Below are 64087 nucleotides of genomic sequence, written 5' to 3' on the forward strand. Positions count from 1 at the left end.
AATCGTCTGTCTGAATTGGTTTTCAGATAATCAATTAAGTGATATCCTGTCCTAAGCCAAGTTGTCTTACCCCAAAAAAGGAAGCCATCACAGCATGTCAAAGGAAAGGCGATCTCATTTGTTATAGCACTTTGGCTGCATGTTCTTATCACTCTCCTGAACATTTGATATTCAAGGTTTTGTCGTCCCAACTGTATAAATGAATGAATGACACTGAGACTGCCATAGTACTAGTTTTTACCATGTTGTAATACAATGGAAAGGAAATGTGAAACTGACACAAATATGTACATGCAGGTTATCACTTAAGCTCTGTCACAAAGTTCCAGCAAGTAAAATGAAAGTATCAAGGGAAAGAAGATGATTATAGGATTGATACAGTAAAAATTGGGTACATTGACACACATAGGACAATAGAAAATCTGCCAGTGTATGTATCTCTGAAATTAATGAATTTCTGTTCATCTATCTAAAAACAAACTATACCTGAGCTCTGCAAGAACTATAAAATAAAAAGTGAAGGAAATACATGTACATTTGCACAATGAAATAACAATTATACCTGTCTTCTCCTCTCTTCTGATATTCTCTGTTTTTCTTCTATCATCTCAGCTGTCAATGTGGGTTCTCTTCTGAGCTCCAGTTTCTGAATGACAAAACAAATATCATTAGAGTCATATTTCATTTTTAATGCATTATCACACAGGAGTCTCAATCAGTAAACATTGAAAGCAGTACTTGGCAAACAGTCTGAGTATAGATTATGATTTGTGGCATAGTCAAATAATAAAAACACTAATGAATTTATTCATGAAAACAAAGTTGTGTGGCTATTTTGTTTTCTTCTGAATTGGTAAAAACTTGGAATAAATTTAGTCTTATCCATATGCCAAGAAATTTAAGGAAACAATAATACTACAGGAAATCTGGCTGCACAAGTTTCTCTTCCAAACACACATTAGCTGTATACACTGTACTTGCAAAGGGGAAGGTCAGGGTATACAGAATGTTTCATCATATCTTCTTCTCTCTCTTCTTCTTTTTTTTTTGGGGGGGGGGGGGGGGGAGGGGAGTAAAACTTGCAAAAGCAGGAGCAAATAGGATAAAGAGAAAACTCTGGACCAGCATTACCATGGAATATGAGGCTAAAAAATAGAGGGGAAAAAATTCAGTCTCCACACATTCTCCTAATTGCATTTCTTTGAGCTGCTTCCAAAGACAAATAGAGAACACAAAAGGGAACTAGCAAAAGCCAATGCCACTGGTTACCACAGTATGGAAAGACACACATATCACGTTCCAATGCAGACTGAGCTGCATTCTTCACTATTGTCAACAGCACCATGTCAAACACACTCTATGTTTGCTCTGTCCATTCTGATGTGAGGAGATGGTCAAATGATTTCACTGTGTCCAGCTCTGTAAATATACTCAACCATGAGTGGACTACTATATAAGTTTCAAACAAATACACACACCTTCACTTGGGACACTTTTTTTTTTTTTGAGGGGGGGGGGGGCATTGGACAAGGTAGAGTTTCAGGAAGTCTGATTGCTGGTCAAGAACATTCTCTACAAATTAAAGAGCTCTCATGAAATCATCAACTTTCATACTCCTAGAGTGATCTCAGTAGGCCCCAAACAGGTCTAGTTTGGAGTCAATAAGGGGGAAAAAAAGAAATTGATGATATAGTGATACAACAATCATCTTCCAATTTTCAAAGGCTTTTGCCCATTGACATTCTAAATGCAGGACACCTTCCCTCTTTCTTTCTTCTTTTGCACCAAATTTCAGAGTATGACAAAACAAAAAATAATTTTACCCTATTAATTTCTGCTGGACCTTTTTGACATCTTAGGCTTTTCACATCCTAACCTTCAGTGTCATAGTTACGTTTGGAGCACACTTCTAGAATCAAAAATATCAAAGACAAAATGTCTTGAATAAGTGAGACATATGACTTGTAATATCAAGAAGAGTCTTGCCATCGATCTCTCAAATCTATTTCAACATGCTGTATTGGTGCAAATCTAATGTGCAATGAATATCTCTAAGTTGGAGAATGGATGTAGAGACCAACCTGTAATCTTTTCGGAGGATGTTTGGCAATTATACTCTCTCCTCGGTCAGTGTCATTATCCATCATTACTTCAAATGCAAGCCCCTTTTTGTGTGGACTTGTGCCGTCATTCCCTGATGACGATGCAAGCGTTGAATCATTGTTCAGAGCCACATTCCCAACGGTCTGGTGAGGTCTCCTTCTTTGACCGTCTGATGTCTTGGCACTATCAATGCCACTGTCTCTGTATGACGTCCTGCTGTCAGACCGTTCTGCATTTTGTCTGCCGACAGACTCGAGGCTCTTGTTCGTCTGGTTGGTTTTACTCCCCGGCCGTGAGGAACTGCTGCTGAGAGTAGCCTGTGACTCAGCAGCCACAATGCTGTTTGGTGCCGAGTTTCCACAACCCATCGTGTCAGACTACACCAGCTGCCACACACTCTATCAAAATAATCCCTTCCGCATTTATACGGAGCGAGTGCTCTGGAATCAGTGTCGCATTCTCAGAGAATTAACTTGCTGACATTTTTGATGATTTCAATGTGCCACAGGGAAGTTGGTACTGGTCGACACACTTGCAATGTTTTCTAAATGGGCATTATAAAATCGGCAAGGCTCCTTGGCATGCCTGTTCTGCATCCATTTCCTGCAATGAAAATGTTGACTAACACTGAAATTACTTTGATTCACTTGAGGGAGAGAGATTGTAGGGTAGGTACCTACACTGTATAGTAAATATTGCAGAAAACAAGTCAAGAGTATGATCTTGTGTTAAAAATGTATACCTCTGCTGCTCTTGTTTAAGACGTATAAATCAATCAATGTACTGACATTAGTCCTAACACTCCTATGTATCTGAGACATACAGGGTTAGGCTGTCAAGGCCTAACCTAGTCCTACTTGACTCCTAACGTTAGTTTAGTCCATAAAGCTACATTGACATTGTATTAACAGTTAGTCTGTTAGTGTTACTGTGTTAGTGTTCTACTCTAGACTTTATCACAACCTGAACAGAATATCAAATATGGCGAAACTGCGTGATAGAGCAAAGAGCATAATTCAGGAATTTGATCGGGCTGCTCCTGAATCGTTTGACCGAGTCTGAGATCATGAGATGAGGAACATTTTCAACGCAGCTAACAACAGCAGGCGGGCAGTTTGTGTAGTGATAAACACCCGGCCGGTTAGGGGAGACTGTGTGCATACTGATTACTGTGCATGGAGGCCGGCTCAATCGAGAGATTCATTCGAGTTTTTCTCTCATGAAGTTTTACAAGTTTTACTTCACACATTTATTTAATTCGTCCTGTTGACAAACTCACCTGGATGTGGAAACTTCTAACGATGACCAAGCATCAGCAAGATGAGGTACATATGCATGAATACGCATCCAGAAAGTTAGTTTGCATGAGGCAAACTTTTCTCCAAAAGTTTGTGCGAAGCACTACACACAACGCATTCCTTTCTCGGATCGCTCTGGGGGCCGCGGGGATTACGCACGTACATACACAAACTGGCGATGGAGAGGTAGCGGCTATATCAATCGCACGAAACCGATGGCCCATCATGCGCCGTGCGTGCAGGAAGCACGGATCAACGCAGGTGAAGCCAATCGATATTTTCTTTCGTGATTGGTAGAGAGGAATCCACTTCATAAAAGGGGTGTCATCTTATGTAATGTATAAACAAAAATGTGAAAGTACTAACAAAGAATCAATTACTTCATATTGTTATTATTCAAGATGACAAAAAACATAATCATTACATGTTTATGTCAGTGTCTCAACTGCCGTTACAAACTACAAAAATTATTACACTCAGATTGGGGGCTTTAATAATCGCTTCCGCACGTACGGTGATTGGCAAATTGAATGGCAGCGTCCCGTTACTAAGCAACCTCAAATTAAAGGTAACTCCCTCTTCCATGCAGAATATCGCTGCCTAGCCTGTCGTAGAAAATCGTGATACAGAACCCTTTCATGCAATAAATGCATATGACCCGATATTTAATATCACGAAAAAGATTAATACAGGTGAAAATGTGTGAACTGATGAACGTTCGTCATTCTTGAAATTCTAAAGGCCGATCCACTGCTAACAGGTTAATGCATGTGCACTGTATTACATATTTACAAGGCAAATGAATCAACCAAGAGGGCTTACATCTGCTTAACTCTCAGTACCAATTTGTATGTTTACAGTAGACTGTTGATGACAATATGAGGTGGTGGTCCTCATATGTCAAGTGTCAAATGTTTCACCAGGTAGCCCCATATGGATGATGTTTCCTACCGTTTCCAAAGAGTTCACTTGTAGTGTATTTATGCGTTCATTTCTATGTTTATTTATTTGTTTATTCGTTTTTATTCGTTTATTTATTTATTATCTATCTATCTATCTATCTATCTATCTATCTATCTATCTATCTATCTATTTATCTAGTGATCTATTTGATTGTTTGATTGTTTTCTTCTTTCATTTCACCCTGCAGGGTTGGTTTATTCAGGTGTAGGAAACTACTTTCCAAGGTTTTCCCCTGTAGTTTAACCCTATAAAGTCCAAGGGAGGGTGCACAATATGCCCTACCATATTTTCATTTGCTACTCCTAAGCCCTTTACTCAATTTCAACCAAATTTGGTCACTTTTCCTGATATTTTATTGCAAATATTTTAATACATAATCTAGCTATGTTTGTCATTGCTGGTTGCCATGGCTACCATAAACTGACAACCATGTCCGTCAGATTCTGATTTTTTCCCCTCCAATCTCAGTTAACAATATAACAGTGGATAAAATGGGTTTTCTTGACCAAAATATGAAGTTACTATGGTTGTGAATGATCCTGAAATGGTCGTCTTATTTCCTTTTTTCATGCGACGTAATCAATAGATATGGTAGAGCAAATTGGAAATACAGTATTTTCCAAAGACTACCCTTCCATTTTGTGTCAATGTATATCTTAAACACAAGTTTTGTTTGTATTGATCATTATTTTGTTTATCATATCATTATTATCCATCTGCAAACTAAAAATGTCAGTATTATGGAAATACGAAATGTGATACTCATATATGCACCTACTAGTATCCCAAAGAACACATCATATTTCTCATAATAATATTTCTTTACATTGCAACGAATAGCGCCCCATGTGGTGACCTTGAGAAATTTCAACCATAACAAAGTGTGAAGTGTGCCTTGCTTTTCTTTTGTGGCAAATATGAAAATGATTGGTCTGAAATAAAGACAAATATATACTGAGCGTAAAGAAATTATAGAAAAACCATGAATTTAGCATTATTTTCTATATGTATTTCTTTATAACTATTTTGTGAACAGCGCCCTCAATAAGTGACCTTGAGAAAGTTCAAATATTGGGTCCTGTAGAGTATGAGTTGCTCTACTCATGTGCTAAATATGATACCTCAAATAATAAAGAAGTTATATAGCCCCCCCCCCCCCAGCCTGCCATAGAATAAGTCAAAATAGCAAGGGTTTTACAGGGTCAATAATAACGACGTTATGAACTACACATCATGAAACATGTAAGATATGAATTACAAGAATTAAGTTGAAAATAACTATATAAAGAGTATATCGTACAACATAATGCACATGACTGTATACGCGTTTATGTAAATAAACAGAATATCAATATATCATAATTACACATGTCAACCGACATCAGGAAACCACATGGGCGCTTTTCAAATTATTGGTTCTTGTCTTTCCATCACAATAATAACACTGTTGGGGAAAAGACTGTTCCATTCACAAAGTTTCATTTGAAATACATCCCAGTCCATTAAATTATACACATAATTTAAGATTGACTGTTAGAAGATTGCTTATTGCAGCAAGGGGTCAGTATTTATGCAAATAATCATTGTTCTTTCACTATGAGGATTACAGTTATGTGATTTGGTAAAATTAATATTTTGATTTCTTTCCTGGATATATGTAATCAATGTCTACGTCGGCTGTATTTTACAATTGGTGTAGTAACTGGCATAGTATATTCACACGGATAATTTCTAGACGTCATAATCACACAGAAGACTGGCAAAATCTTGATCACAAAACGTACACGAACATGAACACACCAACAAACAAACATTAAGACACGCATGTTTCACTTGGGTACGGGCAATGACACTGTTGACAGGAATTTATTCCCCTAACAATCTGTACATCAAGATACATGGGCCCAAAAAGACAATTACAAAACACAAATGGCAAATGCATATGCTATAACTGCTAATTTGCTGGTATTGTGCATATCACAAGCTTGGCCGATTTATTTATGTGCTAATCTATTGCTTAATACACATAAAATTATCATATTATATAGAGAGAGAACGGCGAAAAAGGGAACAGCAAATCTTTATGACTCATGCACATGTCATGTAATAAGTAGGCCTAACTGACCTATGCTAACCTATATACCGTAAACATATCCTGCACTTCTCTGAATGAGTTATAATACCACAAAATCTAATCAATATCATACACTAGTCTTGCCTCACTCATTAATGCACTTACCGTTACACGCTTGATCGCTCCTAGAAATACTGGCGCGTGCACACAATGGTTTGATGTGATGGATTAACTTTTTAAAAATCTTACTCTGTAAATTACTGTGAAAGTCACTTTTGAGGTGATTAGATCAACTCTCATTTAAATGACATATTATGTAGCCTGCTCAATATGCTGTTTACATGATTCAAATACGTGAAATATTGAAAAAAATCTTTATCAATGGATCATTTATCGTGACAATTCTCTTACGAAGATGATTTAAACGACTCATCAAAGTCACGTTCACCTGGACGTGGATTAGCATTGCACTTTAGATATACAATATCACTTTGGACAGCTCATCGAGTCTTGCCAATCTTACAAAATAAGGATTTTTAAATGAAACGAGGGATTTAACACCACACACACACACACACACACACACACACACACACATGCGTACATACGCAAACAATATAAACATGTGTCTGTATGCATATATATAAATGTCAGTATGCCTATTATATCTATATCTATAATACATTTTATATATATATGATAGACACATACACACACACACACACACACACACACACTCACTCACCCACACGAATGTCTACATGAAATTTACAGAGTGGCCGGTACTAGTATCTCTAAGAGTAGATTCATGAATCGTTATAACTAAAGTCATGTTCCACATTTTGATCTATATAATATCTAGAATGAGAATGCAAGTTTGAGCAATTAAGAATAATTGATCACAGAATATAGGAAGAAGGGAGAGAAAGAAAAAAAAAGATTAAGAAGAAGAAGAAGATTATTATAAAGATGATTAAAGAAGAAGATCACTACATCAGGTCTGACACTTTATACATGTATTATGAATCACTAGGGAATCTTTGTTCAAGAAATGGCTCACAAATATAATAGGCTGAGTGATACTTGTTCGCTAAAAGCGCTTCTTTTGTGCATCACATTGAAACCTTTTCTTGACATTAGGGTTCCTCTGCCGTCATGGTTTTGAATACTCACATGATAACTGTTTTCAGTCTAAATACGTAATGCTCACAGCCAGACTGCGTGACGATAGATTTTTACTCCGCGACGAAGGCTTTTGTTCCGTCACCCTTTGTCGATGATGCATACCGCGCGTGCGCACCTCATCGATGCAAGATCTAGCAGACGGCGTTCTGCATTGCACATAATCTATGCCTCATTAAAGTCAGTCCTCTTGACGGTGGTTCATCCACGGTTGCGGCTGAATTTCACGTTGCTGTTTCCACCGTGTATCATCCTTCCTTCAAGAGACAGTAGTATCATACGCACAGGCGAAACATCTGGGAGAGCAGCGAGTATCTCTCCACAGTTATTCTGATTAAGGTAAGGAGCCATAACAATCTTGATTGATAGTTACAGTAATATATTTCACGAGCTGGAATTCTAAATTATGAGTATCCTGATGTCCACATCACTGTGAGAGACGAATGGCATATTGCTAACAGCATCCTCCACTCCCCTTCATAATCTTTCTTCTCATGGAACAATGACTTACGATAAAAGCTAAAGACTTTGAATGAAAGAATCGGTACAGGGGGTGATCGAAGCACCAGTATTTACACCGAAATGTGTGATCAAAACCATGTCCGCCGCGTTCCTATCACAACATTTCATCGTTAAAATGACAGCTTATACTCTGGTGGTGGGCTCATCATTTTTATATGGACGTTCACAGAGAGAAAGAGAAGCGTAGAACATACTAATGTTCATGTGTACTTCCACATATAGGGCTGGAATTCATACTATCCATTGTATTAGGTCTATGAAACATGATAAAGATTTCCAGCATTATGAATTTCAGGAAGCACTGTGTGTGCAATGCTATATACAGCGAAATTCTAATAAGCATATTGTATCAAATTCCTTAGGGCATTAGGTGGAATAATAACACGTCATTTTATGCAAGCTGTCTGACCAATTGCCCTAAATACGCAGAATTGGTCTATGTGTGACTATCTTCATTCATTTTCTAAATATACATTTTATGCGACACTAAAGAGTCAACACGATACCCGTGATACCAGTGTCTTGTGAATAGCAGACGTGTGCTATTATTCATCTTGACATTGATGGACGCCACGGGAATGTTTCCATATGGCTTCACTTCGGTGTTTCCACATGAGATTAGATTACTTCGCTGCTGGTGTCAATATAACAGGGCCTTGTTATATATATATTTGCACACACTGCCTGTTTGATTATTATCTTTCGATTAGCACACGTATACTCTGTTCATTTTCCAACCATGAACCAACTAATAAATGTGCATTTTCCTTTTGTTCCTTGCTTAATTCGCATGCGCTAATATCGCGTCTAGCATCTCAATGATACGGACATCAACTTTTCATTGGCAAAACAGAGAGAAAAAGAGGATGAAAATGACAATTGTTAAAAAGGCTTTATAGACAAGATAGTATACTATGATAAACTGATTAAATTGGTTTATTTAGCAATAAACACTATGAATAGGGCCTACACAGAGCGAGCTTAGAATCGTACAAATAAGTAGGCACTCAAGAGGAAAAAAGTGATTATCCTTTTGTCCTTGTCATTCTCGTTTCATTTTACAATCAATAATTGTCACTATACCTCGATCATTATCATGACCATCGTTGCATACAATCTTTTATCATTCAGTCATTCCCTCATTCAATTCGGTTTTATTATTCCTACCCATCCAAAAGTCCGAAGACAAACAATGTGAGTTTACATAAAAAGGCATTATTGTTAAAAAATAATAACATTCAAAGAGTGATTTATAACAGATTTGCGAATTTCCAAAGTATACAATGCATATGATATATACTTATAGTTTCGACATTGTTGTTGTTGTTATTTTAAAGATCGAAAGAAGAGAGAGAGAGAGAGAGAAATGGGGCCCTATACAAATAATTTGCCCCAGACAGCACTTATAACATAAAACAAACATTATCACCTTATATATATAAAAACAGACATTATCACCTTATATATATTCTGTATAGTGACTAATGTGTTTGTTTTAACTTAATTTTATCATGATTTCTTTTCATTTCTAAACTGCGTCAAAATAACCAATATCATTTGGAAGTTTAAAAACTATAAGAGGCAACAAAACTAACCTACCTTTGACAAACACCTCTCCCTAGGACTACTCGTCAAATTGCCATGGAGCATCACAACCTGGAAAACGTCTTCTGGTTGGTCGTCCTGTCCGTCTTTGTTCTTCTCCAAGCAGTTGTCATGACAACAGCACATGCCGAGAGCAAGAACATCAATCCCCATGACCCAGTAGACAAGTCAAACAAATTTCGCGATCCAGAATTTGTCAGAAATAAAGAGTGAGTCACTGCACTTAATGAGTGTTGTTTTCATTTCGTTAAGTTTCGATCCTATTAAAAAAAAAAAGTGAATCTAATCCAATGAGTTATCAAGAGATGAGAATGGAATCTAGCTAATCAAGCTTCACCAATGTCGCTGTCCACTGGTATTCTATGCCTTTCTTCTATATAAAAACTGGAAAGGAAATTTTAAATGAAGTATGAGTCAATAATGACTGATGTGATGGTGTACTCTCATGGGCATTGAAATGTATCTGTACTTATACTGCAATTATATCTTATGTATCTTTATATTTATCTGTATTGTATACATTATAATTACTATCACGTGTTTACATGCGTTATCATAGATCCTTAATCACTTAAGGAAAATGTCTCGGGCAGGCATCAATGTCTTATACCATAACGAATTGTCTGTTGTGTTGTGCTATATAATTACTATGTCATAATGTGTATATACTTGTGTATTTCGTACGTCTTCTGATAATACTGATGAATAGTAAGATGCTGGTGAATAGTTATATATCCCGTTAATAAGAAGTTTGTTGGTTAACTTTGAATTCTCGCTTAACAGACATGTAAAGGAGCATCTAGAAGGACAGGTTGACACAGATGAAAAAGAAATGACGGACGAAGAACTCGAGTTTCATTATTTCAAGTAAGTATGTTGTTTTATATTGTCCAACCATAACGAAAGTCACTCTGATGAATTAAATTTAAAAATGAATCATATTTCATAAGATAATATGGGCAACAGAAATACGAGATAAGTACATTAGATGAAATGTAAAAAGAACACTTTCCGGTACTTGATATGTAAATTTAAAAAAGAAGAAAATATCTAGTGTTAAATTGAATGGGTGTATATAATATCAAAAACTACCGACTTAATAACATTTATCACCCATGCAATCTAATCGATTGAGATATTTTGGCGAGGTATATAGAGTTTAGCCAGTTATTGTGAAATATGGGCCTCTAATTTTGTTGCAAGGATGATGTGTTCCTGATTTCCTGAGGCTATAGGTGGTATAATCTGTGTAAAAAATGAAAGAAAAAACGAATAAAAAGACAAAAAAATAATAAAGAAAAATCTCAAACAGTCCCTGGACAAACACACTCCTTTTACGGGTGAAAGATATCATTGTGGGGAGTAAAAGAAAACTGCCTTTACCGATCATAAATTTTGTTATAACATCATCAGCCGTTGCCATCTTCCTGTGTTAGATTATTATAATCATACAAACTCACTCATGATACAGACTGCACGATTTCGATAACAACACAAAGCTGGATGGTTTGGAGATCATGGCCGCTATAAGTCACGTGGTTCCATACGACCCTCCAAACAAAGAAAAGATGACTATCATGGAAATTGCTGATGCGAGGACTAGCTATTTTGCAGGTGAGCAAGATATTGTTGCCCAGCTTTTAGGATAATCAAATTATCTATCGATATTTGTCGAGGCTGCTCAAAATATACAGTATCTGCAGGAGTCATAGTCGTACGAAAATATACAACCTCGTTTTGACAAGATCAGAAGACGTCAATATAATACTGCGATTTTTGTAATATTTTGTTTGATAAAAAAAAAGTGAGATTATGTCTTTGTCGGTCTCGAAGTAACTATTTTATCAATATTTCATCCTCTATCGATGCGTTCCAGCAAGTGTAATGAGAACAGAGAGGATCAACGATTAAGAACATGTCAATAAAGTACATTTCTTGGGTTGCACATGGAGGTCATAACATGGCTCCATCAAAACAAAATACCTCTCAAAATCACTGCATCAAAAAACTCTCTTTTGGAGTGTTTTATTATGTTCCTTTTGCGTCACTAATATATTGCTCGTGCTATATATAAGCCTAATGCACAATTTCGTTGTTTGTTAATCATTATTTTTGTATCTTTGTATATGTGTGTGCGTATTGAAAGTAATTTGTTAATTATGTTTTGTGATAATAATTGTAGAGCGCATAGGGAACATTCACTTGTTATATGCGCTATAACAATATCATTATTATGATTATGATTATGATTATTATTATGATTATTATTATTATCATTATTATTATCGTTTTGAACTGAAAATTATTGTGGCTAAGCGTATTGTGAAACCATGCATGGGCTATAAATATACAGTGCATCATAATATTCGCCTGCATGCATGTATGCTCAGGTCATGATTTTTAATTTGTCATTTGTCAAAACATGGGTAACGAAAAGGATGGAGGTAAACGACAATTTATTACATGATACAATTACATTTTTTTTTTAGTTATTCGTATGAACACATTAGGAAGATCAACTCGTTTCATGTGTGCTTAATTTTCCTCAGGAATCATCGACCAAGTCATGTCAGATGATGACTACAATCAAGATGGCTATCTTACATATTTAGAATACGTGTTATCGAGGAGACGACACGAAGAGACTTCGAAATATGACGGACCTTGAGTCTTCTCTGGTGCTTAATATGTCTTGTTAGTATATAGGAAGATATCATAATAGTCTCTGAAAGTATTATGTTCGTTGTGCGTCCATTTTCCATTTCATGGTTATGATTGATCATTTATCATCGCCCCGTAATAGGTATTGTTTTACATGACCGAAGTTTCATATTACGTTTCTTCTTTTCTGTTGTATTCATCTTTTTTTTTTCTTCTCAATTTAACATCATTTCAATTTGAATACCATATTGAAACATTATACAAAACACACAATTATAGAAGAGGGCGTACTTACACAAGGTATATAAACGAAGTGAGAAGGAGAGTAAACATAATAGTGGGAACCAAAGCGAAGCGGTGGGCTTCAGTAAACAACACACACGAAAACACACACACAAATCATGATTATTGTGAGTTTGCGATGTACTGAATCTCCAAACATGCCACGACTCATCATCAGAATATCGAATTGTGTAGACTGAAAACATATGAATTCAACCATGCACTATTACTTGCCTGAGGCGCTTTTACATGTTTATTTTTCACAATTCTGGTTGTTGTTTTTTTTTTTTTCATTTTCCATACCTATTGCTACATTAAGTTAGATATCACTTTTCTCACTTTCCTTTTTATAGTTGATAGGTGTGAGGTTGCATTTCAAAATTATGCTCGTGTAGTACGTGATGCGTGCAACGAAGTTTTACGAGGGATTTCTTTTTGCTGATTATTCTGATCTAGTCTGAGAATTTTGTCGTTTCGTTTTAAATGTATTCGCTTCAAACATAAACTAAAATTTAATTCGTGTATTGTGGTTAACATGCAAGATTCTCTAATTTTTCACTTCAATTCAAAGCTTCCATTGCTATTCTGTTATGGATTGCTAATGACATTTTACATGTAAGGCATATAAATTCCTTCTATAGCATTACTTGATGGTCTAAAAATTCTAAAAAATGGACACTAAACTGCCATCACAAATTTTATATCATTACCATTATACGCCAGTTTTCACTCGGTTTTGTTGTTATTTTTTTTATTTGGGTGTTCACTCTAGTGAAAACATAATGTATACAAACAAGACCATTGAAACTCGTTCCCGTTTTAGGTTATTGCATGACTGTGATATGATGCAATACTGTATCAGTGTTAAAACACAGATGGTCGAAGTTATAATATGTTAATAATACAGGAATCAATAGCCCAATACAGCAATATGTATCTATCCCCTCAAATTGGGACGTACCATGGGATGGTTGATAGGTCTCATTAAAATATTTTTAGGCCGGTTCTCTTTCTTCGTTGTTTCAATCCGTTACCTGTATGCTCAAAGTATTATATACATTTTGTACAGTATGGTTTCCGTTAAATGCCGGACACATGCAACATAACAATTTTATTGTCATTTCTTTAAATTCATTTCTAAAGACGTATAGTATAGAAAAAGATATTCCATACCTTTCAAATAGAAAACGCTTGCTCATTTGGTGTTGCTGTTTTGGTTTTTTTTCTTTCTTTTTTAAATACGTCTTGTCTATACATTACTTCATCAACAGCCTGTAATGCAATCAATAATTTTGTACAGACCAACTTTCAACAGTGCTGACATATTATAGATAAAAAAAAAAAGCAAAAAAAAAAAAATCACAACTGATCAACAGCTTTGTGGTAATCATTATGTGTCATTGTTCAGCTTGTCTATCACAGTTTCCTTTCAAGTGAATTGTGAGCAATAGATACCGGAACCACTGTAAGACTTGGGAACAGGTGTGTGAGGATGATGAAGAAGAGAGGAGAGGGTGAAGGAGAGTGTCTAAATTGTGTGTGTGTGTGTGTGTGTGTGTGTGTGTGTGTGTGTGCGTGTGTGTGTGTACAGCAGAGAAAGGGGCACAAACAATTTAGTGTCAGAGGTGTGCGCATTTCGCTATAATTAGTACATTTATATATTATAGTACTGAATAATATTGTTACATAATCAAGGCTACAATCACGACAAAGCGTTTCAACTCAAGACGGATTTTATCGAGGTGTTTGCTATGGGACGCTCTGCTGATACAACAGGCTTCCTTACTTTTTCTTGTTTTCATTCTATCCACTCAAAATATGCGACTCTCTCCCTCTTTTTCTCTTGATTATCTGTCACTTTCATATATATAACGGATTGGGAAATTTCGTCCCACAAGGTGAAGACAAAAGCAATACTCCAAAAAATGCTGGTTGTTGTAACCGCATATAGGACCCACATCATGAGTTTTTATTTGGAAAATGACTGTCTTCCAGTATACACATTTTCAAACGTTATAATGACACTGTTAGTACGAACCTCTCACCCGTGGAATAAAAATATGTGTCAGTGTAACCAGGATAAAAACTGCGGCTTTTATTTATTGCAGGTTGCATGTTAATGACAGTTTCAAGATTAAAACGTATGTCAATAATTCAAAGCTTCCAGGGAAGGGATGGGGGGGGGGGGATCAAAGGATTTGAAACAGCACCCACCTCAAAGTCTGTAAAGTTTGCATTGCACGGGTATGAATACATGTACAACGTAGCACGCATAATCTTCAAAATGACTTTCTGGAAATCACACGACCTGTTTTCAATATTTCATGAACTGCCGCATATTCATGAAAAGGGATCTATCTGAAATGTGCATTGCACAGGTATGAATACAACGTAGCACGCGTAATCTTCAAAATGATTTTCTGGAAATCACACGACCTGTTTTCAATGTCTCATGAACTGCAGCATATTCATGAAAAGGGATCTATCTGAGGGACTTCATAACATTTCATGCATACATTTACAGCAAATTGATGTATTTTTTTTTGCATGAATGTATCTTTCATGATGTATGTTTTATTACACCACAATTATTCAATAACTTGTTGATTGATTCATTCAATTGACGTATAGAACTTTTCAATAGGCATACAAAAGCCTTTCAATTCAATGAGCTTCTAAAGAAATTACAGCATAGAGCAATACATATTGGAAAGTGTATGATGAGCTAAAGAATGCATTGTCATCCATCACTGCAGTGTGACAGCATCATACTCAATTAACAATCAACATTATTAGCCTGTATTAGTTAATGAAGACAAGTTTCATAAAAAGATATATTTGAAAGTTCTACTATGAACATTGTATCTTGACAAAGAATTGTCATACTTACACACACGTCTGTATATACCATTTCAATATACATCACCCTTGTGTGAAAGATGACACAAATTTACAAATGTACAGTTGACTTTTGAAAACACCTGTACATGATAAAATGAATTTTAACTTTCTTGGACATGTGATGCATACAGTGTCCTCACTTTCTTTAAAGGCATATTCATTCAAAAATTTTCATGCAGTCTTTTGTGATTTGTGACACTGGTTTGGTTTAAACTGTTTTTAATATATTATACACATTTCAACACATCATAGTAGAGGAAGTGATCACTTTGCAAGAATGATATTTACTGTCATTAAATTGCATTACATCAATCAATTACATTAATTTACTGTTGTACTGCAACAATCATTACAGTTATTGCAACATTTCACTCTAATGAGGTTAGGCATTCCTTAATATTTAGTCAAAGCACATTTTGCCTGCATTCTTGTTGCTAAAAGTTGGCAAAATTGACACCTTAACCCACCAAGAAAAAGCCCATGCATATCGTACACACATATAGAAGTAATAATATTGAATATTAGGGTCAGTATATCCAATTCAATCTACTACTAACACACTTTGCATCATTGCAAACTAATACAAAGGACCAATTTAACCTGTTGAGGACGGACTGATTTTGCTATAACATGCATTTCCTATAGACATCTGATCGAGTATTCTCAGGACTCGCCTTCACCGGGTTAAGAGTAACCGTGTTTTTACACAGAGTTTAACATGTGACCTTCAACACTTTCTGTGAACCTTATCCTAAACTGTTTTGATGTCTGCAATGCATCTCATGACACTTGATATTTAAACTGCTTGAGACATGTTTATTTGTAACTATGGTAGAAACTGGAGAGATCCGAAATAACACATGATGTCATAGTTCCCAAAGATGCAAACAATAGATACAAGCATCAAAGTCATTCATATGTAATCTGTGTAACACGGTTGTATAGCGGTCAATCTCATTACCATTTATATTTTCTGCATGTAAACTCTCTGGCCGCATCACTCACAAAATGAAGCTTGATGTTATAAGCTTTAGAAAATCATTAGTTTTTTGTTTAGCCAAGTTAACATAACAGAGTTGGATGGTTATATTTTTGTCAAGCAGAACTTTAAATTGCATAGCACAATATATACATAACTTTCCCTCATATATTTCAACTCAATCTAGTGTAGTTTTTGTATATACAAAAATTCCCTTTACATTTCAACCCATTTTCAATCATCTCTACAATCTCCCCTTCCATGTAACTTGCTCAGTTCCAAATCTGCCTAGACCCATATCTAGATTTTCATATGTACACATTTGATGATTAAGAACATAGAGAAAATAGAAGAGACTTTTTTTTTGGGGGGGGGGGAGGGGAGGAATACTGCTTCCATCAATGCTTACTACATGCCTGCCTGTTGGGTCCATGCTAGAATGTTGGGCAGCACACAAATAGAACGAAGAAGCTTCACAATAAATAGTAATATCACCAATCATCCTGATCATATGTATGGTACAAAAACACGTGTTCCAATCGAATTACTGTGACAACATTTCAGACAAGCAGCATCTCTTCAAATCTCTACACACTGTGAAATATTCAAAGAATAGATTACCTGATAGCTCCCTTTGCCTCCAACACTCCCCAGGAATCACATTGTCTGCCTTAACATGTACCCTCCATGATATGTATTATGCTGCTGAAAATATACAGAGAGAGGCATTCCTGCAGAACCCTTTCAACATCTTGAAGGATAGTCCCACATAAGCACCCTTTAGAATAAGGAAATCATGCCAAAAAAAAAGAAAAAAAGGAAAGGCAAATAACATATGAAAGAATGATACAAATACAATAATTATTGTAGTGGGCAATGAATCTGGTAAAACAAATGGCAAGCAATGGTCACTTTTATACCTATGGCTTGAAACAAGTGCATTTAACATTGTAAAATGTCTTTGACCCTGACAAGATTGCTTCTGAGCACTTCACACACAGAGTGTTAATTAGTACTGCCATCACCTGATGTAGGCACAAGTTGAACATTTACCATGCTGGATTGCCACTTCCTCTCAGCATTCCCTGTGTGGCTGCCTATCACCATGTGTACGCCACTTTATTATTAACAACTAATACCCACCTGGCCACCAAGTTGCATGCATGGGTGGACATGAGCAATGTGTCATGAATTGTCTGAGCAAAATGGCAGGCACTGATGGCACTTTCAAGCCTAACCATCCTCTTTCAGACAAAAATAATGCTGAAATTTACACACCACACCACCTTGCGATTTTCTGAGGAAAAGAAAAGTTCATCCTTGCCCTCTTGTTGAACTCTATGAGATACACCCACTTCATGTTCCAAATTGGCATAACGGTGAGGAATTATTGAAAAATACGTCATACAGCATAATTTCTACATTTTCCTTTCAAGAACACACATGACAATTAGTCTTAATTTGTATTTGACTTTGTCCCTTGTCAGGTGTATTGATCAGACCTCAAAACTTTCATCAAAACTGAAAGAATCATGTAAACCTCCACACCCTTCTCTAAGAGTTGTATACGATGTTTATTTTTTTGCAGCAAAGATGCAATTCTTTTTGCATAATTGCACATGAATTACCAGCATTATGGCATTAAATGAGAGTATGGCAAGATACTCAATAAAAAAGTATTAAAAAAACAACATTAAAGAGACATCTTAACTCCAGAGTATAATTTCACAAAATCAATCTCTGTGACATAGGTCTTGACTCATAAACATGTGTAGTACAGCAATTTATTGCCATGTGAAAGACATTCATGAACCACTGTTTGGTAAACAAAAAACAAATGTAAGTCTTTGAAAATGTGTTCTAAAGACAAAGAAAAACCTTAAAAAGTATCAACTTTACATACCATATATATATATACAATTTTAGTTTCCAAGTAATTTCATGATGGTCAGATATCAGCCATTGTGAAATTCAGTCATCTTTCACTAATACTGGTATTCATCGTTTGAGGTTGCTCCAGGTGAGTGCATGCAATAACTGAGAAGCCACTGAGATTTCAACAGCCATGCCTGCATTATCTTATCTTGCCATAGAAGGCCTTTCTTGGTAATCATTGCTATTAAAACATACAAACTATTATCTAATTGAACTTTGTTCCCTTACAGAAAGACGTGACTCAAAGTAACAGATACTGCGCAGCAGGGAAAACTAGTTTTTTCTGTTGTTATTATCAACCGCATGTATGTGAATAAAGAGTACTGTTCAATATACATAGTCATAGTAAATATTCATTGCGAATTGCAATGACATTGATTGGTGACCTGGTGAAAGTAAGCTTTCAGAATGTGCACCCTTCTGGCAAGACCTTACAGCTTCAAAATAATATTGTTAAAGGACAAGTTCACCTTCATATACATGAGGATTCAGTGAAGGCAACAATGTTAGTAGAACACATCAGTGAAAGTTTGGGGAAAATCAGACAATCCGTTCAAAAGTTATGAATTTTTAAAATATCTGTGCAATCACTGCTGGAGAAGAAGACTACTACAGTGTATGATGTCACATGCGTACAACGATATAAGGAAAATAAAAAGAGAATTTCACAAAACTTGACTTTTTGAATAAAGTGAACATTATTTTCCTCGACTTGTTACTGACTTATGTTAGGGGTAATATTATTCCCCCTGACTTCTGAAAAAGAGAAGTCGAGTGTTCTTTTATTATGTGAGAAAAGTGAGAATATCTTGAAGTTTCTTCATACTTTCTTTATATAGTTGTACTCATATGACATCACAAGCTATAGTAGTCTTCTCATCCAGCCGTGACTGAGCAGAAACTTCAAAAATTCATAACTTTTGAACCGATTGTCCGAATTTCCTCAAACTCTCATTGATGTGTTCTACTAATATTGCTGCATTCACTCAACCCACATGTCTATGAAGGTGAAATTGTCCTTTAATACATGATATAAATGAGTTCAACTGAAATGGCCCCTGAGTTAAAAAATGAATAACAAAAATAAAGTATCATCATGTATCATATGTAGTACCTATGGGCTTGCTAAATTTGTGTTTTTCCATCCAGATTATTTAGTTTATCATTTAAAAAAATGCAAAAAGCTTCTGGTCTTGACAAAGACCTTCTTCTTATCCCAAACCAAATAATGACTTGCATAGGAGAATTTCTACCTCAAACAGATCAAAATTGACTTAAATATAGCAGCTATTTGATAAACATTATTTCTTTTTATACATTTCATTTTTTCCTGAATCCTGAAGATTTTACTCAAATATACATAAGGCTACTCAGGACTGAAAGTACACTTGTGGCATATATGGAATGTGTGAAATAGATTAAAAGCAAAGTACAGTCGCTTCCCGTTATAACCAACCAAATGAAGTATGTGATGATAGATAGCTGATAATTTTTGGGCCTGAATTTTTACTTCATTGTGACCGGAATTTTGTTATAACCGTGTTTGTTATAACAAGAGTGCACTGTATACCCTTACACACACAGGTGAATATTGACAGTGCTTCTTCTTGAGCAAAACAATGCTAGGCTTACACCGCTTTTTTCTTGCGTAGAAATGCATTGTAGTAGAACGAAGAGAACAGGTACAGCATACTGGCCCCATAGAACATAGAATATATGCAGAAGCCATGATGTAGGTAGCCGATGGTGTTGTGCACCAGCCCAATCAGGAACTGGATGATCTGGAGCTCCGTGATGCGGGGTTTCCACGAGGGCTTGCCCTGCGGATGCTGAGCCGTGTAGCCGTAGTAGTAGTAGAGGCAGACGTGAACAAAGGAGTTGATGGCGAGCCCGAATGCGATGCCAGCCCAGGGCGAGTAGTGGTAGGCAAAGTCTGTGAGGAGGACCATGCTGGCATGGTGGTAGACATGGAGGAAAGAGATCTGGCGTCGTTTGTGGCGCAGAATCATGAATGCAGTGTCCAGCAGTTCCAGGTTCTTGGTGGCCCAGTACAGGAAGAAGCTGACCAATGCAAGAAGTATGAGAAGTGACATATAGGTACCATGCATCTGATTGTAAGACAGGAAAACTTCATCCTGAAAGCCTGTTGTAATACTCGTGTCCAGTGAAATCAGACTAGCTCCAGTGATTGCATGCCTATATACAAGTAGCTACTGTATATGTCATATATTGCATCATATGTCTTTTTTTTTTTTTTGTTAATCCTTGTGAGTGGTTGACTTCACGAATGAGAAACAACATAATGGAGACAGTATGTGATCCCTTCATCAGAAAAGTTACTGATTTCTGACTACACCACATGTGTATTTCGGGAGTTGTTAATTTTTCAAACATCAGTAAACTTGTGAAATCCAGCAAAATAAGCAAAAACTGTGAAACATACCATGTATACAGTACATGCATAGAATGAACTTGATTGATGGGTCAGAAAGAATTAATTTGTTCATTTGTTGTTTGGCTTGGGTTGTTTGTTTGTTTTTCTATAATATGTCAATGTGAATTGGATATGCTTGGTAAGCTTTTCTAGAACTATACATCTTCTGCAATTACTTTGATATATATCCCTTGCATATAACACCTATATTTGGGTGAATTTGGGTGACATGACCATTAGCAAAACAACTGAGTCTACATAATTATGGATGTTAACTACCAACTACCAACTACCAACTACCAACCTTTTAGTAAGTATTGGATTACCATCCTTGAGGAAAACAGACTTTGCGGACAGACAGCCTGTAATGAAGCCGATTAGAGTGCAGGCACTACAAAAGCTGCAAAAGTAGTTGTATATCACCATCACCTGCACAAAATTAAAAATTTCAGACAGAAAACTATTTAAAGGACATTAATAATAGTTCTAGACCTACAGCTCATTAAATACTGTTGCCTTAACATTAAATAACATCAGTGTGAAGTAGCACTTGCTGTGAAAGAGTGATCAGATTTTTAATAAAGGTTTCCCAGTGTATTGTGTGTTCTTTGATAAAGCTCTTCCAACAATTTTGACTTGCAATATGCATAATTGCAATTAACAATCAAGCAAAGAAAATGAGTCAAATTTCACTGATTGATATGCTAGCTTTGGTCATTGCTGCTATCAACATTAATGTGTAAGCACAAAAATCTTTTCAAACACATGGGGCAGAGAGTTTTACTGTGACAACCCTGTTGAATATAATGTGCTAACAATTAAGTAGATGCAAGAGCTACAAAACAAAGTAGAGACAGGAAACTTTTGTTGGGAACAAGATTATATATCAGTCATTCAGTAGGAGAGTTTGTTCCTCTTCATCATGATTATGATGCAGGGAATATAAAGACAAAGATTCATTGCACTTCAGCGAATATTCATTTTTTTTTTCTGTCTATCTGCTATGAGCTCTGATTGTTTGTGAAAGTACACACAGGCTGGTGATAGACACCCACACACAGAACAGATATAACTTATCAAATAAACAAACTTTATCATAAGAGTACAGTTGAGGTAAGAGGGTTGGTACAATGCATAGACTTAGTGATGAGTGAGTCAGAAAAATTAGATGATTTTCCTCTAACTACGTGTACATTGTTATTTTTATAAAGTATAAAATTTTAATCAATGCATGATTATGACAAAATTATTGTAAAATTTCCTATTATAAGTTACTTCAGAGAGGGAGTGTGAGATAACGGATGAATGATCAAATAGAAATATAGATAACAGTACATTAAGATAACTACACACACATAAATGCAAGAAAATATTTCATCTAGTATATGAACAAGTAAGTAAATGAATAAATTGATCAATTAATAAACAAATTTAAATAAATACATACATACATGTACATACATACATACACACATACATAATTGACTAAAAGTTAAGTAAAGCAAAGTTCTAAATGACTTACCCTCCTGAGTGAACAGGGCTTTGTAAGTCGCTGGTACAATGGTGACACCCCAATGATGATCAGATAGAGGACCATGACAGGGAAGGACTGAAGACCAATGAAAGTCCTCCCCACAGTGTAGAATCTTTCACTGAACATGATGGACTTGTATTGGTCGTGGTCTGATGTAGTACCAGCAATATACGCAGAAGTGACTACCTGCAATGATGGAAAGGAAAATTAATTTGTCATGTGGTCAAGGCCTAATACAAACACAGTGCTCACAGCCCCCCCCCCCCTTAAAAAAAATGTCAAAAAAAGGTGACTGAGAAAGAATGGAAGAAAGAGAAGAAAGGTGAAATCATGTTTAGTAAACATGAGGTAACATATTGATGCTATCAATGTGCATTGTGTACATTATGTCATCAATTGTGTAACAGAAATAAGTAAAAAATATATGATGTTGTTCTTGTTGAGTGTGTGAAAAAAGGGTAACCCACAGCTTGTCAATTAAATTGGTTCAACCCACCAAGTTCTGGAGAAAATTTGGCATTATATAAATTGGTATCTGCGATGTTTAATGTTACATATTGCAGATCTAGAATAGATGGTGCAAGTTTGTTAATTTGAATCTGCATGAAGTCACAATGATAGCCATATAAATGCGCTGTGGTGTTCAAGTATATACTTGCTTTGTTTCTCAATTGATTCTCTTAAGTAACTAGCTCTGTTTATTACAAATAAAAAAAAAAATCCAGCATGAGGCCATGGGTACATTTTACAGGGCCACATATCTTTTGAAACAACAGCAATGATCTGCATAGTTGCAATGCTACCCAACACAACTTGATCAAACAATTCACACATGCACTCACTGGACACTGAAAAAAAAAAAAATATATATATATATATAATAAAGACAGAACAGATGAATAACTATGGCTATAAAATGATGATGATGGAGTAATAATTTAATCATAAATTTTATTCGCAAAAATAATGACAGAACTGCTCACGCACATACATGTACATTCACTGCCAGTACTTCTGCAGTGGATGAATAACACTTGATAAAAAAAGAAAATACACGTAGTTATATTCGCTCCCAAGTATAGGCTTACACAGCCCTATCGCTGTATACAGGTATCGCATGGCGTCTAGTCAGGGAAGTGGAAGAAATAGTCCATCTCCCTGGTCTAGTCGGGCTGTAATTCGCTCCTCACTGCTACCATGATACTTTGGACAAATATTAGATGGCACTATTTGCCTGTTATACGACGTTTCAGAGAACACTAACACAAACAACAAATAATAACATACAAAGGCTCGATCCTTTGTACCATCATAACTTCTGTATGGCTATTGTACTTGCAGGAGTTGCTGCCCTTTTACCGAAGTATGTTTGTATGTGGCACCTTAAAAACGCGAAGCCACTGTATAACTGTGTGCAAGGAGCGCCCCGGGGTTTATAGTTTTACCTCACCCTTTCGCGAAGCCACCACAACTGCATGCGGGGGTTCCCCCGACGAACAGAGCCATGCACTAAACGCACTACCAATGACTATTTTCACTGTACATCATATCATTCTCGATTGCTTGCTATGCACAAGAAGCTACAAAGGTAAACAAGTGCAAAGAGATATTGGTATTTCACAATACATCACCATATAATGTTGAAAATGCAGTTATATAGTCTTCGCAGGCATACGTCCCCGCTAAATCTAATTAAATGCCTTCAAGCTGGACACCACATGAGGATCCTCGACCATCACTTCTGGTGTTACTGCAGATACCAGCCCCTCTGTTATCGTTCAAACACGCGCTTGCAGCAGGACTGGTGGCGGGTGCCTCAATCGCAGGTTCAGCCAGAAGGGAGGCTGCCCGGAGAGACAAGGCCCTCCGTACTATGGATGGGGCCGGAGTGGGATTTCTGGAGCGGAGATCGATGCTGATCACCGCCTGGTTGGGTGATGGTGGTGGCTGAAAGCCAGCTGCATTATGCATTTTGGATATTGTGCGTGTTGCCGGCACCATGTTTGTTTGCTTGTTTCTTTTTTTTCTTCCTTTCTTTCTTTCTTTCTTTGTTTCTTTCTTTCTCTCTTTCTTTCTCTGTTCCTCTCCCTCTCCCTCTCTCTCTCTCTCTTTTTAATGGCGATATACAGTGACAAACAAAACAAAATGAAAAACAGTGTTAGCCTTAGGGCTGGTGTTCTATGAGGCCACATGACTGGTTGTTAGTATAATCACGGTAAAATACAACATCTATTTACATCAAGAGAAGAAAATAGTATTTGCAATGTAAATGAACAACAGAGGTTAGGCAAGGGAAGAGCAAATAATCAGCGACAAAAAAAAAAAACAAAAACAAAAAACAAAACTACATTTGCAATATCAATCATGTTATACGAAATCATAATTATATGGACGAACAGAATAAGAAAAAAACAAACAAACAAAAAACACCAAAATGTTGTGAACGATCACGATTTGTTTTGTCCAGCTCATTAACATCAAACAGAGTTTTGAATGTCATTATGATCAATGTTTGACATAACTCGCTAAGAGCAGGGTGAAATCCCTGTGAAGTGATCAAATACATAAAATTTGCAGCTGGTATCTTTAAAAATCCTCATGATTCACGCATAAGTGAAGAACAAGAAGAATCGTTTCACATCTGAAGTTGACTGGGGAGGCTGTTTAATATGATATAGGGCCTAATATAATATAATATAATATAATATAATATTATATATATATATATATATATATATATATATATATATATATACATACATATATAATATAATAATATATATATATATACATACATATATAATATATATATATATATATATATATATATATATATATATATATATATATATATATATATATACATACATACATACATATATAAACACCACACTTACAAATGTGTTATTTCTCTTAAAGATATAATATTTGAATTTGGTGCTGAAATTTTGAAGTTTTCTCAGTTGGCGTTCATCAAATAAGGACCCTTGTCACGATAAATTAATGTCATTACAAGACAAAATTTGTCACATAGGTCCAAAAACATGTCACACAAATTTGTCAAATAAGACCACTCACATGACAAATTGACAAGTTATAAGTTCGTCAAATAAGACCATCCGTTTGACAAACTTTATTTGTCAAATGACTAATATCATATTTACAGTGTGAGAAAAAAGAAAACACACACAAACACAAACAACAAGGACAATATACAAGGGGAAAAATCAGACCAATGTTTCCTGTTACTTCAAGGGAGTATCACACCAGGCCTGGTATCACACACCTCTTCCGTTATGTTTATAGTAAAAATGTACTAATGTAGGGCCCTATTCAATACCTTGCATTCTTCAACACATAAAATATGTACGAAGTCCCTACAAAACACAAAACAAAAAAATGATCAAACTACAAAGAGAGTTCAAGTCATATACTACAGCATATTTTATTTCTCAAATGAAGGCATCAAATAAATGTCAATCTCTTTACAAAACCATCGTGATAATAAATAGTAGTGGTTTTAAATTACATATTTGTCTTGCTTGGTCTGTTTAGCCTAAAGGTGGCAAGACATGAACAAAACTAGGGTCCATCCATAGCAAGGCCATACACAGTAGGGGTAGTTACCCAACCTCACTCCATCTTAAAGAGATTTTCAGATTATTTACTTTTTAAGGGGGATATATACACTTGTAGAAATTACACACAAATGTGACAAAATAAGACACACCACTAAACAGCTGTCAGGATATCAGCTATAGCTGCTTCAACTGCACAAGACATTTAAAATACGGGATCCCTTGTTACATCTACATGTAAGACATGAATTAATCTCACAAATACACATACTCACTAATGGATGATAGATGACAATGCAGTTTAGCAGTTTGTAAGTTCATTTCTTCCTATTGAATGTTAGTGTTTTACACATTACACATCAATGACACTCAAGGGATGGCTCAAGAACAAAATCATAGTCTTGAAAATTAGAAAAAAAAAGTACGAACATAAACAAAACAACAAAGCTCAAGACAGTTTTGGAGATGAAATATATGTGATCAGGACAAAGGAGGATGGAAAATGACAGAGGATGTCTGAATTTACTGTGCCTGTGGTAATACTCTGTAATAATAATGTGATTACCCCTCATACAATGAAAAGTTCAAAAAGATTTTCCTTCTTTTTTTTTCTTCTTCATGTGGTGTGGTCAAACAATCTAGAAGTACATGTGTCTCGAAAAACATACTGGGGCTGTGTGAAATGAGCTGCATTACCAGACTGACCAAGAAACAAAATCGTAAATTACAAAGATTACCTAGATCCAGTATCAGTCAGACACTCACTCTACTCTCTCTTTACAGAAAAACAAATTTTTATTTTAGACTCACTTTCAAATCATAATACACTTGTACCTGCCCAGCAACAAAGCCTGATCAGATTTACAAGCTTCCATGTCAGTTAGAGGTGCTTTTCTTCTCTCCGTGTCTGTTTTTTTTTTCACTGACACAAAAAAACAACAACAACCCATCCATTTTATACTCACTTCAGAATCACAAAACACTTGTTTTCCCTCAGTAACAATGACTGTATAATCAATTGCACATTCCAACAAAGATACCCCTGTGATACTGCACAAATTAATTGGGATGCATTGTCTTTCATTTATGGTACTTCTGCCACCTCCCACACTTCATGAATTTCAAACTTGGTATCTTGCAAGGTACACTGAAAACCTGAAAACAAAGAAATTACCATATTTGCACGCAATAATTTTAAAATATAAATCTTCATTCTATGACACCCCCTCCCCACAAAATATCAAGCCCTTTTCTTACATGCCTACTTCAACCCACAAAAACAAACAAACAAACAAACAAACACACACACACACATCCAAGCAAAATGGCAGAAAAAGTCGGACTAATTTTCGTAAAATGATTCATGAGATGAAAAAAAAAAAAGAATAACAAGAAAGCTGTATCAGAATGAGTGAATGACTGAAAAAAAAAAAGAAACTCCCACATTTCAGGAATAGACATGAGGCAGGGTTGCAATAAATTCAGCTACAAATGTAATCAATATATTTGCAGTGTTGTGCTTTCCTCATATGCTTATCATTCTGCTTATCATTCTGTCAGATACTGGATTACTAATGCTTGTGTCATGATACCTCTCACATCTACTAACATGAAAGAAAGCTGACTGCTGCTTCAATTAAGTCCCTTATCTTTCTTACTCTTCATAATGCTTTATTCTAGCTTACATATTTACTTGAAAGCAAATGTGCTTAAATCAAAGTCACTTATTTACACCGTGGCACAGAGTGCACAATCATGTCAAATACAGTCTATTCCTGCATTTATCATGTATCAACTCAAAATGTCCCAGCTGGTCATGAAAAGACACTGAACCATATTTGATGCTTCATTAATGGTAAATGAAACTAATCAATTTTGAAGGTCAATTCATTTCCACCCTTTTACAAGCAGCAGACACAAGCAAGACTATAATATTCCTCCAGGGAATATATGCTGCATATCAATTTTGGCAATATGGACAAGTAGAAGAGACATTTAGATACTGCACACAATATCAAACCGGACACAAGTAACTGACACAAGTTGGTATAACATTTTACATGTATTCTCTTTAATACACAATGGTAAACAAATTTCCACAAGTACTGGGTTTACATCTAGGAAGCACAATTTAATGTTTTAATATCTCATTTGGCATCAAAAGAATACTTCTAGATATAAGGATATTGTTATCAAAGACAAAAATGTTCTCATGTAAAACATTTCACAGCAGTTGATATATTCAGATAGATGTTTGGCTGACACACTAATCATTTGATACAGCAGAACAAAAGGACTTATGCTCAATGAATCTTGTAATGCATATTGAGTTCTACTGTAATGTGGGGAATTTACAAACACAAACTTGAACACAAGGTCATGAAGCCTGTAGTTGAAACAATAAGTACAGTAATGTCACATTTGATCATTTTATGTCTTACAAAAGGTGTTATACATATTATGAAATAGGTAGCATTTGAAATGCCATAAATCTGGAGAATTCTCCCTCAATATTGGCACTACAGAGACTGGTGAATGGCCACATCCTCGCGACTGCCCATGCTGGTAGAAGAGGATGGTTTCAGCTTGTATTTGGTCACCACCAAACCTTTCTCGAACAAAAGCTGTGCCAAATCCACCTGCTATATGAATTAAAACAGAAAGAGTTCATCTCATGTTATTCACATTTCACACTGTTGCTGCATCAGGATTAAAAGTGCAAAGGTTTATTCACATTTTCCTGTGGCACTATGGGCTTGATACAAACATTCACATGGAACTTTTAACAGTATTTTTGGTTACTGTCCTGCACATCCTCTGTTTACAGAATGTTGATGCATTCAGAGGAGCTGTTAGTGACTTCATCATCCTGCATATTATATGCATTGGCAAATATGGATTCAGCTGCACACATCTACAGGGTTGCCAACATTAACACATAAAAAATCAGGGAGATTTCACAAACAAAAATATGTAGATTCTTGTATGTCACATAGCATCTCAAGAGGCAAAAGTGATTCCCAAATCAGGGAGATTCTGATATTTGACATAAAGGGATATTGATGTTTTCAGGAGGCCATCTGCACACCAGGGAAGTTTTGCAGCTCTGTAATCTGTAAAATCTGCTGGCCCATTACCTACCCATTCAAATCTCTTTAATCACCACACATGTCAATGAAAAGAAAAATACCCATGTAAATGATAACAATTCAAGCGCTACCCTATTTCCTGAACGTACTAAACATAAATAATTTCATACATGATAATGAATGACTAATAACAACTTTCTTCTTTCCTGTATGAAGTGTTGAATGGTTACTGTAAATCAAGTATTTTCATGGGATGAAATTTTTGCAAATTGGAGCCGACAGCTCTTCTCATGGCATGAAATTTTCACAAATCGCCACTGGCATTGAAATCATATAATGCAGACAAGAACTTTTACTTGCATTTTTTAATGCAAAATTAAAATACATGCAAACAGTTCTGGTTTTGCAGTAGAAAACATCTGGTACATATTGCACGTGCACATAATTAATTGGAATGTTAAAACAGTGTAACTTACGTCAGTGTCTACATCATCAGTGTCACTAGGCATCAAGGGAAGACTGCTAACTGGGATGTAATCTGGGTAGCTGTGCAGCAGCTGTTCCACTGCAGGTGCAGCCTGTATCATGTTCCAGAAGTATTTCAGTCAACACATGCAAAAGCTCACACTTCATTCATATCCATTCATGTCATTTAAGTCTGATTTAATGTTTTCTTCACATTTACATCCATTTACATCCATGCACACAGCACGAAAACATGCAAATATCACTGAAACAAATGCATATCTTTCTACATTGTTGAGCAATTGTTGTATAACATAAAGAATATTTCAGCTGAGAAAATAAGCCAGTTCGGGGTTAGCTCATGGGCACATCGGTACAAATGACCTTTCTTCTTTCTCAGTTGATTAGGCACTCCACGAGTTTTCAAGCGAGAAAAGGTATTTCAGCTTACCCGACGTAACAATTTATGGAATTCATCAGTCATGTTCAAAGAAAGAATGAACTTGCGTAGACCAGGTGACCAGAATGATCCATCAATTAGCACTTTGGAAAGCATCCATTTCATTATTTCGCATTGAATGTATTAACAATCTTTTTCTATTGATATTGTCAAATACCGCATTTGCTGTCAGGTGGATGTGCTAGCAAGCACCACTCATAATGATCACTTGAATAATCATTACATCACAGATGCTTATCTCAGTGAATAAAAAACCAACATGCTCTGCCGGTACTGATGACCTTTTTCTGCTCATGCTCAAAGTGGAACCCCGAACTGGCTTATTTACAGTGATCATCCTTCCTTTGTAATACTCTACTTTTCAAAAAGAAGTTGCTCATTGCACCATCAAAGGACTCCAGTTGTAGACGTTTTGCAACATGCAGATTCAGGAGTTACTACTGAGGTAATCACATGAAAAATCAAACATCTGATTCCCTGAACATGTGACCTAGGCATGCACAATCTTTGCCACAGGCATGATTCATGGTTATTTGGGAGGGGGCTGTAAAGTAGACTAGTGTACCTTTGAAAAGAAAATATTGCAACAACTCCCCCCCCCCCCCCCAAAAAAAAAAAAAAAAAAAAAAAAAAAAAAAAAAAAAAACTAGAAATGTCGCTTTGGCGACTGGTATGCCTCCGCCATAATGCATGATTTTCCCAATAGGTCTAGATAGTACATGTGGACACTGTGTGATTACATTTTCACAAAATTGGCAAAATATTGGAATGACAAGTTTGTCTCAAATGTGTTGAATGTTCACCTTCCTTGACGTAGGTTTAATTGGATGAATAGGAGAGCATGTATCTAGGGATTTACGGACTTTAACTTGACTTTGACCCATTCATACATTTAGGCATTGAGTAATTTTCAAGGTACAGGTGTGGAGAAAAAGTGCAATTTCTGAATTGAATAGTAAATTGTTACCATTTTCATCTGGCCCTTGACCCTAGAATTCATAAGATAATTACTTTCAGGTAGAACATGCATAATATGTACTAAGTTTCAAGGTAACTTGAGCCACTTCCGAGATATGGAGGAAAAAGTTAGTTCAGCACTTTCACTTGATATTTGACCTTTTGACCTTTGAGGCAAAAAGAGAAAAAAAAAACTTTCCAGAGAATTTCTATTAGGTTACACACGCATACACCAAGTGTAAAAAAATAACCCTGCTGGCATTGCATAAATATGAGGGTAATAGTAAAATTTTGGAGTCTTGCACTTGACCTTTGACCCCTGACCTTTGACCCCATGAACCCTACCTTTTCTAGATAATCACTTCCAGTCAGTACATGTATATACTATGTTCCATGAAGATACCTTGAACAATTTTCCAAGGTACGGAGAAAAAAAAGAAGTTTTAATATTTTTACTTGACCTTTTGACCTTTGACCTCATGACCCAAACTTTCACCAGAGAATCTTAATTGGGTAATACATGTACACACTAGGTTTCAAGAAAATATCTTCACGCATTCAATAGATATGGTGGAAATAGCAAAATTTTATGTATTTGACCCTGACCTTTTGACCTTTGACCTTTGACCTCATGACCCAAACTTTCACCAGAGAATCTTAATTGGGTAATACATGTATACACTAAGTTTCAAGAAAATATCTTCAGGCATTCAATAGATATGGTGGAAATAGTGAAATTTTATGTATTTGACCTTGACCTTTTGACCTTTGACCTTGAGCATGTGCACCCAAAAGTTGATAGGCACAACTTCACCCCCTAATACACATACATGCCAAGTTTCATTAGGATACCTCAACAGGTTTCGATAGTTACCTTGTCCACAAAATTCATTACGGACGGACGGAAGGACGGACGGATGGACAACCCGAAAACATAATGCCTCCGGCACCACTTCGTGGCGGAGGCATAAAAACACACACACACACACACACACACACACACACAAAATAGAACAACACACACACCAAAAAAAAAAAACACACAAACAAACAAAGAAAACAAAAAACATACTCACTTCAGCAGGTATTTCAAAGTATTGTGGTTCTTTCTCTTTAAAAACTCTGGAGTTCTCCACAGAATGATATACCAGCACCTTCTCATCCCTGGGTATCAATCTGTTCAGAAATTGTAAGAATTCAAAGTGGGAAGAAGAAAAAAAAAATCCTAGTCTGGAACAAAGCTTGGAAAGGGCCACATGGGGAAGCACAACAAATGACAGCTTCATCCGAATGACCAGCAGCGACTGGCTGAATACAAACAAGTTAATGCCCACAAATTTCTGTAGAGTAAAATTATCATCGACCAATAAGCAGTTGGGCTACCTGTGAACAACGAACAATGGAGACTGTTAAGACTATAACTATAACATTTAGTTTAATATTCGACAATTTAGGTAATCTATTTCACTTACAAAGAGAAGCAGTGACTCAACTACAGATTCTACATACAGTTGAACCTCTATTATCCGGCCTCCCTTTATCCGGATCTCTCTATTATCCGGACGCAATCTCGCCGTGATTTTTTTAAAAATAATTACGGGAAGAAAGGGGGATTCCCAATTCCTTGAGAACTCCTACCCAAACACACATGAATTACATATTACCTCCAATATGATTAACATACATTGCATCAAATTTCCTTCCAAATTGCTTACCTTCAGACATTTCAACATCCCGAAACATCCCCAAATGTAACAATGAAAAGGTTGCAGTATACACATTACTACATGTGGTACTACAATGGGCTACCTCAGTACATGTGTATGTATATGTACATGTATAAAGCATTGAGTCTCCCGTATCCGGCCAAATCCCTTATCCGGATGAGCCCCGGTCCCGACTTGTCCGGATACGAGAGGTTCAACTGTATTGACTTTCAAAGCTCTTTTCACCCTAAATGTTAACTCGTGTTTGTGGGAAATGGACAAATGGATACATTATGTACTCATAAAGACAAGTATTTGTGTCCATGCATTGAATGAAGGAAACTCCATCATTATGTTTTTGTGGATAATGAAATTACTGCCAAAATCCAAGGGAAGCGATTCAAGTCCCACCCGAAAATGGCAGCTGAACTCAATACCTTAGGATGTTTCTCCTTAATAGTCGGATAGGTGTGTCCTCTTGGAGCTGGGCAAAACCAGAGATGGAGCCATTCTTACAAGATGTGTCAGTACCGAATATGCTGCAGGATTCCTCAGCTGAAGATTATAATGCAAAGATATAGGAGAAATTGTTCATTGCTCTGATCCTTGAGCTATACCCAGCCCAAATACCATGTAAACAAGAGAATTTCCCTGCAGAAAAGATTATGAGATTTATTTTTGATTTTTTTTTTTCCATGGATACAAAATACTTTACTTATATGAGGTGACCCACATTGCCACAAAACAGTATCTTTGTGTAGGGCTCTGGATAAGCCAAACACAGGAATTCATCAACATGACTGAAACTCTGACTTATTATGATCATTTCCAGAGCGGACGTGAAACGTCGCTACTCCAAATTACAAGTAAGTCCAGTCGACTACATTTACCAATATAGTTCATGTGGTACCTGTACAAAGGTATACTTTTTGTACTGTGTGACTTAGATAATGCACATTGGGGTGCCAGTTTCTGCTTTGTTGAGAACATACTGAACGCTATTGTCATCTAAGTATCCATGAATGAGGTGTGAGTCCAAAATTATTATTCATATAATAATATACACACAAACATGAAAATCATGCAATTTTTTTTTCCCCATAACATATATATTAGTTGAGTAGCATAACATACCACTTTCAAGCACGGGAGGCAGACTGGTGTGCATGAACTCTGTAGACATTTGATCCACAGCAGCATCAATGGGAGCATGTTTCAACAATCTTGAGAACAGGTCACCAACCTTCTTCTTGAATGAGGTCCTTCTGGAATCATCCTACATAAATGTAATCATGCTGTGATGCTGTAAGTTTGCATTGATAAGTTTAGCTTTGAATGAAAAGAATAACACTGAATGAAGTGCATACACATTCAGATATAGTGCACAATATTTATCATGCACTGTAATGTTTATATGGAAGCACCAGAACTGTTATTGATTCATTACAAACTACTTCCATTGTTGATTCATTACATTAAAACAGATGCATATGTACAAAACCAATGGACTCATTTGTGCATAAGATGCAACAAGCATGACACAATAGGCATTGAAATGATTATAGTAACTGAGAGTCTACATAAGCACAGCACTCTGACAAATGCAAGTACACAGGAACACGGTGACCAGTGTGTGAAGTAAAGCTCTACCCATTTACTGAAACTCATAAAATCACTTGAAGATGAAGTAACTCCAGTGATGCTAAGTGCAGTGCTTGAATGACAAATAAGATTCAGTATCAATTGCCCTAACTTTCCCTTTGCAGATCTCTTTTGCCCTCCCTTTCTATTTATTTATTTTTTGACTTATACTTTTATATCTCACCAGGTCAGCGTGTGCCACACCCATGTAGTTCAGGTACTCTGTGGGGAGTGATTTCCTGAACTCCACATCCTCCTCCCTGGCGGTATCCAGGGCCTGTCCCAGGAGCATCTCCATGAGGTCACCCCAGGCGTGTTTCTGGCAGGCAGAGACTGTGATGTGAAGTGAGTGGGTCTCTGATGGAGTGTTGGCCTGGGGAAGAGACGGGAAGGGAAGGACGGGTTACAGCAAGTGTAGTATATCGGATTTCATCATAGCACAGCGACGCTTGTTTTACACTGTGACGTGGATACGTCACTTGGCCACCTGTTACCATGTTACGCTGCAATGAAATAATGGTGCGCCGGAGTACATTGTATAATGCTGTCAGTGAGATAGAAACAATTAAAAGAAGATAAACTTAGTTTGAACAGATGAAGAGAATCAAACCAGCAAGCTATATCAAAGGCGAGCATTTATCAAAACTGTTATGAGGTGCTTCTTCCGAGTATGTGCAGTGAGTGATCCCTCAATATCGAATTCTTTTCATGAACCTCCATATACAGTCACCATTCACTATGCCATTTCCCTGGTGTGAATAATTATGCACTGAAAAGCACCCACATGATTTGGTTATAAACGTAATCACATAAACCATCTTGTTCTACGTGCATGTCTTTGGGTTCATTAGTTTTACAATACCAAATGCCTCTAATTCTAAATCATAACATTGCACGTAACATGAGAATTGGAATGCCACACAACAAGATATATCCACCATGCATTTCTCATAAAAGAAAGAAACCTATAACAATGACAACCTAATATACACCCCTATTGAAACAGACTCACAAGGACACAAGGACACAAGAAAACAATAATCTAATGTAAGCACACAACTGTATTATAAGTGCTAGCGGCATAACTAAATATGACCGCTATGAAAGGTGTGTTCCCCCCAAAAGAGACAACCATGGAAATGATCTGTATCAGGTAAAACGCACAAGGAAGGCACATACCTGGTGGATTACGCCTCGTGGGAAGTAAAGGAGATCCCCGGCCTCTAGGGTGGTATCCAAGATGGGAGTGCCAATGTCAGCATCAGTGAAGTTGGCTGTGTGGAATCAATCAGAACCACATTATTTTGTTTCAATTATTTTTCATACTGTTATTCAAAATTTTCCACATATTTTTTTTTTCAAGGTATGCATCACAAATTGTATTTAAAATTAAAATCTCAGGTGAAATTGGAGAATACAGAATTTTGTTACCACCTTACTGTTGGATGAAAACCCTCTGGTGTATGGAGCTTATTTCATACCACAACCCCCATAACATTACAAAGTATGGCAGTCAAGCTTGATTGATTGAATTTCTTGGCCAAGAAGTCAATGTCAATGTCACCCCATTGCTCAGACTTCCTTATATATGGTAATAAATCACAACTGACCAATTATGGCCAGTCTACCAGTTTCATCCACATTTCGCAAAACAAGTAAACAAACAAAAGCATACATCACACTTCCACTGCAGCTTACCACTGGAAAACCTTGGCAGAACCTCTGCAGAGGATCTCTGGTTGTACAGCTTCCAATGTTTCTTTCCCTCAAGCTGGAGGACAAAGGCTTCAATGTCATCATAGTGAGGGGCAAAGCCCTGGGACCCGGGAGGAGTCATGTAGCTGCAACAAGGGTTGAGAAAATATTGGTGAGGGAAAGAAGGGCAAGAAAGATTAACAAATTTAATACTTTTCTCAATCTGTGCTACATAGTGCCAATGGATTACGGTATCTAATTTATATGTCTTTATTTATTCCTATACCAATACAAGGCATTAAGCCAGCCCATTCAATATTACGTCAGCATAACTATCAAGTAGTCTTCGGTTTGAGTCCAAGTGAGACCAGCTGAGCTTTGCTCCTCAGATAAAATGTGAAATGAAGGTCCAATGTCCTGAGAAAGATCCCAGTTAAAGCAGGGTAGAATTCCACATACCCAGGAGTAAGTGGTCCATCCTACATAAAGAACAGAAAGAGGTTAATGATACCACCCTCTTGTGGTCAACACTACATGGCCAGTAATCATAAGGAGAAGGTGATGACTGTGACAAATGTTATGCACGATTTCCTTGAGTGCTGAACAAGCCAGCTGTCACGAGTGGATTGACAGACGCTCTCCTCCACTAGGCAAATTTGCATGGAATTCATAAATGAGTACTTGATTATGTAAATTGATGCAAAATGTTTCATGACAATCGAAGAAATTCCAGACCGCTCTTGGTAAAGCCAAGGTAGGGTTATGTGTGGCAAGGAGCGGCAGTTGGATATCAGGGCGGGAAGGGGACATCATGCCATGGTGCTGTCTCCGTAACACACTGTGTATGATTATGGCCACTCAGTAACAGTGACAGGGGTTGCCACCCCAGTCAATCCTATTTAAAGATACCCACAGATAGTGGGTTTCCCGAAGGGTAAGGACCCACTGCATGAGGCAGGTACGACAAGGCGTCATTGACTGTTGACCAGCTCCAAGGCAAGGGAGACTGTTGACCTGCGCTGCTGAGCATAATTCCTGGATGCTGAGGAGACATCGCGACGACGTCCGTCGAGAGAGTGAACGGGACTCGCCATGACTCACTGCGACAGATGAACGTGACCGTTTATACCAGCACCAGTTAACAGTTTCCCGTCATCGTCATTGTTATAAGTCATCATCACACACTGTACATCCGTCGACTGCCATGATCGAGGTAAAAGTATTCCATTCTAAGTTAAATGTCTCATACCAAGAGCCAGAAAGCCACCGAGCCAGAAAGAATTTATGTTCGTTTTTTCTTTCTTATAATTTGCTGTATGACCAAAAGTCATAATTATAGACAATTAAAATATTTGAGTTTAATGAATACATGTTTCCTCCGTTTCGTTCTTGTGTGAGTTACTGCCTGCTAACATTTCTCAGAGGTTATCTTTCTGTTCCATTTTATTTCCATTACAAAAGGATGGAAATTGGGCGAATTCTGTGACACCAGCTGTTCTATTAGCAATGAAATGCAAGGAAATAAAATGGTTGACATCAGCAGAAATGTTTTGTGATCCAAAATACCTGGCCCTGCTTCCTACTTACATGTTGGCACCTACAAAGCATCCAAAGAACTCTTGTAGAGCTGCTAGTAGCTGCCAAACTCTCGTGCTGTAGGACTGAGGGTTGAGGAGCCGCACTGAGCAGCCATTCTGTTGACAGGTATGACCACGAAAATTGCACAATCTGTTATTTGTCTACAGTCAATGGACATATCAAGGGGGAATTTAGGGGCCAAACTGAGCAGTCATTATATATGCACAAGGGGAAGTGCAGCTGGCTAGATTTTACGATTTATAATTTTTCCTAAATCAAATTCACGTCACAATGTATAATTTACAAAAATGTACTCAAATCATGGTGACTATGCACTGAAGAAGCATACACGTATGTACTATCATGACAAATTTCACTATTGAGGTGATTACATGTCTTCGGCAAAACAAGTAAATACGATATATCAACCTGCAGCTTCACTATCAGCTCTAATATACATCTCCTTTATTTCTTATATTTTCAACAAAATGGATCACGACATTCAAAATTTGTTGCTTTACGTTTACCAAATACTTTTGTATAATTAGAATTTATTTATGAAAATCTCTCCTAGTTCTGTGCCGAGAGCATACAATACTATACAACAGGCAACATCATTTAATTTTTGAAGGATTACGTATTCATACAAACTCCTCACAATTCACAATAAGCTAAACTATATCAAGTAGTAAATTATCTTTCAGTGACACTGTTGGGGTCATATGCACCTTGTAGTAATCCCAGACAACCTGTGGATGAGCTCTACCAACAGGATTGTGTGTTTCACGCTTCCCATCGGCATACGTCGTGACATCAAGGTTCCTTGTAAATTGGAGATCGTTCTGAGGAAGTGAATCCAAACACTCATCAAAACAGTTTCAAAGAGAAGGATGTTACACAAATTCTGAAAAAGAGGATGTGTGTGTGTGTGTGTTGTTGTTGTTTTTTTTTTTTTGCATAAGGGCTAGAAAGAAAAACTTTTCATATCTTGATTTTGCTGTTGACACTTTCTAATGATGCTATTATTGCATATAGAACTAGAAATGTCGCTTTGGTGACTGGTATGCCTCCGCCATAATGCATGATTTTCCCAATAGGTCTAGATAGTACATGTGGACACTGTGTGATTACATTTTCACAAAATTGGCAAAATATTGGAATGACAAGTTTGTCACAAATGTGTTGAATGTTCACCTTCCTTGACCTAGGTTTAATTGGATGAATAGGAGAGCATGTATCTAGGGATTTAAGGACTTTAACTTGACTTTGACCCATTCATACATTTAGGCATTGAGTAATTTTCAAGGTACAGGTGTGGAGAAAAAGTGCAATTTCTGAATTGAATGTAAATTGTTACCATTTTCATCTGGCCCTTGACCCTAAAATTCATAAAATAATTACTTTCAGGTAGAACATGCATAATATGTACTGAGTTTCAAGGTAACTTGAGCCACTTCCGAGATATGGAGGAAAAAGTTAGTTCAGCACTTTCACTTGATCTTTGACCTTTTGACCTTTGAGGCAAAAAGAGAAAAAAAAAAAAAAACTTTCCAGAGAATTTCTATTTTAGGTTACACACGCATACACCAAGTGTAAAAAAATAACCCTGCTGGCATTGCATAAATATGAGGGTAATAGTAAAATTTTGAAGTCTTGCACTTGACCTTTGACCCCTGACCTTCGACCCCATGAACATTACATTCTCTAGATAATCACTTCCAGTCAGTACATATATATACTATGTTCCATGAAGATACCTTGAACAATTTTCCAAGGTACAGAGAAAAAAAAAGAAGTTTTAATATTTTTACTTGACCTTTTGACCTTTGACCTTTGACCTCATGACCCAAACTTTCACCAGAGAATCTTAATTGGGTAATACATGTATACACTAAGTTTCAAGAAAATCTCTTCAGGCATTCAATAGATATGGTGGAAATAGTGAAATTTTATGTATTTGACCCTGACCTTTTGACCTTTGACCTTGAGCATGTGCACCCAAAAGTTGATAGGCACAACTTCACCCCCTAATACACATACATGCCAAGTTTCATTAGGATACCTCAACAGGTTTCGATAGTTACCTTGTCCACAAAATTCATTACGGACGGACGGAAGGACGGACGGACGGACGGACGGACAACCCGAAAACATAATGCCTCCGGCACCACTTCGTGGCGGAGGCATAAAAACCAATGTACCAGGGTACCAAAAAAAAAAAAAAAATGCATGTTTTTAGTTTTGCCCTGGTGTCATTAAGCATATGATACATAGGGGCCTACACAGTTGCACATTGTAAATACTCCACAATTAGGGCAACTGTACTTCTGTGCGATTGAGGTTTATCATAAAAAAGAAAAGAAAAAGATGACAATACACAAATGACCCATGGCCATTTAGCAGAAATACATACCATCATATAACATCTTCATCACACACACCCATTACTATATTGATGTTGTACTGACATCCTATGTTAAAAGCATGAATTGTTTCAACACATCCTTGAATTCAATTTACTATTGGTTTGTCACAAGAACATGGGAATACACATCCATTATGTTAATATTTCACAAACAAGAAATTTACATGACCTCCCTAAAAGTACCAATTCATCACTAAATTGCTCATGCTGTTAGAACATCACTACATGACCACAGAACCTGAAACTCACGTCTCTCAAGATATTGTGTAGCTCCTCCGAAGTAAATATCTCCCGGAAGTAACCAGGATTGTGCCGCTTAAGGAAAAGAGGCTTCCTTTCAAAGAGATTCCTGTATGAGAAAAGAAGTTTGATGTGTGTCAACCATCTAGGCCATTCAGAAAACTGTTTGGTTTGGGGAGCGACAAAAACTGTGTGCTAATTAAAGATATGGCAAGAGTTTACCCTGTCTCGGACGCAAATACCTTCAAGCACAATTACAACAATGAACACTTACACATATGCCCAGAATTACTGTACCCAAACAGCAGTTCTCATGGAAAAACACAATACTAGGGTAACTCGTACAATCAACTACAGTGGTTGACATTTTCACATATTTCACCCTCATATCATAATTTAAAAAAAAAAAAAAAAATCCTTCGTGAAAGAAAGAATGAAACTACTTCGCTATTCAGAAACCATACCAATTTACTTGCAGGATAGCTTTCTACTAAAGACAGAAAGAGAAACTGCTTGTATACAAAAAATATATGTCTTTTTGTTTTTGAACGAACAGATGTATTTGCTCATCAAATTGCTTCTGTTATGCTCGTTGATTTTCATTTTGTTCAACTGGCCTTTTGGTATCAGTGAACCTATCTCAAGATATGGCATCATCCAAACATAAAATATATGACGATATGATATAGCAATGCACTAATGTGACATGTGAAATGCACCACATTCAAAAGACAGAGCATCAAACACACAAAAGGTGTCGTATGACAAGTACCATAGAAACACTCGACAGTTATCCAACGAGATCTGAAGAACACTCACTTGAAGAAATCATCCACCTTTACTGGGGAGATAAGCCAGGCGAAGACATCTCGTCCATGCTGTAGGCTGTCTCTTGTTAGCGACTTGTCAGCCACCTGGGATGTACTTGGGGCAGATTCCTTAGACGCCTCGTCTTCCTCATGAAACTGCAAACATATCAATTGTTTCACAAACACAGCCTCACTCATGACATAACAAACAGCCTCTGATTAATTCATCTCTAACTGGCGGGACTTTCTATTTCACACATGCCCAGCACTCTTCCCTAACAAAGATTTGAAATCGATGTACAACTTGATCCTCTTTATTAGGGCATGTATCTAGTTTGAAGTTTTGCCTTGTAACAACACAAGCATCAACTCTTCAAATATGATAAGGGGCTCCTTTGCAATAGCAATCAATATAGTTTGTTTACATCAAAATATTGTTTCCCCATTTTTCCATTACATCATCTGCTTAATTCCAAATGTTCATTGTCCAAGGAATGCGAGTCTTTGCTTTTGTAAGGGCAAGTAAAATTTCATGTAGGTGCAGATTCCCCCACCCAATCCCTCTTTAATGTTGATTCTTACAAAAGGAGACACATTGCTATCAAACTGAACATTAAAGACAAAAGTATGTAAGTTTTCAACCAATGAGAATCAGGCACTGTAAAAGTAGAAATATCTAAGTTAAATTTTTTTTTTTTTTTGCTCTGTAGGAAGCATTTTATGTTTCTAGTTCCACAGAATCAAAACTTTAAATAGTGTTACAGACAGCAAGCAAAATTACCTGCATGCTTTAATTTTGCACTAGTTTCTGGTCATACAAAATAAATGAAAATAGTAAAGATTTCCATTTCTAAATCATTCTTGACTTTATTTCTCTTTTTTTTTAATGGTAAACCTAGGCAACAAAAAATGTAAATAATTTTTGCTGATTGCAACTTACTGGACAATTAGATGTATAACTCTTTTGTATCTCTGTCATCTTGGTAGCCTTGGAGACATATTTGCAAAAAAATTAAAACAAAAATTTACTACTGCAAAATTTTACCCTTTTTATTAGGCAAACCTGAGCTAAATTGCCCATGAGGCTGTCAGTCCAGTACAGACATGCTCATGCTGATGGTCTCCTGCTTCCTTGTTGAATCACATCTACTTCCTCTTATGATTTATGTAACCATAAATATTTCGAACAATTATGTTGTAATATTACATGAGATTTTACTTATCATTTGTTCCTTTGTAATTTAGTTGTTTTGTTTCATTCTGTATAACAATGTAATTATATTTTTGTTTTGAATTGAGAAGCAGAATAAATGCAAAAATACATGTCACTCACCTTTAACCGTTTTGCACTGGGTTCTGCTTGCTGATGCTGCCTTGTTGACATTTTTCTCCTTGACTTATCAGGTGTTGTAATATAGGGTGATTTACGCTTCTTCTGGAGAGAGTCCTTCCCCCTTATTTCTGTTGGGTGATTGTTGGCAAATTATGATGTGTAATATGCAGCCTGGTTATATCATTTTCTCAAAATAAAGTCTAATAATTCCGAGATAAATTGCAACTTTATGCACAGTTCAGTCACTAAAATTATCCATGTCAGCCACTAATCTTGCCCATGGTATGCCCACAAAACAAAACAACTTGGCAACAAAATAGCTACAGGTAACAAAGTCACACTAATCAGATTTCTACCTTTAGGTCAGAATTTCTGTAGCCCACATATTGAGAGTATGTGCTTCTTGTCATAATATCAAGTACATTTAACTCTGCCATTAATAAAGCTTTTCTCCAGTTTATTTTCTCTCATTTGAAAACAAGAAACAAGCAAACAAAATACAAAAGAACTACATGGTGAACAGTCAGGGTAATGTCTTGAGCAAGAGTGGTAATTCTGTAGGCTGTGGTTTTTGTAATTTTTACACCCTCACCATCAGCAAGTCCTTGATGCGAAGATCTCATGCTTGAAATGCCACTGCTTGTCAACTCTTCTCCATCCACATCCATCGACTGGAGCCTTTCTCTGCTCTTGACACTTTCTGGCGATGGCTTGACACTCTTGTGCACTTTCTTCGCCCTAGCAGAATTCCTCAACTTTCTGAGCTGGCCCTGGCCCTGTCGCAGAATGCCAGCGATGGGAGTAGATGCATGGGGTTTTCGGACACTGCCTTCTGAAGCTGTACCCCTTGAGCTGCTGGCCTTTCTTGGGGTGGCATCTCGCTTTGCCTATATACATAAGAGTATCACACAACTTTTCATTCGCTCACATTAGCGAGAATATTCATGCAGGACTAATCACAGACACGCTGTGAATTGTTCTAAATTCAAAACAGCTATATTGAAAAGTTGATGATCACTCACATGGTTTCTTTGATTAATAAGTCACACAAATGCTTTAATTACAGAAGAGAAGAGCAGAATACATTTATCTAATTTAGTAAATGTCTTTTGTTTTTCAAAGACAACTATTTGTCAGTGAAAACCTCAAATCCATATTCATAATCTTATGGACACAAATGAGGGGGCATTTTTGAGGGCACAAAAGTCAAATTCACTTGTAAGTTGTATTCTTCCCCAATTTTTATTTGCCATGATATTAATTATGTGTTTCGTTCTCAGGTCTTGTACATAGTAATAGGTCCTACCTGCTAACATACCATTGATTATGCCTCCAATCCCCCCATTTCCCACCACTTGCAATGTGTGCGCAAACAAAAACAAAACAAAATAATGAAAAAAATTTAACATTATAACATCCATTCATCACTGTGCATTTTTTTTTTTTTTGATCACACCACAGAATTAAAATTCAAATTGTTATTAATGTTAACTTTGTTGTGTTGCCATGCAAAATATCAGATTCATGTTCCTCTTAAAACTCTTAGTAGTAGGCCCCCTACATGGCATGAATTATATTGTGACAAGTAAACCGCTTATCTGTAATGGAATATCACCAAGTATACATTTTTGTATTCAAATGCCTCCCAGCCCACTGACTGCGGCATGCAGTGTCACTCTTGTCTCTAATATTAGTTTTATTACTAGCAAAGTTCATGGACGGTGATGGTGACACAGATTGTTTGTAACGTTAGCTTCATAAATTATATCTCGCAGCTTGGCTTGGTCCACGTCCGTGGCAAAACAAAAACGATAATTCAAAACTTGCCTTAAATACAGCGAAGGCAGAAACTCGCTTCCCTCTGCTTTCCATTCTAACGTTAATACAAATTTACAGAGTAAATGAACTGCGATCGAGACGACAAATGTGTTGCACTAGCACTCAGTCTCTCTTCTGCATGTTTCCGCGTTGATTGTACCAAAGATCGAAGACAGTACTCTCGTACTCGGTGCAAGTGGTCGTGCACGTACAGGTACCTACCCACAAAACTAGCTCGCTCTCCATAATACACGTGCACGTGGCTACTGTACTGTATTCATGAGTAAACTAGTCTAGAGTCAATGCTTTCCTTTTAATCACTCCAGAGATCTTTGGGCATACGAACCGACCGACAGTCGAATACGAGTACATCATGTATTTGAGTTAAAAAACAAACAAACAAAAAACAAAGTTGATATAATAAGAATGTTTAATGACAACTGCCCCGACCCCTTGGACAACATCAGTACAATGTATAAGTGTAGTAGCAGTATATCTATTTACTACCCGGCCGCTCTGCTCGGACAACTACTTCACTATGGGACAACCACGTCCCCACTAGGACAATTATCCCGGGACAATAACACGTAATTGTTGTTGTTGTATTAAAAAAAAAAAGAAGAAGAAGAGAGAGAGAGAGAGAGAGAGAGAGAGAGAAAAAAAAAGTTGGGGCCCTAAAATTGCATCAGCAGATTCCAAGTCTTTGATCTTCATTTGGTTCTGTACATTTACATGTATGTTCATCTTGTGTCTATCAAACTAGTCAGGTGAATGTAACCATTTTCTTCTTCTTTTTTTTTTTTTTTTTTTGGTATGAGCAAGTCTTTCATAAATCTCACGACTTCAGTGATTATAGTTTTGCTTTAGGACTCATCCACTTCAAAATCACAGAACCATTTAGAGATATACCCATCCACCCCCCCCCCCCCAAAAAAAGTATACATACATATATCCATTTTGTGTATATCTATACGCACACACACAACTTTTATTCTTTTTTTGAAGACTCGACACACCAAAATAAAAGTGACATAGATAAAAACACCAGAGAGACAGCTTTCCCCTAAAATTACAATTTTACAGATCAAAAATTACAAATTTTCATATTTCCCCATTTGAATAGTGTGAAGTACTACATGTATTGCCCTGCATGCAGATCCTATGAAAAGTGGACCTGTGCGCTATACAAGTAGCCACTATTATTATTATCATTATTATTATTATATCATGCCCATGCAGAACAGGCAGATGCATTATATATATAACCCTTAGGTTCCCTTTGGGTAAGTTCTCAATTGTTTTAGATACACTGTACTCCAGATAAACGGGCATGCACCCAGTACGTGAACTGTATCCCTGGTTGTAGGGCCTAAAGCACTACAATATTCCCAACTGCGAAGCCATTTATGAGAATACACATACACAAACACACACACACACACACACACACACACACACATCTGTGCTAGAGCTTTCAGTGGGTGTCCATGTACGGTATTGTATGCATGCATATTGGTTTTAAATACACATACAGTGGACTCCTGTTATAATGAAGTCCTCGCGACCAGCGGCTTTCATTTGTTACATCAAAATTTTGTTATTATCAAACAAATGAACAATAAAAAACATGATATTGTGGATATTGTCGTGACCTGAAATTTTACTTCCTTGTAACCAGAATTTCGTTATAACCATGTTCGTCATAACGGGAGTGCCCTGTACATGCATATGTTGTTCTGGAGATTTTACGCACAAAGTCACACTTTCATGAATGAACACTGTATTCATCAAACAGAGGCTGAATAGGCAATTCAAGAGTGGATATAATTTATTTACAATATGCTGAACAAATCAATCATTATGTATTTACATAGGTACAAACATATTTAGGATTCCAATCATTATTCTGAACAATAAATGTTGCAAGGCAAATAGTATTCGTCACGATATTCTTTCCCTTTTAAAATTTTGCACCAATAGATCACTTTAGGCTGACATGATAAAAGGAGCTAGTTGCACAAAGTTGCAGGCACATCATTCTCATTCAGTCTGCCAAGCCCATTCTTTTCCTTCGTGCTTCTGTCTTCTCTCTGTTGGCTTGTAACCGTATGTGGTACTGAGAACAAGAGAAGAGATATTGAATATGATAAACAAAATTGGCAACATTTCCATTGTAACTTGTTATCTGGCAGCAAGCAATATCACAACATAATACATACATTAAAATACAGGAAAGCATAACTGCATATGTTACCATAAATCTTGCTAAAGTCAGTCCCAGCAATTACTGCTTTTAGATAAGTTTTTCTCAAAATAAATGCAGTCAAACTCGCAGAAGTTAACCTTGAAAAACTCCCAAAACTGGCTACATCAAGAAAAATTATACCCCAGGCCAGATGAATGTAAACACATGTTTAATTCTTATGTGTCAGTTGAAATTCACTACATCAATTACAATTCAATAATCATCTTACTACTATAGCTGTAAATACTACATGTATTGTCATTTTAAAACATGTGGGCATAAATATATGGGCCAAAGTAAGCAAGATAACTGTGTGAGGCACTGTTCCATGACATTGATGCTTCTTTGAAAAATTCCACGACATCATGTATTAGGGGGTTTTCTATCTTTACAGGCTGCTGTTTCTATTTTATTGTAAGAATTCCTCATCTCATTTTGTGGACATCTACTTTGTCCACATTAAAACTTAGAGGTTGATTCATTTTACGCTGACAAAACCTGCCCAAGTTGGGTTTTGGTTAAATACTTGTGCAGTTGTGTACAGGACAGAAAACTGGCCAACCCTCTCAATAATTATGAGTCATCACACCTGCTTTCCTGACCCAATGCCTTACATGGCACAATTATTTACCTCCTTCTTGAAGCATTTGTTCATGGCCGTGTTGAATTCATCACAAGCACCAATGAATTTCTTCACAGGATGCTGTATGGAGAAAGAAAATATGCAAAATTGGTGTCAGTGGTTAACATTTGGATAATCCACCGTAACTTGAAACACTATCTAGTTTTTGTCATGTATAGCTACAGCTACAACCATTCTTTCTAATTACAATAATGTAGAATTTTCATCTTGTTCCTGTCTTGGGCAAACACATGTGACTTTCAGTTCATTTTGAAATGATGAACAAGCTTGTAAATTTATTTGTAATATCACAAAAACGCTTTTCTCTAACGTTAGGCCTAGATCTACATCAGTGACATGTAATTCTACATACCTATGGATACCTATGATAGGTATCCATAGGTATGTAGAATTACATGTCACTGATGTAGATCATGGAAGATTCTGAACGCAGGCTGAGCCTCTGTATTCAGATCCAGGTTCAGTCCTTACGATGAGCTGGGTCATGACCAGGTGGCATGGCATCAAACTTTAATTTTATGGGATTGTCCCAGAATTTATCTACACCAATTTCAAAACTGAAGACACTGGGTGTATCTATTAAATTTCTAGGTAAACTATTCCATGGTTTCCTGATACGCATGTAAAATGAATTTCTTCTTGTAGTGGTTTGTGATCGAAAAATATATAATTTTTTACTATGTCCTCTTGTGCATTTTTTTATTAAACCCAAGTCAGGCACTACTTCCTGATCATATTTATGAAATAATTTAAAAGCTTCAATCATGTCACCTCTCGCCCTGCGGTATGCTAAAGTTGAAAGTCCGAGGTGCCTCAATCTTTGTTCATAAGATAAGGATCTTATTTCACATACATTGTACTAATTTTGTGGCCCTCCGTTGGACATTTTCTAAAGCTACTGTATGTTTTTTTTTTCCAATAAGGACTCCATACTGCATGGGCGTTTTCTAAATGAGGTCTTACCAAAGCTTTATATAACAGTAAAAAAATTATCTTTATTTAAATAAACAAATGTGCATCTTATTAAATTCATAATTTTATTGGCTTTGTTCATTTGTTCCTGAAAATGTTGTTCAAACTTAAGTTTTGAATCAACTGTGACTCCAGTCCTAGGTCCTTACATGAATCTACATCATATGTGGAAGATAATGTAGGAGCCTACAGTGTTTCCAATATTCATAGTGTAATCATACAAATTATCTTGGTTGCCAACCGTAAGAACACAACATTTTTTGGGGATGAAACCTAAGGAGCCACTTATTCGACCAAGAAATAAGACAATCAAGATCTTTTTGCAGAAACACAGCATCTCTATTAATTGGAAGTAACATGTGGTAAAATAAAGGCCCTAAACACTGCAGCAGCTAAAATAAAACTAAAAATACATGTCATGTATACCCTTCAAAATATATCCTTCAAAAAAATGATCGACTGTTTGATCATTCCTCTCACGTTTTCGTGACACCATTGGTAATTGTGTAGAATTTATATGATCCTTTTAGGTGTTGAACTCGACTCTTATCGTTTTATGCGTGACTGAATGAAAGAAGTGACACGCACACCACACCCGCACCCGGGAGCTCCTCGGCCGACCGGCCGGGGCCCGACCCCGGGCGGGGTTGCTGCTCTAACGTTACGGCTTCCTCCATCTCCACTAGAAATACAAGTGGCAAACGCTAAACGGTTAAACGCGTCAAGGTGGACATACGCACCTCTTTGTGACAATTCAGCAGCTGTCGAATGATTGCATTACACTCCTCGGTGTGTAGATGTGGTGACAAATCAGGATGCATCCTTGACTATGGTGCAGGTAAGTAATATTTACCGATCTAGTGTGTATACTATATTGACTATCATGGCACCAGCATTATTACTGATATGTGGGACTGTTGTGTAAAGTTTGAATGAGATCACGCATACACGCACGCACGCACGCACGTACGCATCATAATCAAGGCGTAGCAGGCATTACCTCCTCTCATAAATATTCGGTATTCGGTAGGCACTTTTGAGGCGAGAATGCTCTGCGGGAAGTAGTTTCACCAAAGGTCACAGATATTAATTATTCATGAGCTGGCGCGCTGACTGCCGGAGCCTTATTGAATATGTATGAGGTGGGAGATTCCCTGTTCCCCTGCGTTATAAACGTACACCACCGAGTGTACGTCATGTAAACACATTTTGCTTGCACAGTTGCAACAGTATGTGTATGTGTGTGTGTGTGTGTGTGTGTGCGTGTGTGTGTGTGTGTGTGTGTGTGTGTGTGTTTGTCCGTCTGTCTGTCACTCACTCGAGGGATGTCCATCGACAACTCACCCTTGCTGACATCCCGAAGATTCTGTACAAACATGGTTTGACAATGAGTTTGATCGTCATTGTGGTAAGTGCGTTTGAAGGGAGGTGAGAAGATTCTTCAAATAAATACTTTTAGTATGGCCTAGTTGTTATTTTTCTATTTTTTTGTTGGGGGGGGGGGTGGGTAAAATGGGCTGGGTCAGAAAACACAGAAAAGTACACTTAATGAAATCAGTCATTCTCTTAAGTTCTAATTGAATCGAAGTTCATCTCAATCAACCGTTAAAAATGACAACGTCTATAGTAATACATGCTCTTCTAATGCCTATGCGTTCTACACATGAAACGAGGCGACAGTAGAGTGTGGTGAGGCGACAGTAGAGTGCGGTTTGGTCATATTGGTGAATTTACCGATGAACTTGCATTTTTAACACTGACTATTTTTAGTAGAGTGACAAATAAAGCCCCTGGAGCCGAAACTCATGTCTTTTGAAGCGATTCGACCGTTAAAAGTGACAACATCTTATTATCAAATGCTCTTCTAATGCCTATGCGTTATAATACATAAAACGAGGCGACAGTTATGTGGTGAGGCGACAGTAGAGTGCGGTTTGGTCATATTGGTGAATTTACCGATGAACTTGCATTTTTAACACTGACTATTTTTAGTAGAGTGACAAATAAAGCCCCTGGAGCCGAAACTCATGTCTTTTGAAGCGATTCGACCGTTAAAAGTGACAACATCTTATTATCAAATGCTCTTCTAATGCCTATGCGTTATAATACATAAAACGAGGCGACAGTTATGTGGTGAGGCGACAGTAGAGTGCGGTTTGGTCATATTGGTGAATTTACCGATGAACTTGCATTTTTAACACTGACTATTTTTAGTAGAGTGACAAATAAAGCCCCTGGAGCCGAAACTCATGTCTTTTGAAGCGATTCGACCGTTAAAAGTGACAACATCTTATTATCAAATGCTCTTCTAATGCCTATGCGTTATACACATAAAACGAGGCGACAGTAGAGTGTGGTGAGGCGACAGTACAGTGCGGTTTGGTCATATTGGTGAATTTACCGATGAACTTGAATTTTTAACTTAAATTATTTTTAGTAGAGTGACAAACAAAGCCCCTGGAGCCGAAACTCATGTCTTTTGATGCGATTCGACCGTTAAAAATGACAACATCTATAGTATTACATGCTCTTCTAAGGCCTATGCGTTATACCCATAAAACGAGGCGACAGTAGAGTGTGGTGAGGCGACAGTAGAGTGCGGTTTGGTCACATTGGTGAATTTACCGATGAACTTCCATTTTTAACACTGACTATTTTTAGTAGAGTGACAAATAAAGCCCCTGGAGCCGAAACTCATGTCTTTTGAAGCGATTCGACCGTTGAAAATGACAACATCTAAGCATCAAATGCTCTTCTAATGCCTATGCGTTATACACATAAAACGAGGCGACAGTAGTGCGTGGTGAGGCGACAGTAGAGTGCGGTTTGGTCATATTGGTGAATTTACCGATGAACTTCAATTTTTAACTTTAATTACTTTTAGTAGAGTGACAAATAAAGCCCCTGGAGCCGAAACTCACGTCTTTTGATGCGAATCGACCGTTAAAAATGACAACATCTATAGTATTACATGCTCTTCTAATGTCTATGCGTTATACACATAAAACGAGGCGACAGTAGAGTGCGGTTTGGTCATATTGGTGAATTTACCGATGAACTTCAATTTTTAACATTAATTATTTTTAGTAGAGTGACAAATAAAGCCCCTGGAGCCGAAACTCATGTCTTTTGAAGCGATTCGACCGTTAAAAGTGACAACATCCTAGTATCAGATGCTCTTCTAATGCCTATGCGTTATATACATAAAACGAGGCGACAGTAGAGTGTGGTGAGGCGACAGTAGAGTGCGGTTTGGTCATATTGGTGAATTTACCGATGAACTTGTATTTTTAACATTAATTATTTTTAGTAGAGTGACAAATAAAGCCCCTGGAGCCGAAACTCATGTCTTTTGAAGCGATTCGACCGTTAAAAGTGACAACATCTTATTATCAAATGCTCTTCTAATGCCTATGCGTTATACACATAAAACGAGGCGACAGTAGAGTGTGGTGAGGCGACAGTAGAGTGCGGTTTGGTCATATTGGTGAATTTACCGATAAACTTGCATTTTTAACACTGACTATTTTTAGTAGAGTGACAAATAAAGCCCCTGGAGCCGAAACTCATGTCTTTTGAAGCGATTCGACCGTTAAAAGTGACAACATCTTATCAAATGCTCTTCTAATGCCTATGCGTTATACACATAAAACGAGGCGACAGTAGAGTGTGGTGAGGCGACAGTAGAGTGCGGTTTGGTCATATTGGTGAATTTACCGATGAACTTCAATTTTTAACATTAATTATTTTAGTAGAGTGACAAATAAAGCCCCTGGAGCCGAAACTCATGTCTTTTGAAGCGATTCGACCGTTAAAAGTGACAACATCTTATTATCAAATGCTCTTCTAATGCCTATGCGTTATACACATAAAACGAGGCGACAGTAGAGTGTGGTGAGGCGACAGTAGAGTGCGGTTTGGTCATATCGGTGAATTTACCGATGAACTTGCATTTTTAACACTGACTATTTTTAGTAGAGTGACAAATAAAGCCCCTGGAGCCGAAACTCATGTCTTTTGAAGCGATTCGACCGTTAAAAGTGACAACATCTTATTATCAAATGCTCTTCTAATGCCTATGCGTTATACACATAAAACGAGGCGACAGTAGAGTGTGGTGAGGCGACAGTAGAGTGCGGTTTGGTCATATTGGTGAATTTACCGATGAACTTGCATTTTTAACATTGATTATTTTTAGTAGAGTGACAAACAGAGCCCCTGGAGCCGAAACTCATGTCTTTTGAAGCGATTCGACCGTTAAAAGTGACAACATCTTATTATCAAATGCTCTTCTAATGCCTATGCGTTATACACATAAAACGAGGCGACAGTAGAGTGTGGTGAGGCGACAGTAGAGTGCGGTTTGGTCATATTGGTGAATTTACCGATAAACTTGCATTTTTAACACTGAATATTTTTAGTAGAGTGACAAATAAAGCCCCTGGAGCCGAAACTCATGTCTTTTGAAGCGATTCGACCGTTAAAAGTGACAACATCTTATCAAATGCTCTTCTAATGCCTATGCGTTATACACATAAAACGAGGCGACAGCAGAGTGTGGTGAGGCGACAGTAGAGTGCGGTTTGGTCATATTGGTGAATTTACCGATGAACTTCAATTTTTAACATTAATTATTTTAATAGAGTGACAAATAAAGCCCCTGGAGCCGAAACTCATGTCTTTTGAAGCGATTCGACCGTTAAACATCTTAGTATCAAATGCTCTTCTAATGCCTATGCGTTATACACATAAAACGAGGCGACAGTAGAGTGTGGTGAGGCGACAGTAGAGTGCGGTTTGGTCATATTGGTGAATTTACCGATGAACTTGCATTTTTAACACTGACTATTTTTAGTAGAGTGACAAATAAAGCCCCTGGAGCCGAAACTCATGTCTTTTGAAGCGATTCGACCGTTAAAAGTGACAACATCTTATTATCAAATGCTCTTCTAATGCCTATGCGTTATAATACATAAAACGAGGCGACAGTAGAGTGTGGTGAGGCGACAGTAGAGTGCGGTTTGGTCATATTGGTGAATTTACCGATGAACTTGCATTTTTAACACTGACTATTTTTAGTAGAGTGACAAATAAAGCCCCTGGAGCCGAAACTCATGTTTTTTGAAGCGATTCGACCGTTAAAAGTGACAACATCTTATTATCAAATGCTCTTCTAATGCCTATGCGTTATACACATAAAACGAGGCGACAGTAGAGTGTGGTGAGGCGACAGTAGAGTGCGGTTTGGTCATATTGGTGAATTTACCGATGAACTTCAATTTTTAACATTAATTATTTTTAGTAGAGTGACAAATAAAGCCCCTGGAGCCGAAACTCATGTCTTTTGAAGCGATTCGACCGTTAAAAGTGACAACATCTTATTATCAAATGCTCTTCTAATGCCTATGCGTTATACACATAAAACGAGGCGACAGTAGAGTGTGGTGAGGCGACAGTAGAGTGCGGTTTGGTCATATTGGTGAATTTACCGATGAACTTGTATTTTTAACATTAATTATTTTTAGTAGAGTGACAAATAAAGCCCCTGGAGCCGAAACTCATGTCTTTTGAAGCGATTCGACCGTTAAAAGTGACAACATCATATTATCAAATGCTCTTCTAATGCCTATGCGTTATACACATAAAACGAGGCGACAGTAGAGTGCGGTTTGGTCATATTGGTGAATTTACCGATGAACTTGCATTTTTAACACTGACTATTTTTAGTAGAGTGACAAATAAAGCCCCTGGAGCCGAAACTCATGTCTTTTGAAGCGATTCGACCGTTAAAAGTGACAACATCTTATTATCAAATGCTCTTCTAATGCCTATGCGTTATACACATAAAACGAGGCGACAGTAGAGTGTGGTGAGGCGACAGTAGAGTGCGGTTTGGTCATATTGGTGAATTTACCGATGAACTTGCATTTTTAACACTGACTATTTTTAGTAGAGTGACAAATAAAGCCCCTGGAGCCGAAACTCATGTCTTTTGAAGCGATTCGACCGTTAAAAGTGACAACATCTTATTATCAAATGCTCTTCTAATGCCTATGCGTTATACACATAAAACGAGGCGACAGTAGAGTGTGGTGAGGCGACAGTAGAGTGCGGTTTGGTCATATTGGTGAATTTACCGATGAACTTGTATTTTTAACATTAATTATTTTTAGTAGAGTGACAAATAAAGCCCCTGGAGCCGAAACTCATGTCTTTTGAAGCGATTCGACCGTTAAAAGTGACAACATCTTATTATCAAATGCTCTTCTAATGCATATGCGTTATACACATAAAACGAGGCGACAGTAGAGTGTGGTGAGGCGACAGTAGAGTGCGGTTTGGTCATATTGGTGAATTTACCGATGAACTTGCATTTTTAACATTGATTATTTTTAGTAGAGTGACAAATAAAGCCCCTGGAGCCGAAACTCATGTCTTTTGAAGCGATTCGACCGTTAAAAGTGACAACATCTTATTATCAAATGCTCTTCTAATGCCTATGCGTTATACACATAAAACGAGGCGACAGTAGAGTGTGGTGAGGCGACAGTAGAGTGCGGTTTGGTCATATTGGTGAATTTACCGATGAACTTGTATTTTTAACATTAATTATTTTTAGTAGAGTGACAAATAAAGCCCCTGGAGCCGAAACTCATGTCTTTTGAAGCGATTCGACCGTTAAAAGTGACAACATCTTAGTATCAAATGCTCTTCTAATGCCTATGCGTTATACACATAAAACGAGGCGACAGTAGAGTGTGGTGAGGCGACAGTAGAGTGCGGTTTGGTCATATTGGTGAATTTACCGATGAACTTCAATTTTTAGCTTAAATTATTTTTTAGTAGAGTGACAAACAAAGCCCCTGGAGCCGAAACCCATGTCTTTTGATGCGATTCGACCGTTAAAAGTGACAACATCTATAGTATTACGTGCTCTTCTAATGCCTATGCGTTATACACATAAAACGAGGCGACAGTAGAGTGTGGTGAGGCGACAGTAGAGTACGGTTTGGTCATATTGGTGAATTTACCGATGAACTTCAATTTTTAACTTAAATTCTTTTTAGTAGAGTGACAAACAAAGCCCTTGGAGCCGAAACTCATGTCTTTTGATGTGATTCGACGCTTGAAAATGACAACATCTTAGTATTAATTGCTCTTCTAATGACTATGCGTTGTTAAGCAGATAACTAAAAATATGTCACAATATTGCAGTGATAAAGTTGAAAAAATATTAAGAAATTCAGGTCCTTGTGCGTTTTTGCTATCATTTTCCTTACACAGCCATTATAATATAGGTTTTCCCGGCCAATTTCGCACTTTTGTCAGTCCATTTGATAAAAGGTTCATTCAATTTAGCGAAAATCCTCGTCACTGCACATTCTGTCATTCAAAATTGCAACTTGTTCATTCAATTTAGCGTTTCGATCAATGAAATTCGCACATGTGTCTTTCGAATTCGTAAAACGGGCATTCAAATTGGCACCTGCTCTTCAGTCATTCAAATTCGCCAGCACTGGCGGAAAATGGTATTTCAGTCATTCAATTTCGCGTATGGGCAGTCAAATTCCAAACATGTTCATTCAAATTGGCGTAATGTCATTTCTATTTTGAAAAGGTGAGAACCGTGATTTATACGTATTCAATTGTGAATTTTTGTTTCATCCACACACTGTTAAGTTTATAGTAAAGGTATCTTTGACCATAAATAACTCAAGTTTGTTGTTCTGTAACGCCCCTCTTCTTTCATACATGTTATCAGAACTACACATGCACCAGTACCATAGATTCACTTCACTTTCTTATGTCCAGTCATGGCAGCACGAGTTAGATACAGGCGTATCTCTCAAGAAGACAGGGAAAGAATCATATGTAGAAGCATTTGAGGGTAATAACCTTGACAAATTGATGGCTAGAGCTGATCCAAGAACTTTATTCCTAATGATGATTAAAGCAATATAGCACCCACCAAATGAAAATAATGAAGCCTGTAGATGAAAGAAATAATGCAGAATGTAAATTGAAACCTCCTTCTCCCAATTAATGTCAAAACAAACTTAAGATTAATGTATCTGTGAATGAAATAATGCTATCGAACATTTTAGACACATACACATACATTGCATTTTGAAATTACTGTTGCAAAGATAACATCAGAATAAAGAATGAATACGAAAATAGAAATGTTATGATGCTTGCAAACAATACCTATGATGACTGAAAATGAAAAAAAAAAAAGGAATGAAAGCATAAACGTGTCTGCTAAATTGACTGCAGTAAATGCGAAATTGGATGCCCAAGAATGAATTCGAATGAACGAGCGCAGCGTGTACGTGATCACGTGACTATATCATGCTAAATTGAATGAACGATTTTCGAAATGGTGCTTGTCGTACGAATTTGAACTGAAAAAGTGCTGATTTGAATGATGTTAAAGGTAATTTGAATGCTCCAAAATGAATTTGAATGAAAAGATTATACAATTGAAATACCGAATATGCCATCTAGGCTAAATTGTGCTAAATTGAATGCAGCAATTAGGAATTGGACTGAAAAAAGTGCGAAATTGGCCGGGAAAAACTATATTATGTGGACGCAAGCATGGAAAACTCCACATACTTGTTTGTTTGTTTTATTGTTTTACTCAGTTGATGTAACCATGTGCAGACAAAGAAAGTGCTAATCGAGGAAGAAGAATAAATATAAGGAAATGGAAGTTTTGGAATTAGTCTGATGGTCCTCGAAAGGAAAAACAAATCTTGATATTGTAGATTGCATGTGTTGGTTGTTGCAGTGGTTAGTAACGTGCGTGTTGTAAACTATGGAGATGTACCTTGAGTATAGGCCCTCCCGTAAAAAAATTCTTTGTTTCTCCTTTTGTAACATCAGATTTGGTAATCAAATATTAATATCTGAATGGTGCAAGTGATAAATACTTCTTTGATAATACTTTCGTCCCCTTCTATTTTGTAACAAAAAAAAAATGTGTTTTATAATGACAAGTTTAGATCTAATTTAGATTTTAACACAGATACTCAGATTGTTCTAGTTGTTAGACTTGGTATTATCGTCATTGCCCTCATAACTTCACATACTATAAAGCAACACTAGGGGCGGGGGTATTAATCACATTCAGTGATAATTCTAGTTTGTGCTTATCATGAATTCTTCTTCCATTTGTACCCAAAAGAAACCTCTGCGAATATCGACAAGAGGGCACCCCCGGAAATACCAAGACAGAGACCTGCACAAGGTTTGTTATTGTTGTTGTTGGTGGTGGTGGCGTTGTTGCTGTTTGTTGTTGTTGTTGCTGCTGCTGCTGCTGAAAGTCTTGTTGTTTGGCTTTCAGTGTGGGAAATAGAAGATGCAATTGTCTACCTGAACATATTTAGGATATTTCAGGCCAACACTTGGATTGCAAGTCTGCCACTGCATGAAAATCAACTTGTGACACCTGTATGGGCCCCATTTAATAAAAGATGTTAGGATGGCAACTATTGCTGGAATGGCAACTTCCCATAGCAACAACCAATCAGGAACCTGGGTTTTTGTTAAAGGTTATGCAAGACACCAATGTGTTAATATAAGAAAAATGTGTTGCCATGGTAACCACTCATTTTTGTATCAAATTGAACCATTTAGTCTATGAAGGTGAAATTTGGTGTGTATGATGGTCTTTAAGTATAGTTATGCAAAATGTCCCTTGTGTTTGTATCAGACAATGCATTGCCATGGTAACCTCACTTTTTACCCAAACCTTGTGGAACTCATTGTAAACTCTGTAATTGTACAGTAAACTAAAACTATTCTGTTTCCAATTCGACAAGTGCACAAACTTGGTATTAACGTCAATGCCCTCATGACATCACATACTATAAAGCAACACTAGGGGCGGGGGTATTAATCACCTTCAGTGATAATTCTAGTTTCTTCTACGCTTAAGGGCGAGACACATTTTGGCATTTGCCCTTGTTAAAAAAAAAAGAGTGCATCACTATGGTCGACACCCCTCATGATACATTTGTAGTTTATTCCAGTATTACTTCGTGAAGATGTATAAGTAAGATTTATACAGCATCAAGTATGAAATATCAGGTTCACAGCTTTAACACATAATAGAGTTTTTACTCACTCTGCTTGGATCAATCGTTGCAGGTGCCATCAGAAAACTTCTCCAAGAGATTGATGTGGAGAATGTCACCTTGCCCATGCATAAGAAAGCTCGGTACCACGTGTGGTGATGTATTGGAATACCGAGACTTTGAAACCCTCATACATCCCAATTGGTTGAACAGTAAGGTATGTGCCAGCATGCATTGTTAGATGTATGAATGCAATGTGTGTTGATGTGAATGTGTGAGGTGAGTGTAGTACTGAGTATTATATATATATATATATATATATATATATATATATATATATATATATATATATATATATATATATATACTAGCAGCACCCGTGGGAATCCACGGGTCTGAGAGGTTTCATATTTTCTCATATATACGATTTTGCACATAAAATAAAGAATTATATAGATAAAGAATGATGATAAAGAACATGAAATAAAGAGAAAAGTTTTCTCATTCTTTCGTTACTTGTGCTCTCTTCTACCCATGACCACCGTTCAACCCCCAAACACACACACACATTTTCTCCCCCGCAGAAAAAACAAGCAAACAAACAAACAAACAAACAAAAACAAACATTCAGAGAAACATTACCAAAAGCGCTTATGAGATTCTCCGAAAGTTCTGCCCACAGATTCTTCCCGTCAAAACGGGGAGATACTATTGACACTATGACTTTGATATTAATATAACATATTCCTATACCCCCTGCTCTTGCATCCATGCAGGCACCCGAGGGAATCCACGGCTGGTGTCAAGGCATTCCTATTTGTTTTCCGCCGTTATGGGAGAAAAATATCATATTTTCGTCTTCAATTGCTTCCTCCTTTTTGTTTTCAATCACCAAAACTTGGTTTGATAGATCATAGAATCATCCGTTTATCTGCTTCAGACTATACATCATCATTATTATTATCATATTATTCTTCTTAATATTGTTATATTGTTATTATAATTATTATTGTTATTTTGGGAGGGGGATCATAGTCATTAGGTTTAATAAGTAATCACCCGTGGGAATCCATGGGTCTCAGGGCTTCGTAATTGGTATTTCTTTTCCCATGTTATGGGAGAAAGAAGATTTTTTTTTATCTTCATTACTCCCTCTTTTTTTATTTTTATCACCAAAACTTGGTTTGATGGACCATAATAAGAACCACCCATTTCATTTCCACTTGTAACTTCAAAAATAGGCAATCGCCAATCTAGGTTTTTCCCCACGTCCGCTCATCTTATGAATATCATGTTTACAGGAAACTTAATAGCTGTTTTGTTAGGGAATTAAGTTGGCCACCTTGAATGAACTTTTAATTAGGTCTACGTTTAACTTGGGAAATTGTGGAAGACGTTGTATTTGAGGGTCCTTTGTCCTTAGCTGTGGAGGTTAGCTTTTTAAGTGTGAGAAGGGGAGCTGAATTTTAGATCTCGCCGAGTATACAGACCTACACGGTAAAGCTATGTATATAGGGGAAGAACATTTTCTGAAAATGATGATTATAGCCTGCTGCTCATCATCAGTCAGTCCGAGTGTATAGTCTTCGAAGTCTGAAATATCTTGTGACACTTTGATAGATCTATGTAACTTTGGTTACAGAAAAAAAGCTGCCGAGGTCAGATCCGAACTACACACCAATTGTTGAAATCTCCCTATGTTGGAATATACAGTATGTGTGGCAATGATGGTGATGACAGTCACAAAAATGGGACTGTGAGAACAAGCCCACAGGAGTGCAATTTGGTGATGCCTTCCCCGCGTATCTCTCTCTCTCTCTCTCTCTCTCTATATATATATATAGATATATATGTGGGCATATAATTATGTATATTGATATATACATACAATGTATTTCTTTTTTGCTTCTGTGTGTGCCATGCCATAGCATTACACATTCCCTTGAGAAGATGACATTACAAAACAAAGTATACAAATGAATGTTCCCACCAGATTAGATCTCAAGGTCTTAAAAATGAAGGAAATATTGAGCTATTTGCTGGACAGTTTAATTAAGGAATTCTCCATTTTTTGTGCATTATTTTACTGCAAAACAAAAAGTAGATAAGTACATGGGCATGTTGACAACCAAAGCCTCAGAAGAAGATAGGAAAGTGGTATATGAACCAGTGCCATCCATTTTACTTTCAATAGGTGACTTTTTTACTTTTTATGTACCCTGGGGCAGAGTCCTGATGATTGTAGTTCCTCCTAAATTTGTAATACATTTTTAATAATTTCTTGATTTTGTGAATACAAGATTTTGTTTAAAAGTGATAACCGGAAGGTTTTGTTTCTTTCTTGGATTATATTTTGTTAGGTCATAAATGAGTACCTCCATCTTCTTCGAAATGAAATCAATGTACAGGACTATGGACATGTGTTTCATCATACCCTCGTATGTTGCTGCACAGTGGAATGTCCGTGGAATGGCAGTTTAAGAAGGTATGGTCACGAGTTTGGCAGGCAATGTTTTTCTAAAATCAGTTGTGTTATTACCAACACAAAAGACTTTAGTTACTTTCATACGCAGTTGCTAAATATGAAACTTACGTATAGCAGTTGATGATTAGCTCCAGTCTTGACCTCACAACGCATGTTCACATGTGCACAAAACTTTAAGATAAAAGTTAAAGGACAAGTTCACCTTCATAGACATGTGGGTTGAGTGAATGCAGCAATATTAGTAGAACACATCAGTGAGAGTTTGAGGAAAATCGGACAATCTGTTCAAAAGTTATGAATTTTTTAAGTTTCTGCTCAGTCACGGCTGGATGAAAAGACTACTATAGCTTGTGATGTCACATGAGTACAACTATATAAAGAAAGAATAAAGAAAATTCAACATATTTCCATTTTTCTCGCATAACAAAAGAACACTGGACTTCTCTCTTTCAGAAGGCAGGGGGAATAATATTACCCTTAACATATGTCAGTAGCAAGTCGAAGAAATGTGCACTTTATTCAAAAAGTAAAGTTTTGTGAAATTCTCTTTTTATTTTCCTTATGTAGTTGTACGCATGTGACATCATACACTGTAGTAGTCTTCTCTTCCAGCAGTGACTGCGCAGATACTTAAAATATTCGTAACTTTTGAACGGATTGTCCAATTTTCCCCAAACTTTCACTGATGTGTTCTACTAATATTGCTGCACTCTCTCAATCCTTATGTATATGAAGGTATACTTGTCGTTTAAGAGTGAATCCTACTCAATTTTTGTACAGGAATTGCAGAATCTTGTCACATAACCTTTAATATACCCATGCAAAATAGCGCAGCTGGAGGTTGACCCATAAGACGCAAACTCACAAGTTCGTTGATTATTGTTGTGAGGTGATGTTGGGCACTGGTGTGTATATTGTGTAACAATCTTTGGGTTTGTACTCAGATGAGTGAGTATCAGCACTCATAATATTGTGGGGTTTTTTTTTAGAGCGAGGGAAAGAGAAAGAATATTTTGGGCAATAAGGTCAAAAATTAAATGTAAAGCGTTGAGTGAAAACGTGAAAATTTTATATTTCCTCATATCTCGAAAATGGTTCAAGGCAGGCCTATACATCATTCATGGAACTTAGTGAATATGCAAATACTGATTGGCAGTGATTGTTGCGAAAATGTTATGGTCAAAGGTCAAGGGTCAATGGCCAAGGTCAACTCAAGCTTTCATTATTTCCCTACTATGTATGCGGTTTTTTTTTTCTTGTTTTGTATTAGCCTGTAGTAATTTCACATTTTTATATTCATGTTATATTGCATATAAATATTGTTTCTTCATTTTTGTAAAATCAATTTTAATTCAGCCTCTGGCTGTGTTCAATGATTTGTTAGATAAAGGTGCTTAATAGTAATAATAAAAAATTACTAACATTATTCTGTGTACTCACTGATGATGTGTTTCTAATCATCAACTAATCTTTAAATTTTGCTAGCTTTTGAGTGATGCACTCACACGGCACTTAACTACAAGCTAATCATCAAGAGTTTAATTTTGAACGTAAATTTATGTAAAGTTTAGGAACAGCAAGTGAATGCCACTTTTCTCATGAAGCAAGTTAAAGTAGCAAGAGTGGGTTTGTGTAGTAACAAAGAATTGTTGGCAATTAAAAAAATATGAGAAGATAAAGCTTATCAACTGCTTGAGCAGATCGAAATCTGTCAAAAGAACCAATTCCACGCTTTGAAAAAAAAAATCATAAAATATAAAATGCCCACATACATCGATCCTCAAATCGTTGAAATGATGTATGAAAAAAACCCACATATACCTCCTTGAAATACTAGACATTGTAACGAATGACGAAAAGTTGTCATTCACTTTAAAATGAAAGTATTGGTTTATTTACCTGTAGGTGACCCTTTCAAAATTCAAGTGGGCATTTATGCCAATCAACATTAGACAGAGCCACTAGATCCTTCTTGTGGCAAATGTTCCAGAAATGAAAATGTCTGTTCCTGACTCCCTTCGGGATCTGATCACACCATCTATATCATGTATACGTGGACAAGTTCAGGTCAGCTTTTCAAAGATAATGTGCAGAATGCCAATAGACATATGTTATGTTTTGATATCGATCTTTTATTCTTAGAATATTAATTTCAATGGTGTTTAGTACGCCATTCAATGAATTTATTACAGTGAGTATATAAACATGTACATTCAATTTTTCACTCACAGTTCTGCAAATCAAAGGAACATTTATTATGTGTATTGACCTATATTCCCTCAGGTTTTTAACAATTGACCCCAGACTTGACATGTGCAACTACTATCATAGGAGAAGAACAAACCCCCTTGTCTCTTCAAAGATAATGTACAGAATGCCAATGGATTTTATGTTATGTTTTGATATCAAACTTTTATTCCCTCCATTTCAGTGGTGTTTAATGAACCATTAAATGAATATGTTATAGTGAGTACATTGTCATGTACGTACATACATTTCTTTTTCACAGTTCTACAAATCAAAGGAGAATATGTTTATTGACCTAACTCCCTCAGTTTTTTTTTTTTTTCAATTGACCCGAGTTTCAATTGCTTTCATAGGTAGAGGTACAGACCACAAGAGTGTTTTGTAGTCAGGATATCATAACGCATAACCATGGCAACATTACATTTTCATTAAAAAAATATTATTACTTCACATTTGGCTTCTTCAGAAAGTTTCAGCGAAGAAACACTAATTTCATACAGTGTAATATTGTTAATTGAAATTGGAACATAAAAAAGATGCAAAGTCTGACTGACACGGTTGTCAGTTTATAGTTGCCATTGCAACCAGCAATAGCAAAGATAGCTAAATTATATATCAAAATGTCTGTAATAAGATTTGAGGAAAAGTCACCAAATTTGGACAAAATGGAATGAATGGCGAAGGAGTGGCAAATGACACCGAATCCTGAAATGCACGAGAAAATATATAAAAAAAAAAGCTTTGTTTTAAATTTCTTATTGCATTGTCACTTAATTGATACTTTCTCAATTAAGGTTCATGAGTTTGTTAATGCTGGGAGCGTGCCTTCTATTGTCAAGCAATGAAAACTGTCTCGCCACCATTTGATCATGTTATCGTCGGAAGGAAAACTTTGAAGGTGTTTTTCTCGAAACTCTGATTTCCTCAACCACTTGACATGCGCTAATATAATCACTGACATCTCCGCAATTGAGTACTTTTACGAGTTGTACTAAATATGACATTAGAGTAGAAGAGTAAGGGAATGATGTCATGCCATTTTCAGAAGATTGTCCTCCCTCGACCTTTGGATCTTTTTGTTGTAGCGGGTCACATATTATACTTGTGATCTCCAATAGGGTATTTGGTTAACCTCAACATAAGCCA

General features: G+C 36.8%; 5 protein-coding genes and 1 long non-coding RNA gene across 6 annotated transcripts in view; 2 read left to right on the forward strand and 4 right to left on the reverse strand.

The window, feature by feature from the left end:
• LOC140226243 (uncharacterized) overlaps positions 1-2505 on the reverse strand; it is a 4189-nt gene extending 1684 nt beyond the window's left edge. The window contains exons 1-2 of the mRNA XM_072306731.1: positions 2082-2505; positions 563-646 (exon numbers count right to left, since the gene is read on the reverse strand). Of these exons, the coding sequence (XP_072162832.1) occupies positions 563-646; positions 2082-2471 (474 nt within the window). The 5' untranslated portion in view covers positions 2472-2505. The remainder of the gene's footprint in view (positions 1-562; positions 647-2081) is intronic.
• Positions 2506-9783: 7278 nt separating this feature from the next.
• LOC140226252 (multiple coagulation factor deficiency protein 2 homolog) lies at positions 9784-12421 on the forward strand. The gene is made up of 4 exons (XM_072306742.1): positions 9784-9956; positions 10531-10614; positions 11219-11361; positions 12297-12421. Exons 1-4 carry the CDS (start codon positions 9784-9786, stop codon positions 12413-12415), a joined length of 519 nt encoding a protein of 172 aa, XP_072162843.1. The 3' UTR covers positions 12416-12421.
• A 7712-nt stretch (positions 12422-20133) lies between these two features.
• On the reverse strand, positions 20134-22599 carry LOC140226260 (very long chain fatty acid elongase 5-like). Its single transcript, XM_072306754.1, has 3 exons — positions 22462-22599; positions 21244-21368; positions 20134-20566 (listed from the first exon to the last, which is right to left on the reverse strand). The coding sequence occupies exons 1-3, from the start codon at positions 22597-22599 to the stop codon at positions 20134-20136; spliced, it is 696 nt and encodes a 231-aa protein (XP_072162855.1).
• Positions 22600-25601: 3002 nt separating this feature from the next.
• On the reverse strand, positions 25602-44400 carry LOC140233738 (ribosomal oxygenase 1-like). The gene is made up of 15 exons (XM_072313842.1): positions 44277-44400; positions 43042-43336; positions 42450-42577; positions 41127-41272; positions 40317-40416; positions 38371-38484; positions 37652-37758; positions 36068-36210; positions 35549-35643; positions 34554-34742; positions 33863-34004; positions 33166-33283; positions 32099-32198; positions 29617-29718; positions 25602-28693 (listed from the first exon to the last, which is right to left on the reverse strand). The coding sequence occupies exons 1-15, from the start codon at positions 44319-44321 to the stop codon at positions 28571-28573; spliced, it is 1947 nt and encodes a 648-aa protein (XP_072169943.1). The 5' UTR covers positions 44322-44400; the 3' UTR covers positions 25602-28570.
• A 1700-nt stretch (positions 44401-46100) lies between these two features.
• LOC140226270 (COX assembly mitochondrial protein 2 homolog) lies at positions 46101-49033 on the reverse strand. Its single transcript, XM_072306767.1, has 3 exons — positions 48868-49033; positions 47144-47215; positions 46101-46383 (listed from the first exon to the last, which is right to left on the reverse strand). Exons 1-3 carry the CDS (start codon positions 48946-48948, stop codon positions 46312-46314), a joined length of 225 nt encoding a protein of 74 aa, XP_072162868.1. The 5' UTR covers positions 48949-49033; the 3' UTR covers positions 46101-46311.
• Positions 49034-57356: 8323 nt separating this feature from the next.
• Positions 57357-60615, forward strand: LOC140232357 (uncharacterized). Its single transcript, XR_011901481.1, has 3 exons — positions 57357-57380; positions 58283-58426; positions 60570-60615. It is a non-coding gene; the product is annotated as an uncharacterized lncRNA (long non-coding RNA).
• The last annotated feature ends 3472 nt before the right edge of the window (positions 60616-64087 follow it).

This window comes from Diadema setosum, chromosome 1 (genome assembly GCF_964275005.1).
Source record: "Diadema setosum chromosome 1, eeDiaSeto1, whole genome shotgun sequence".
NCBI classification, from domain to species: Eukaryota; Metazoa; Echinodermata; class Echinoidea; order Diadematoida; family Diadematidae; genus Diadema; species Diadema setosum.

What these genes read in the sequence shown, in the direction of transcription:
- LOC140226270 (XM_072306767.1), bottom strand. Translation starts at nt 48,948, where the DNA reads ATGCATCCTGATTTGTCACCACATCTACACACCGAGGAGTGTAATGCA. An exon ending in TGCTGAATTGTCACAAAGAG is followed by an intron (nt 47,216 to 48,867) that starts GTGCGTATGTCC and finishes TTCTCCATACAG; the next exon opens with CATCCTGTGAAGAAATTCAT. An exon ending in ACAAATGCTTCAAGAAGGAG is followed by an intron (nt 46,384 to 47,143) that starts GTAAATAATTGT and finishes TCTTGTTCTCAG; the next exon opens with TACCACATACGGTTACAAGC.
- LOC140233738 (XM_072313842.1), bottom strand. Translation starts at nt 44,321, where the DNA reads ATGGAAAGCAGAGGGAAGCGAGTTTCTGCCTTCGCTGTATTTAAG. An exon ending in TGCTTTGTAGGTGCCAACAT is followed by an intron (nt 36,211 to 37,651) that starts GTAAGTAGGAAG and finishes CCCTTGTTGCAG; the next exon opens with CTACATGACTCCTCCCGGGT. An exon ending in CACGAGGCGTAATCCACCAG is followed by an intron (nt 34,743 to 35,548) that starts GTATGTGCCTTC and finishes TCTCTTCCCCAG; the next exon opens with GCCAACACTCCATCAGAGAC.
- LOC140226252 (XM_072306742.1), top strand. Translation starts at nt 9,784, where the DNA reads ATGGAGCATCACAACCTGGAAAACGTCTTCTGGTTGGTCGTCCTGTCC. An exon ending in GAATTTGTCAGAAATAAAGA is followed by an intron (nt 9,957 to 10,530) that starts GTGAGTCACTGC and finishes CTCGCTTAACAG; the next exon opens with ACATGTAAAGGAGCATCTAG. An exon ending in GAGGACTAGCTATTTTGCAG is followed by an intron (nt 11,362 to 12,296) that starts GTGAGCAAGATA and finishes AATTTTCCTCAG; the next exon opens with GAATCATCGACCAAGTCATG.
- LOC140226260 (XM_072306754.1), bottom strand. Translation starts at nt 22,599, where the DNA reads ATGTTCAGTGAAAGATTCTACACTGTGGGGAGGACTTTCATTGGTCTT. An exon ending in AGCCCTGTTCACTCAGGAGG is followed by an intron (nt 21,369 to 22,461) that starts GTAAGTCATTTA and finishes AATTTTGTGCAG; the next exon opens with GTGATGGTGATATACAACTA. An exon ending in AATCCAATACTTACTAAAAG is followed by an intron (nt 20,567 to 21,243) that starts GTTGGTAGTTGG and finishes TGCATTGGTCAG; the next exon opens with CTTCTTCCTGTACTGGGCCA.